Here is a 62549-nt window from a genome sequence, read left to right as displayed (position 1 = left end):
TTGCATTTTGTTTTCTTTCTTAGTTTTTCTTTTTCTTCCTTCTTGACTTGACTTTTCTTCCAAGATAACTATATAAATATGTGTGTGTGTGTGTGTGTGTGTGTGTGTGTGTGTGTATATAGACTTTAACATGTATTTTAACATATTTAACACATATTGGACTACCTGCCAGCTAGGGAAAGGGGTGGGGAGAAGGAGGGGAAAATTTGGAACAAAAGGTTTTGCAAGGGTCAATGTTGGAAAAATTACCTATGCATATGTTTTATAAATAAAAAGCTTTAATAAAAAATAAAAATAAAAGTCTTTTCTCTAAGTAGGAAAACTGAAAAGTTTGCAGCAAATCGTCCCTTTCCTGTTTCCCTTCTGTTTTACTCCCTATTTCCTTTTGTGATTCCATATTCACAGGAAGAAGAGGAGAAGCAGGAGGAAAGTATTCTCTTTGAATTTGTAAAGGCAGGTACAAAGAAGGTGCTGTGGGGAGATGAAAAGAAGTAAATACATTGCACTCTCACCAAGCTGATAGTGCTGATTCATCTTTATTCTCATGAGTATCTTGGCAATTACATTATACATAGGAAATGCATGGGATGGAATGCAGACTGGCCCATGGGTGTTGATAATATTCTGTTAATTGTTCTCCTACTACTTTCCATTTTTCTGGGTCTAGAGTTCTCTCCTTAGGTAGCCAAGGAGAAGTTCACTCAACTATCTATAAAAATTCTGTGATTTGAGTCTGACTATCAATCCCTGTTCTTTTATAAGTTTTACTAAGCACTTTTCATACTTCCTTTGAGAGAGAGGCTCTTTACTTAAGTTCTGCTTAAGTTTGGCTGAAAACTAAAGTGACTGAATTAGTTCTTGCCAAATTCTTTCTGCGGCCAATTCTATTATACTCATCCTTCTTCAAGGATGCCAGAGACTCCTGTCTCAACTCTCACTTTTCCACATCAGGTCAGCTGTGGTCCTTGGTTCTAAGTCTGTGTTAGATGCCCCTTGTAGAGTTTCTTTCTGGTTGTTGGGAAAACACTGACACTGCTGTTTCTTAGTTTTCCTTTCAATCTGTCAAACCTTTCCTCAGTCTCCTTTGTCATCATCTATAAATCCTATTGTCCATATCCTCAAGACTGTTCACAATCCTCTTTTCTCTTCTGTAAGGGACAATGAGGCACTGCTTTTTCTTTGAGATGTGCCCCGGAGCCTTATGCCTCGTCAGCTGGTAGGGCAGGCCCAGGAGGTAATAGGGTGCTTGGCCTCTGAGGCAGGAGGTTGTGTCTGGCAGGAGTTCAAGAAACTGCTGTGGGCTGCTAGGGATGGTGAGGGGACGGGTCCCCTTTCTAGATTTTTTCCTAGGACTCAGCACTAACTCTGAAAGTCTCTAGTCTGCGGGTTCCACCTACACAGTTCTGAGTGGACTGGGCATGGGCACTCCCAGAACAGAGGCAGCATAAATAGACAGCCCTGAGCAGAGCTCACTGCTCTCTTTCTTGAGCTCTTGCTTCCTGCTACCCCCACTGAAGAGGGTGACTGAATAAAGACAGAATGCTTACACCTCCTGGTCGTCTGTCTCTGTGGGACCCAGGTGAGTGCCGCCGACGGGTGGGCAGATAGAGTAGCCTTAAGGGACGCTACATGTTCTCTCTATACTGTCTCACTGACTGATCTCGTTAACGCCAATGCATTTAATTATCTTTATGAAGACATCTCTTACATATAGTTGTCTGTAGTTAGTCTCTCTCTTTACCTTCAGTTCCACATCACGAGCTGCTTATTGGGCATTTCAAACTGGATGTGTCATAAGGATCTCAATGCTAACAAGTTCAAAAGAAAACTCATTACCTTTCCCAACACAATTTATCTTTTTTTCTATTTTCTTTTATTGTTAAGGGTTTCATCTTAATTCTAGTCACTTAGGTGGCAATCTGGATGTCATCTTCTACCCATTACTTTCATTCATCAAAAATATTTAATCATTTGCCAAATCTTATCCTATCTCTACAACTTCTATCTCTTCTCACCTTTCTTCAATTACACTATTATGATTCCAGTTCAGGCCCTGATCACCTCTTGTCTGGACTTCTTTAGTAGCTTCCTAATTGGTCTCCCTATATTGAGCCTCTCATCATTCCAATCCATCTTCCAAATTTGCTAAAGTGGTTTTCCCAAACCCCAGATCTGACCTTGCTGTTGTTCTTCAGTTGTTTTCCATTCCTGTCCAACTCTTCATGGCCACATTTGAAGTTTTCTTGGCAAACATGTTGGAGCAGTTTGCTATTTCCTCCTCCATTTCATTTGACAGATGAGGAAAGTGAGACAAAGAAGCTAAAGTGACTTTCCCAGGATCACTGAGTTTGTAAGTGTCTGAGACCAGATTGAAACTTTGCTTTCTTTTGGTTCCCTTTCTTTATCCATGCTGTGAGCCCATGGGAGGGAGATAAGTCATTTTCTAGGCTCATAGTCAGGAAAGTTTTCTTCTCCAGAGAACTCAAAGGTGTCTGTTGTGTAGTCTTATAATTTGCATCTCTTGGTGGCCCACATAATCCAGCACTTCCTTTAGATATGGTTGGAAATGTCTGGATTTCTAGGTTGAAAAGGCTTTTTGATCATATGGTCCAATTTTTCCTACTCTTTCTCTACAGAGATGAAAAACTGCATGGTTTGTGGGAGAAAGAGCAGTAAATATGAGAAGCACAGACAGTTTGTTCTTAAAATTTGTGCTGCTTTAGGCCAAAGCTTCTTGACCTATGGGTGACTGAATATGGGGTTGTGAAATTATGATTTCTTGTCAGTAAATGTTTGATTTGTATGTTTGTTTTGTGTACCTTTAAAATCTGGATTACAAAAAATTTCTTGGACAAAAAGGAATCAAGAATGGAAAAAGTTTAAGAAGCCTTGCTTTGAGCAAGTCACTTTGCCACTTCAGATCTCAGTTTCCTCATTTTAAAATGATGGAGTATGACTCCATGACTTGTAAGGATCCCTATCATCTCTAAATCTATGATTGTTGTTTCATAAGAGATCTACTGAAACAAATTTTAAAATTTAAATAAAACTAATACCACATTGATCTCATCTAAAGATGCCAGAACATTTTATATCTTTTATAGATGATCCATAACATGTGCACACACACATACATCGATTTTCTTTAATTAATATAAATCAATTTCCCTTTTTACTCCATTGGGAAAAATCCATAATAAAAATTAATTTCTTGGAACAAATAGGTAAGCAATACATTCTTTCCATTGCTTTATACAAAAATATTTTATTTCATTTTGCATTTCTTTAATGGATAGTATTTTTCATCATCAGTCTTAGAATCATTGATGGTCATTGACTTTCAAAATTATTTGTTTTATGGTATTGTAAGACTAATGCCTTTCCCTCTCATCTTGCCTTCCATCTTCTACAGTGAATGTACCTTGTATGTATTTGAGTACACATGCTATTTTCCCTAATAGAATGTTAACTCTTTGTGGGCTAGGGCAAAAGTGAGATAGTTACTACTCTCAAAGAACTTATGTGTTAAAGGGGAGGTAACATTTGAAGGATAGTGGATGTCCATGGAAGACAGATTTTATCTCGAGAATCACAGAATTGGTAAGGGGAATCCTAGAACAGTAGATTGCCATGCCTTCTTTAATAGTAAGAATATTATTAGTTTATTTTAACTGTCTGCTGGACAATAGATAAAAAGCAGTGGAAAGGAAGGAAACAAGAATCCATTAAGTACCTGCTATATGTCAGCTGCCATACAGCAAGTCTGGAAAATAGGTGCTATTTATAATCCCCATTTTATTTTTTAGAAAACTGAGGCCAACACAACTTAAATAATTTGCCCAAGATCACCTAGTTCCTAAGTATCTGAGGTAAGATTTTTTTATCCTGATGCAAATTATTGGGGTTAAGTGACTTGCCCAGGGTCACACAGCTAGGAAGTATTAAATGTCTGAAGTCAGATTGAACTCAGGTCTTCCTAACTTCATGGCTGGTGCTCTATCCACTGGTCCACCTAGTTGCCCCTGAGGTAAGATTTAAAGTCTATTCTTTTTATCTCTAGACTCTGTGCTCCATTCCATGCCTCTAACAACTGGGATGGAGGTGGAGGGAGGAAAGGAGGAACGTCACGAGTATGGCTACAGGGTGAATGGCAAGATGCCTGGCTAAGGACTGTTTGATGACTGGAATGTGAAACTAGGGGCCGACTGGATACAATTGTTTAGTTGAGTTTCCTTTTACTCATCAAGCTGCCAATCTGGACAAGCCCAAATCTGAGTTCTAAAACTTGAGCAGATTAATTGAAGAAAGAGGGAGGTTAGAAACAAAGTCTCTGAAGAAAAGGGGGAAGAGTTCTAGGAGGAGGGAGGAAGAGGGGAGAGCCCGTTGTCAGAGCAGTGAATAGGATGTTCCCACCTCCTGGTGGACTCCTGGACTGGATGTAAAGCATGGGCTGAGCCTAGGTGAGAAAGCATTCACTATTTAGTATATGATGTGATACATAATGTGACTGAATGAGAGAATGTGCATGTAACATCTCTATGCTAATGCAGGGAACACGTGCAGGAGGCTGGAAGTGACATCCTGGCAGGCACCCAGTTGGAACCAGGATAAAGGGCCTCCCTGTGAAAAACCTGAAACATTTACTGAGGAGGGTTCCCGGAGCACATAACCAAGAGCAATATTGGATTTCATGGTTAGAGATGGATCATCTTTCTTTTGTTTCTCAGTCACATATCACAGGTGAGTGGTTACACCCAAATGGTCCTGCGCATATTCTGGGTCTCTCAACTGGAATTCAGAAAGTTAGGTTGGGGGACAGCAGGTCCTTAGGACTTGAAAAGAGCAAGAATGGAACAGGGAAGCCATGAAAGCTGAGTGGGAAAGCTACTGGGTGCCCTCCTCCTCCCCCCTCCCCCAGATGGGAACCCAGCTCTGGAGGTCTGAGGACCAAAGAGCTGAGGAGGGCTGGAGGAGGTCAGGCAGGACCAGGAACAGCTCTGCTGAGCCATGTCACCTGCTCTGCCTGACAGACAGACACTGTTTACCTCCAACTGAGGTGCCTTCTTACTGTAGATTTCACAAACTAGTCCATTTTGGGGGCATTCTTGTTGGTCTGAGGCTGGGCTGAGGCAGCCTCAGAAAGAGCCTTGGTCTTTCGTTGCGCCTGCGTCTGGAGACTTTCCTCCTTTCACCATAGCTCATCGGCCACATGAAGGGATGAACCTCTGAAGCTGGCTTGGCCCCTTGTGCCCAACCCTGCAGGCTTGGTTTGATATATGAGGACTGAGAGGGAGGGGCTTGGATGTAGGATGTAGGAGAGGAAGGAGACATGGGGTTGAGAGTGGAAGGAACTTTAACAGCCATTGAGTGCAACTCAACCTAGAGAAGAAATCCTGCTATAACACACCTGGCCAGTATTGTTTTAGTCTTTGCCTAAAGCCATACAGTGAGAAGGCGCCCACTCCTGCCTCCCGAGATGATTCATTCTACAGCTGGCCAGCCCTAATGGCTTGGAATATTTCTCATCACATAAAGTCTGAATTATGTCTTCTATCCCTGTATCTATCACTCTTGGTCACACTTGTGGGGCCAAAACTAACAAGCTCTTCTTATCCAGTATAATCTGAGCAATTCTATGTCTCTACCTATAAAGGTAGATATGTGTGTATATGTATGTATATATCTATAACGTATATGTGTGTGTGTATGTATTATTCAATATGTCATTTATCTGTACATATGGACATATGTGGGTGTGCGTCTTCCCCAAAACTGCACTGATGACATTTAGAGACATTTGTGTGTGTATATGTATGAGTGTGTGTTTAAAACATATGTGTCTTTTAGATACAAACATAAGAATATACAATAAGCACATGCATGTTGATATCAGGTAGTCCAAGATGAGGGAGACATGATTAGGTGCTGGGCAAGTTGAAAGAAGAGAGTTAAAGAGAACACTGAGGTTGCCTAGGCAGGATGTGGGTATCTCTGACAGAAATAACAAGGTTTGGGGGAGGAGAAGCCTTGGATGGGCTGGTAATTAGCCTTCTCTTGGGCAGACTGAGTTTGAGAAAGAGAAAGTCCATCCAGGCCTTCTCCAAACCTACATTTCCTTGTTCCATCCTTGGTAGCTAACCTGCCATTTGTTCCTCTTTCCTGCCAATGGCACAAGTACTTGCATCTCTGTAGGTGAGGGAAGAATAGGATGCAAGGAGGTCCCATCTCCTTCCGGACAGACCCAAACTTAGGAATGTGTGAAACCAAAAAAGAACTCAGTCACAGGGCTTGAGTGCAAATCCTGCCTCTAATGCTTATGAGCAGTATGACCTTTTGAGCAAGCTCCTCGGGCCTCCAGCTCCTCATGTGTGAAATGAAAGGACTGAACCAGACGGCTTCTCTTATCTTTTCTGAGTATAAGTGAATGACCCCCTGACCCGACCTTTTAAGTCAATGTTATTCCCATTTCTAAGATATTATGCCAGGTTAACCAGTGTTAGCAGATGCATTTAACCCTCCCTCTGAAACAAGCCTTTATTAAGCACCTACTGTATACCAGGCACTTTGCTCTATAAATAGCATCTCAGTTGAGCCTCCCAACAGCCCTGGTGGTGAGCGCTATCAGGATCTCCACTTTGAAGTTGAGGAAACAGAGGAAGCTAAAAGTTAAATGACTTGCCCAGAGTCACATCCCCAGGAAGTGTCTGCAGCTGGATTTGAACTCACTTCTTCCCAACTCTACCCCCTGGTCAGAGCTTCACTGTCTGTATAACCCTGTACAAATCTCCCAGCGTGCCGGGCTCTCCTTCCCCCCAGGAGATGCTCCTCTGCCCGGGACTAGGCGGCAGCCCCAGAGTAAGGCAGGGGCAGAGCTGGGAGCAGAGCCAGCCCAGAGCGCTCCCTCCCATGAGCCCCTCGCTCCCCGGCACCGAGTAAAGCTCCCATTCCAGGCCACGTTCTGACCCTCCATCGCCCCCAGCACAGGAGCTGAGCCTTGAAGGGCAGTAAGCCTTCAGATGCGACCACTAGGGGCGCCAGAGGGCTGGGCCAGAATTCAGGAAGACTCATAATCCTGAGTTCAAATCCTGCCTTTCTGCCTTTTTTATTCCCTCATGTACCTAAGAGGCCACTTTTCCTGTGTACTAATGACTTATTTCCATCCGGTCACAGGCATCTGCAACTCAGAAGTGGTGACACCTCTGAACATAAGCCAGGGACGTGATGCCGTGTTCAGACTAGACCAAAACATAGGAAATGACGCCCAGGGAATTATGTGGATCTTCCTAACCCAACAGCTGATCCTCGCCAACATCTCTGCAGGGGAGAGCAGTCCAGACCGGATCAATAACAGCAAACAGTACAATGGGAGGCTGTCTCTCCTTCTTGATAAATCTCTAAGGTTAAGCAATCTGACAACTGAAGACAGTGGATGTTATGAAGCTGACATAAAATCATCCTTGGGAGGGATAACTACTCAGAAGTTCATTTTAACTGTTCTTGGTAAATGAACCACTGGGCCCTATTTAGACCCCGACCTGCTGTCACCTGCTTGTATACTTTTAAAAACTGTTTCACTGTCCTACTTTCAGATCTTCTCAGAACCTGTAACTCCCAACTTTGCCCCTTAGAGAGAGGAAAAGAGGTGGCTCTCCTCTTTCCTTACATAACAAGAAAGCTGAAGACAGAAATCTGAAACCAGTAGGACCGTCAGGAGTCACACATTCATTAGACAGCCCCAGTGAATGAAAAGAACTGACTGAGCTTCCTTGTAGAACCATGTGAAAGTTACTGAGCCACTCCCTCCCTCAGTCCTTCCTCAGCCCTCTCCCTGGGATTCTTTGGATTGAAGAGCAATCCCTGAAGGCTGAAGGTGACCCTTAAACAGTGAGGGAGGAACAGTGTCCTTTTCTTCTGGGTGTGTCCTTAATGAAGGGAGAGAGAAGAGAGGTGGGAGTGAGGAGGTGTACTAGAGGAAGATGATTGATGCACACTGGGCTTTCTGGTAGAAATGGGGGAGAATGGAAAAAACAGAGTAGGGATTAGCACTCTGGAGGACAGACACTGATTACAGTCATACTTTATTCTAAGCTTCTGTGGACACCTCTGTATGCCTGTTCTCTGTTCAAACCATCCAGGCCCCTTTCTCTCTTTATTACTCTTCTTTCCCTACTTTCGTGATCCTTCTTTACCCAAATGCCAAAAAATTTTGCAATGATTGGAATCTCTGCTAATGTTGAGGTCTAGCTTTGGGGTACCTAAATGAAATTAGGGTTAAGGTCTAGTGGCAGGTTTGGGGTACAGATTCGGCGCAAGGGGGTCTAGTAGCGGCGCGAGTTCCCAATAAAAGCATTTATTGGCCCGGAGAGCTAGATTGATAAAAGAGGTTTATTATTGGATAAGCAAAGTTAAAAGTATAGGTGAAGGTAGAGATAAGGAGGGCACTGGACAGAGGGTCCAGTGGACAGAGGGTCCTCACATGGTAGCCATGTTTGGAATCTCTGCAAAGAGGGGTTCCCAGCGTGGCCTTTTTATAATAGGATACTTAGCTCGAGGGGCTTTCGGGTGTAGCCCCAAAGTTGGCTCAGATCTGGGTGGGGCTGGGAACAGGTCAGATCTTCTATTGGAATTCAAAGGGACCAGGATTTGTGAGTTAAAGGGCAATTTACATTATTAACTAGGAGAGGGTGGGAATCTAGAAAGGAATCTTTCCCGCATCATTAGTCCCCCTTTTTCCATCTCCTTCTTTGCATTCCTTGCTTTCTTCACAAATTCTTCTCTTTTGCAGCCCCCTATCCCTCTTCTTGGTGACAGACTGATGGCTAATGATCCTGATTTATTGTTTTAGAGAATGAGAGTACAGACCTTACCATGGTTTTATGGATTATGGCAGCCATCCTAGGCCTTCTTTTCCTGATAGCATATTTCATCTGTCGAAAACGACAAGGTAACTGCCTTTACAAAATAAAAGTAACTTGAAGATGAGAAGTTGTGTCTGTGCTAGGGGTTTGGGACTTGGGCAGAGAACTGCACTGGTCTTAGTTTTGGGAGAAGGGAGGGAGAAGATAGGCCCTAAGACTGCATGTTCTCATTAGCGGCCAAGTCTCCTGGAAGGAAAATGACCAACCTGCTCTTTGATTCCATTCTTCTCATCTCCAGGTACTCAGAGAAGAGGTGAACTACATACAGAGGAGAATGGACGTTCCCAGATGGCTTCTCCTCAGACCAATGAAGAGAGTCTGAGGATGCTTGAGTAAGAAATTAGCCCCCCCCCCCACATATACATACATACATACACATAAATATCAATAAATATACACACACATACACAGAGTGCCCAAGTGTGTGTGTAATGTGTGTATATGTATACATCAATTTCATAAGTTTATGACTTAAAAAACTGAGGGTGCCCTCCCCCTGGAAGACCTTGGCCATTTTCTGGAAGTGTGTCCCCTAAAAGGACATCTGAGCAATCAGAAATTAAGCAGCAGGTCCCAAGGAATTCTCATCCTAGCAGAGGCCTCTCACAAAGACCTTGATCCTGGTGAATAGAAATTAAATAAGAGAACAGAATTAAGTCTAAAATAATATGTAGGAAGGAGAACTCTATTTCAAAGTGATTGACACCTGGATCAAGAAAGTGCCTTCTAGATAGAAAATGCCCTTTCTAGCCAATGCTTAAAAAAAAAATTCTATTTTGTTGGGGGAAATCCCTTAAGTTTTTTTCTTCCAGGATCATGACTGAGTGTCAGAGGGCTCCCTTACCTTTTAAAAGAGCTATAATGTGGCAAAAAGGTTTCTGGGTTTTAAGCTAAAAGAACAATAGTGGCTGAATCTAGTCCTCCTCCCCTGAGAAAGAGGGAACAGCTCAGCTGAAGATTCCAGGTTCAGCTTGTAGCTAAAAGCAGATGGAACCTCAGTTCCCAAAGTATAACTTCTGGTAAAAACACAGCACTAAAAGGCTACCTGAGCAGCACATTTGAGGTTGTCATCTTTCAATCTCAAAGAAGAGCAAAATGATGTCACTATGTTTGAGTCAGCCTTTTAAAGCAAAGTGTGTAGTTTTCTGTGATTTTTTGATTGATGGCTTCACAGAATACAAATAAATGGCATTTACCTAAACTTTTTTATCCAGTGGAACAATCATACAACAGCATGTAACAGGAATGTGGAACGGACTTGGCACACAACAGGAAAACAGCAGAGATCAGCACAGACAGGAGCTGGGTGATGAAGAAGGGAAAGGCACAGAATCTATGGACCACAGGAGAACAGCACAGAACAGCAACCTGACAACATCAGTCAAAAATGTGGGATCATGTCAAACACCTTTCTATAATGTTCTGGTAGTTCTCCGGAGGTCTTGGAACCAGCCTTGGTCTCAGCGGAATAATCACCATGAGAATATTCAGGGATAAAATCCAAGTCTTTATTGTCTCCTTCACAGTCTGTCTCCTTTGCCTGAGGCTGGACTAACTTTCTGGAGGGCCCTCCAGAATGGGTCTTGGTTTCAGTGGAGGAATGCAGGAGGCAGGAGAGTGCCTGGAGCTGAGAAGAGTGGGGTCTCTTCTCATCTCCCGGCACTCACAAAAGAAGCATAATAGCTGTAGTGAACTATACAGAGGAGAACGGACCAGTGAAGGGATGTACACACACACACACACATACACAGAGAGATCATCCAAAACAAGAATGAGACCTATTAGAAACAGGCAGGAAGAAGAATATGATCTTGACTTTTGGTCATAGTTTATTCCTTTGTCTTTTCCTTCTGTCACACAGTTGCATAAATTCGGGGCTTAAAAAATTGAGAGTACCCTTACCTTGAGAGCCCTTGATGGTTTTTTGTAAGAGTGTCCTCTAACAAGATAGTGATAAGATACATTCTAGCAATCAGAAATTGAGCAGCAGTCCCCAAGAAATTCTCATCCTAACAGAGACCTTTGATAAAGACCTTGCCCTGGTGACCAGAAATTAAATAAGAAAACAGAATTAAGTCAGAAGTAACTATTTTTGAGAGCGATTGACACCTGGGGGTCAAAAAATCTCTTTCTAAGTAGGAAATGCCCATTCTAGTCAAGGCTATGGAAAAAACAGATATATTCCCCTTTATTGGGGAAAGTCACTTAGAGTTTTTTCCTCCAGCATCATGATTCAGTGTCAGAGGGCTCTCTTGCCTTTTAAAAGAGCTATTATGTGGTTAAAAAAAAGCTTTTGCATTTTAAACTAAAAGTACAATAATGGCAGAATCCTGTCCTCCTTCTATATGAAAGAGAGAGAAGCTTAGCTGAAGAATCTGGCTTGAGTGTAGAGCTGAAGAAGCCTTAGATCCCAAAGTATAAGTTCTGATAAAAATGCAAAAAATAGGGGCAGCTAGTTTGTGCAGTGAATAGAGCACCGGCCCTGAAATCAGGAAGACCTGAGTTCAAATCTGACCTCACAAATTTAACATTGTCTAGCTGTGTGACCCTGGGCAAGTCATTTAACCTCAATTGCCTCAGCAAAAAAAAAAAAAAAAAAAAAAAGGCAACAAAAATAAAAGGCTATCTTGAGCATATTTGAGTTTATTGTCCTTTGTTCTTGAAGAGAAACAAAATGACATATCTATTTTAGAATCAACTTTCAAAGGAAAATGCATATTTTGTGATAAATGGTTTGACAGAACATAAACAAATGTCATTTATATAGAACTTTCTATGAGTACAGTCTTGCCACTATAACCATATAAGATGCTGAATGAAGTCTGCACACTGCAGGAGAGCAGCAAAAAGCACAGACAAACATAGTCTGACAACATTGATCAAAGATATGGGATCATGTAAAACATTTCCATGTTAATTGTTTTATGGAAGAAAACTTGAATGAAATTTACCACCAAATAAGAAATGATATTATGAAATGAAAAAGTATAGTTTTGATGACATCAAATTAAAAAGGTTTTATGTCCCATCCACCGGGATCTAGTTATGGGGTGTCGAGGAAAATGACTTAAGACCTGCAAGAGAAATGAGCGAGAAGGAGGAGGGAGACAACATTGCGGTGGAAAAGTCTCATTTATTAAAAGGAGGTGCTTAATTATATATGATTTGACTACCTGCGTTATCTGGGTGGGGGGTTGCAATGTAAAGAGAAGAATGTCAGACCACAGGTGTGGCTGACATCATGGGGCATTGTCGTTATCTAGTTACTGGGCGGATATGGCCAATTTCCTGGGACACATATTATCTTGTCTCAGGAATTTAGGACGTATTGTTTGTTCACAATAAGGTTTTAGCTAACCGTATCAGAGTTTACACACAGGTAGTGACATTCTTCTTGGCTCTTTGTTTCCTGTCTCCAACATCTCCCCCTTCCTTATTATATGCACGATGAATTATGGGTTGGTGGAGGGCCTGTCTTAGGCTATGCGAGCTGACACCACCCCTACTAGGGGCAGGCTCACAATAATCCTGTCATAGGATAATCCTGCAGCATAAGGCCAGCATATAGCAGATCACAGAGTCGCAATAATCCCGTCATGGGCTCCTCCACAGCTTTAGGCCCACTTAACTATCCTGACAGCATTTACGATACCAGGGGGTGTTGAGCTCGGCCTCTAAATTGGCAAACTGCAGAGGCTCAAAAAGTGGATTCTGCATTTGTTCCAATGACTCAGAAGTATGGAGCCTTTGATAGAACACGTGAGTACTCTTCTGAACGGCAGCATCCACCTGGGACTTAACAAAACAGTTAACTTAGCAAATAGTCAAGGTCCGAAAGAAATAATAAGAAGAATAGCCACAAACAATCCCAGAAGAGTAGGAAGAAGGGTTGTCAGCCAGGGGGAGGTTGAGAACCAGTTTTGATACCAGGATTAATAATCCCAAAACTGAGTCTGCCAGGGAAATTTTAACAAAATAAGGGATTCTAAAACTAAAGCATCCAAATTCAATCTGAACTAGTGAGATAGGGGGTGGGGCAAAAATGCTTAAGGCAAAGTGAATAGGAGCTAGGCATTCCCATTCTTTTTGGTATTTTGGAAAAATATATACCAGTTTCCCCAATGTTCTATCTCTATCTCCCCCCCCCTTTTTTTTTCTCATGGAAAGGAATTATCAAATGACCATTCCCCATATAAATTCCGAGAGTGAATCAAAATCCCTATACATAACAGACTAATACAGTAGCATTTCCTAAAAAGCCCTTAAACATAGCAGCAATAATTACACAATTTTTAACAAATCCCATCCCAAATCTTAAACACACAGTAATAGATGTTCCAGGCAAGGTTTAACAATTAGTCATCAACCATTCCCAAAGTCCCTTATATCAGTCCAAAGTACAGTCGATGCAGGGTCCAGTCCATGGTCTCATTTAAAACTGCTGCTTCAGGCTGTGAAGTGATAGGAGGCTCTCATTCCTTGCAGAGTGGGTGTGTGCCGTGGTGACAATCAAAGCTGATCCAAGCTGATCCCGGTTGCAGAAGCAAGCCAATATCTGTAATTTGACCAAAATCTAGAGCAAAAACACAAATCTAGCAAATAAAGATTAGATCAGTCTCAGATAGACTCAGTTCACCAGACTGTTGCAAAATACGAGGAGGCCAAAATAAATTGGCCAGCAGTTTCCTATGTGAAGAGATGAGTTTGCTTTACAGGCCAAGCAAATGGGTGCAGTCTTACAGACCCCTGTTAATTGTCCTCTTATTATGTAGAAACCTTAAAGAAACAAAACACCAATATCCAGTAACAGACAGATGACCAGACGAAATACTTAGTTGCCCAAGCTTTTAGGATACATGATTACATATGACCAGACTGAAAATAGCAAGGCATGACATAACTGAATTGCATTAACAGTTCTATTGACCATTGCTCTGATCAGAGAGATCAGTTACATAAGGAAAAATTCAAGAACTATAATATAACATAAGCAGTTGAGTTTTAACTGTTTATCAATTGTCCCAGTAATTGTCAGAGGGTGGAGCTTTAAAACTCCCAAATAGCATTAACTAATTAACTCTAAGCCCAAAAACCTTTACCTCCAATAACAGATGTCATTAATCTAATTTCTGATAAATCTTAAACAAAGAGTTACCGAAACCTTACAGTAATAACAGAAAGAAATTTTGCCTCAGTAAGTTCACAACTTAGAACAATTATCATATCTAGGTAGATGTTACATGAGTGAACATTATACATACAAATCATTTTGCTTTTAAAATACCCAATACATAGAAAAATATCCCAAACTGCATTTTGTCCATAACAGAAACATTTTCAAAGGACAAAGAAAAAAAAACTGTTATGTTCAGAGGCCTTTTAAATAACCTCAGGATGACCCAATACAATCAATTTAAACTTATACAAAAGACCCAATTCCACATAAAAGAATTCAAGAAGGTTTCTAACATAGCAATTAAAACTTTTAGAAATACTCGGACCAAAGTATGGATCACATTTATGACCATATTCCTCAACCAAGAAAACTTTTATCTATCAAAAAAAACAAATATTCAATCATTTAACCTAAAAGTAAGCATGTCCTTAAAAATCACAGTTTGCTGCACTGCCGCAATCAGATAAAAAAAAAAGTGGCAGGAACATACTCAGGGGGGTGAGGGAAGGAGAGGATTCCACATGGCCACCCTTCCCCCACTCCTGACCCCGTAGAAAAAAAACTTCCCTCGGGTTCCCCACTCGATTTCCTACATGGGGATCCTTTTCAAGATTTAGCCCATCAGTTTCCCAACATCAGATTACTTCCCAAATCCACCCATTTCCAACTTTCTCCTTCTCTCTAGCTACATACTTAAACAATCTCTTTAAAGAACTTTCCTTCCCAGCTGCTCCTTTGATAAAGTAGCAGAAGGCAGTGGGGGTGGGTGGCTCCCCCCCCCCACCTCTTTACCTAATCCCAAAAGTCTTTCACCTTCCTAAAACCATGCAAACCTCTAATTTCCTACAAATCAGTCCTTCCTAAATCACCTGTATTCCTCTTTCCTTTTCCCTTCAAAAACCTGTAAGATTCACACTATAGTGAATAGCCCAAACCTCCACAAAACCCACACATGTCCAGCAGAGCTGTTTAAAGTATAACTTTATGTTAACGAATAACTCAATATATTTCAGAAGGTAACAAACTGAATCAAACTAATACAGCTGTCTTTAAAAGTTTTTTTTTTTCTTTTTTTCCCTTTCTCTCCCTTTTTCTCACAGGCTGCTGCAGTCAGCCAGAGACTGAGAGAGAGAAAGATTTTTCAAACTTCTTGATATTTTCTAAGCCTGCAACACAGAGGCTGAATTCTTAACCCTTACTCCCATTTCCCTGAGTAAATCCTTAAGATCTTTAACAAAGATCTGTTCCTTAGAAAGCTTATGGCCCATAACTGAAATGAGGTGGACGAAACTACTCACCAGAATTAGGGGTCCGGACGACTTCAGGGGTCCACCTGGTCGAGAGTCCGTTCCTCGAGTCCATGTTGGGCGCCACTTGTCCCGTCCACCGGGATCTAGTCGTGGGGTGTCGAGGAAAATGACTTAAGACCTGCAAGAGAAATGAGCGAGAAGGAGGAGGGAGACAACATTGCGGTGGAAAAGTCTCATTTATTAAAAGGAGGTGCTTAATTATATATGATTTGACTACCTGCGTTATCTGGGTGGGGGGTTGCAATGTAAAGAGAAGAATGTCAGACCACAGGTGTGGCTGACATCATGGGGCATACTTGTTATCTAGTTCCTGGGCGGATATGGCCAATTTCCTGGGACACACATTATCTTGTCTCAGGAATTTAGGACCTATTGTTTGTTCACAATAAGGTTTTAGCTAACCGTATCAGAGTTAGTCACGTTCTTCTTGGCTCTTTGTTTCCTGTCTCCAACAGTTTTACAGCAACAAAACCAATGCAGCCAAGATTAGAAGGGAAGCAGGAAGCTGGGAAACAATTTTTACATTCAATGCTTCTGATAAAGGCCTCAGCCTTAAAATATAGAGGGAACTGAATTATATTTATAAGAGTGTGAGTCAGAGGATTAGTAAATGGCCAGAGGACATGAATAGACCATTTTCAGATGAAGAAATTAAAGCCATGTGTAGTCATATAAAAATGTTCTAAGTTATTATTGATTAGAGAAATGAAAATTAAAACAACTCTGAGGTATCACCTCATACCTATGATATTGGTTAGGATATCAGGAAAAGATAATGATAAATGTTGGAGGGGGTTTGGGAAACCTGGGACACTAATGCATTACTGATGGAGTTATAAACTGATCTAGCCATTCTGAAAAACAGTTTGAAATTCTGCCCAAAGGGTTATAAAACTGTGTATACCCTTTAATCCATAAGGTCACTTTGGTCTGAATCCCAAAAAGACCATAAAAAAAGGGAAAAGGACCCACATGTGAAAAATGTTTGTAGCAGCTTTTTGTTATGACAAAGAATTGGAAATTTAGTGGATGCTCATCAATTAGAGAATGGTTGAATAAGTTATAGTATATGTATGGGGATATTATTGTTCTATAAAAAAAGATGAATAGTCTGATTTCAGAAATGAACTGATGCTGAGTGAAGTTAGCAGAACCAAAGAAATAGTGTACATGGCAACAGCAAGATTATGTGATGATCAACTATGATGGACTCAGCTCTTAGCTATTTAGTGATCCAAGGCCATTCCAGTAAACTTTGATAGAAAATACCATTCACATATAGGGAAAAAATTATGGGGACTGAATGCAGATCAAAGCATACCTTTCTCACTTTGTTGTCTTTTTTTCCCTTTTTCATGAGTTTTTCCTTTTGTTCTGATTTTTCTTTCACAACATGTTTCAAGCAAAAAGATGTAAAAAACTATCATTGTGCATATTCTTTTCTCAGGGAAAAAGTTGTAAATTGAGATATCAGTTTGTAGTCTAGTGGAAAGAACACAGGTTCTGGAGCCAGATGGTCTTTTTTAGTTGTTTTACCTGCATCAGAGTCTTTTTTTTTTTTTTTTTTTATTTAATGATTACTTTATAATGACAACATTATTCCTTGCACTCGTTTCTTTTCCGATTTTTTTTTCCCCCTCCCTCCCCATCAGAGTCTTTTTGATTTCATTTTTGGGTTTTCTTGGCAGAGATACTGGAATGGTTTGCCATTTCCTTCTTCAGCTCATTTTAAATAGGAAGAAACTGAGGTGAATGGGATTAAGTGACTTGCCCAGAGTCACACAGCTAATAAAGGTCTGAAGCCAGATTTGAACTCAGGAAGAGTTCAGTCAAAGGCAAAGGATCTAAGGTCAAATTCTCCTTAATGAATACTGTGCTCTTAAGCAACTGAGTTGATTCTATAGACCTCAGTTTCCTCCTCTGCTAAATGAAGAACTTAGTCACTATGGCCCCTGAGGTCTTTTCCAGTTCTGATGAGAAACTCCAAGCCTGTGAACCCAACAATCCAAAATGAGGCTGTTGGTAGCTCATAATCATTTAATATTTTTTAAAATTTTATTTAACATTATATATATATATATATATATATATATATTTCTAATTACATGTAAAGATATTTTTTAACTTCCATTTTTGTAAGATCTTGATTTCCAATTTTTTTTTCTTTTACCTTTCCCCACTCCAGATTAGCAAGCAATTTGACATAGGTTATATGTGTACATTGATTTTTTATTTGATATTTTGTTTCCCCACCAGTTACATGTAAATCAATTTGTAACATTTCTTTGAATTCTAGATTATCTTTTTTATCCCTCCACCTGATTGAGAAGACACATGTGAAGTTACGCAAAACATTTCCATAAAAATCATACTGCAAAAGAAAACATGGATTTTCCCCTGATCATAGTGATGGGGGTGAACCCCCAAACTATCCAAACTCTCCTCTCAGGCCCACCCTTGGGGCAGTTAAGTGGTTTCATTCAATTGGAGATTGGTCAATCACCCTCTATTGAATTGCCACAAATAACTTCTAGTAGCTTAAAATCCCAAGATAAATAATTTCTTTTCAATTGAAGATGTAGGCCCAGGGCATTGTCAACATTGACTCAAATTCCCAGTTAAATAATCTCATTCAATTTTAAGTTGAATTGAAATTCAGTCTCTCAGGAGTTGCCCTCCCCTTTCTTATCCCGGGGCCAAAGATCAAAGTAAGCCACAACATATCTAGGCTACATGCCCAGATATCATTGCAGAAGTCCTCAGATATGATTATATTTGCCAAGGAAGCTGTTTTCTTAGCAAGCTGTCCTGCCAGGACTTTTGCCCACTGGTTAATATATTGTTTTCTCAGTACCTATAAATTCCTTTTTGTCACAAATTTCCAATTTGTGAATTCTTTTTCTGTATAGGACCTGTGCCTCCACCAGAGGGGATTTCCCACCCCAATTCTCTCACCTCATCATAACTACCATTAACCTCATCAATAGGTAAAGTTAATATGCTGTTTTCTAATATCAATAATATGATTCTTATATAAAGTCTAGTGGCCCCATTTCTATTTGAGTTTGAAATCTCTGACATAGAACAACAAAAACCAAGAATATCGGGAATAAAAATAAAAGGAAGGAGGCCTTTCAGTACTAGATCTCACACTATAGTATAAAGCAATAAGCATCAAAAAGGTGTGTATTGCTTTAAAAAAAAGAGAGGTCAATCAATACAACAGCAAGATTGGGTGATGATCAACTATGATGGAATTAGCTCTTAGCAATTCAGGGATCCAAGGCCATTTCAGTAAACTTTGATGGAAAATACCATCCACATACAGAGAAAAAATTATGAGGACTGAATGCAGGTCAAAGTATACCTTTCTCACTTTGTTGTCTTTTTTTTTTTAATTTAAATTAACAGCATACAGAAGGAAACAACATTATAGAGTCTGATAAACTCTCCAGCTACTGGATTAGGACTTACTATGGGACAAAATGCTTTTGGGAAACCTGAAAAGCAGTTTGGCAGAAGTTGTGTATAGACACCTCACACAATATAAAAAGATAAACACCAAAGTTATACATGACAGGTATTATAGGCCACAAGTCAGAAGAGAAAATATGAACTTAATATTTACAACTATGGATAAAGGAAGAATTCCTGAGTAGAACAGAGATAGAGAAAACCACAAAAGTTAAAATAGACAATTTTAAAAATATATAAAAATTCTTTTTTGCAACAAACAAAAACCATGCAGATAAAATTAGAAGGGAGGCAAAAAAAATCTTTTTATTATGTTTCTCTGATAAAGGTATCTTTTCTAACATATTTAGACAACTGATTAAAATTTATAAAAACAGGAATCATTCTCCAATATATAAATGATCAAAGAACTTATATAGGCAATACTCAGAGGCAGAAATCCAAACTATCACCATCCATATGAAACAATGTTCCAAATCACTAATTTGAGAAATAAAAATTAAAGTGACTTTTAGGTATCACCTCACACTATGACAAATATTGGAGGGACTGTGAGAAAAAAGACAAATTAATGTACTTTTGGTGAACCTGGGTTAGTCTGGAAAGCAATTTGAATCTGTGCTCTAAAGTTCTTAAGCTGCACAAAAGATTTGACCAGATCATGCCACCACCAGCTTTATAGTTTATTTTAAAGTGACTAAGACCTAGACATTAATATGGTGCTTACCAGTTGTAACCCAGTGGAAAGAATAGAGATTCTGGAGTCAGTGGTTGTTTTTCAGCTGCATCAGACTATTTTTGACTTCATTTTGGGGATTCCTTGACAAAGATGCTAGAATGGTTTGCCATTTCTTCTCCAGCTCATTTTAAGGATGAGGAAACTGAACCAAACAGGATTAAGTGATTAGGTCAAGGTCACATAGCCAGCAAGTGATTTTTTTTTTAAAGCTTTTTATTTTCAAAACATATGCATGGATAATTTGACAACATGGACCCTTGCATAGCCTTGTGTTTCAGATTTTCTTCTCCTTTCCCCCATCCCCTCCCCTAGATAGAAAGCAATCCAATATATGTTAAACATGGTAAAATATATGTTAAATCCAATATGTATAAACATATTTATACAATTCCCTTGCTGCACAAGAAAAATCAGATTAAAAAAAAAGCAAATGAGTAAGAAAACAAAATGCAAGCAAACAACAACAAAAAGAGTGAGAATGCCATGTTGTGATCCACATTCAGTTCCCACAGTCTTCTCTCTGGCTGTAGATGGATCTCTTCATTACAAGATCATTGGAACTGGCATCAATCATCTCATTGTTGGAAAGAGTCACATTCATCAGAATTGATTGTTGTATAATATTGATGTCGTGTACAATGATCTCCTGGTTTTGTTCATTTCAGTCAAGATTAGCATCAGTTCATGTAAGTCTCTCAGGCCTCTCTGGAATCATCTTGCTGGTCATTTCTTACATAACAATAATATTCCATTACATTCATATAGCATAACTTATTCAGCCATTCTCCAATTGATAGGTATCCACTTAGTTTCTGGTTTCTAGCCACTACAAAGAGGGCTGCCACAAACGTTTTAGCACATGTGGGTCCCTTTCCTTCCTTTAAGCTCTCTTTGGGATATAAGCCCAGTAGAAATGCCGGTAAGTGTTTTAGACTGTATTTGAACTCATGAAGAGTTTAGTCAGAGGCAAAGAACCTATGTTCAAATTTTCCTCTAGCAACTCAGTTGATCTCCACAGACCTCATTTCCTTCCTTTGCCAAATGAGGGACTTAGTTTACTGTGGCCCATAAGATCCTTTCCAATTCTGATGAGTTACTCCAAACCTGTGAACCCAAGAACCCAAAGTAAGGCTATTGGTGGCTCATAACAATTTTAGATTCATGAAGGAAAGGCCATAGAGGAACATGACCTGTAGATAAATTTCACTGACATTTGTATAGATGGGTCCTGCCTATAGATAACAGATGGTGGTGATGCATAAAAGAAGCCAGTTTTTTCTATTTTGCTTTTTAATATTAGCACGTGTAAGTATATCTTAACCTGCTCACAGATCTAGAAAGAATGATCCAGAGAACTACTTGAAACTTAATGGCCATTACTGGTTCATATTCACTCAAGATCACTAGCCCCCTTTAATGTCATTTTTCTAGGCATGTAGAAACACAATTGGTTCAAAACAAAGACATTTAATAAAAGACAGGTAAAGAGTGAATTTAAATGCTCATTTTTTTTGTGCCAGGCAATGTGCAAAGTGATTGAGATACAAAAAACAACATTAATAGTAAGAAGAACTAACACTTAATAATGTTTTAAGGTTTGCAAAATGCTTTAAAAATATCATTTCATGATGGACAGAAGCAGCTACACCCAAAGAAAGAACATTGGGAAACGAATGTGAACTATTTGCATTTTTGTTTTTCTTCCCGGGTTATTTTTACCTTCTGAATCCAATTCTCCCTGTGCAACAAGAGAACTGTTCGGTTCTGCAAACATATATTGTATCTAGGATATACTACAACATATCTAACTAGGACTGCTTGCCATCTAGGGGATGGGGTGGAGGGAGGGAGAGGAAAAATCGGAACAGAAACGAGTGCAAGGGATAATGTTGTAAAAAAATTACCCTAGCATGGATTCTGTCAATATAAAGTTATTATTAAATAAAATAAAATATTAAAAAAAAAGAATAAGAAAAAAAATCATTTCATCCCATGATTCCAAAGGACTCATGGTGAAAATTGCCATCAGCCTGCAGAGAAATGGCATCTGAATGTAGACCAAAGCATATTTTTGGACATCATTTTTCCTTCTTTTTTTTTGTTCAAGTTTTTTTATTTAATAGTATTTTATTTTCCTCAATTGCATGTAAACATAGTTTTCATCATTCATTTTTGTAAGATTTTTTTCCTTTCTGCAAGCAATCTGATATAGATTATACATGTACAATCAATTTAATTATATTTCCATGTCATTCATGTTTTTAAAGAAAAATCAGAACAAAAGGGAAAAACTATAAGAAAAAAACCAAAAAGATGAAAATAGTATGCTTCAATCCATATTCAATGTGCCACTCCGCTCAGCATTACTACTTCATCAGATTGCTCCTGTCTGTGCTGTTTTCTGCTGTTTTCCTATGGTGTGCAGACTCTGTTGAACTACTTCATGGAACTGCTCCTGACTGGGTTGTTGTCTGCTCTTCTCCTATGATGTGCAGACTCCTCACAGCACTTCTACTTTCTCATCTTGTATGGTTATAGCTGGCATGGCTCTACTGGACAGAAAATTTTACATATATGATCTTTATTTATAATCTGTCAGGCCATTAATCAGAAATCATATACCAGTTACAAAACCACATAATTTGCTTTAAAAGGTCTCAAGTGTGCTACTAAGTTAGCCTTTTATTTTTGCATTTTTTTAAACCACAAATTGTATTGTGGGATCTGAGGCTTTTATCTCCTTTTAGCTTCAAGATCAACTGGGATCTTCAGCTGAGTTGCTCTCCATTTCTCAAAGGAGGAGAACTGGATTTTGCCACTATTGCCAATTGGCCTTTCATAGCATGTTGGCATATACCTGCCTCTTCTTTATTAGACATAAAGGTAGGAGTTCTTTCAGACCCATTTCTCTTTTTGGAGAAAAAGGGGATATGTCAAGATCATAGACACTCTATTTTCCAGAGCTAAGCCCCAGCAAGCAGGCTGTGGCCTGAGCTTGGTATAACAACAATCCTTGGTGTTCAGTCGCTGGGTGATCTCAGCCCCAGAAAAATCCCAGAAATGTTTCAGACCAGCATCAGGTGGTTTCTTAGCTTGAATAAGCACCTGTAGAACCCCATATTCTGGTCATGAAGTCCTGCTAGGAATCAAACTTGTCATATTGTTGCTCCTCACTGTTAGAACTGTAGATTACTTCACAGACATTGGAATAAATATTGAGATCTCTTCACATTAAAGCACCCCCTCCTCCCCCTAGGACAGGATTGTGACACACATGTCCTTACTTGCAAGCTGTTCTCACTCTGAAATTAAGTTTCTATTTGTTTTCCAACTCTCCTGTCTCTTGCCTGCTTTGTTCATCTCTGTCGACTCACAGGTTAAAGAGCAATTCTGGTCCAGTTGACATAATGTAGACAGTGTGTAATTATTGCTTTGATCAGTAAGGTGGTTGATAGAAGCCCAAATGGAAGCTGAGAGTAAAGTGAAAAGGATGGAAGAAGACATTCAAGGAAAGCAAGATCCACAGTCCTGAGGAACTGAGCAAGAATTTAGAAACCTTGCCTTTCACTTTGCATGACTGAGAGGGAAAAAGCTGCCCTGATTCCAGGTAAATAGTAAAATTTGGGATGCAGATGAAACTTGGGAAGACAGTGATATAAGGGAAGAATCAGAGAAAGGAATTGAATAGTGGAAGGAACTTCAGAGGTCATTTAACCCTAAAACTCCCCTTCATAAAAATTATAGCTAATGTTTATTTATCAATTTCATTTTTATAAAACACTTTAGATGTGTTATTTAGTTTGATCCTCATAATAACCCTGTAATGGAAATGCCATTTTTAGAGGCTGAGATGTTAGATGACATTCTCAGGCTATTAAAGGCAGTAAATCATCAAATAAGTATTTATTAAATCTTTATTATGTGCTAGATTACATGCCAAGCCATAAGTTTCAAAGCTAGAATTTATATGCAGTTCTTGACTTGAGATCCAGCACTGCATCCACTATATCATTCTCTCTCTTCCTTATCTTTGATTTCATCTCTTCATACTGTTCAGTTCCCTGTCCTACAGAAACCTAGCTCCCTTGAGAAGACTGCAATTCTTGTCACTTTCTCCAGTGCTGGGTATTTCTTCCCTCCGGTCCCCCCAAACTGTTGAATCCAAGGAGGAGTAGTCATTTCTCTCTCTCATTTCCAGATTGTCTTTCCATTACTAGAAGTCTCTTTTTCTTTGAGGTTCCTTCCATGCATCTTTATTGATCTATCTTGTCATTAATCTACAGGTTTTCAGGTATATCTTCTATTTTCATTCCAAAGTAATTCAATACCTGACTCACATTTTTCCTCATTACCTCAATGTCTCCTCTCAAATTTGGAGTTTTTCAATATATAGGATGTTACTGTTTAATTGTTTTTCAGTTGTGAAGAACAATTTGTGATCTAATTTGGGGTTTTCATTAAAAAATATTAGGATGGTTTTTGTCATTAATCTACAGGTTTTCAGGTATATCCTCTATTTTCATTCCAAAGTAATTCAATACCTGACTCACATTTTTCCTCATTACCTCAATGTCTCCTCTCAAATTTGGAGTTTTTCAATATATAGGATGTTACTGTTTAATTGTTTTTCAGTCGTGAAGAACTATTTGTGATCTAATTTGGGGTTTTCATTAAAAAATATTAGGATGGTTTTTGTCATTAATCTACAGGTTTTCAGGTATATCCTCTATTTTATTCCAAAGTAATTCAATACCTGACTCACATTTTTCCTCATTACCTCAATGTCTCCTCTCAAATTTGGAGTTTTTCAATATATAGGATGTTACTGTTTGTTTTTCAGTCGTGAAGAACTATTTGTGATCTAATCTGGGGTTTTCATTAAAAAATATTAGGATGGTTTGTCATTTCCCACTCCATCTCATATTATAGATGAGGACACTGAGGCAAACAGGGCTAAGTGACTTGCCCATAATTACACAGATGGTAATAGTCTGGGGACAAGTTTGAATTGAGGAAGATAAATTTTCCTGATTCTAGGTTTAGTGCTCTATGCAGTGCTCTCCTTCACAACCCTACTTGTTGGAATCCCTTTAAAACAAATCAAGCATTTGTTTAACACCTCCTATCTGCCAGGCACTGAGAATATGAACGTCAAAAATGAAACAATCTCTGCCTTCTAATGGACCATACATTAGTTAAACACCACGATCCACCCATTTATTCAACCTTTGAAATGCACATGACTTCCATCTTTACACATCTCAGTCATCCAAAGCAATGGTTATAACTTTATTATATGAATGACTGAAGCACTTATTAAGCATTCACTTAGTGCAAAGCTAAGCACGATGCTAATTGCTGGGGTTACATATACAAAAGTAAGGCAATCTGGGCTCTCTCCCAAGAAATACACATTCTAATGGTGAAGACAATAGGTAGGGAAGGTTTTAGCTGCATGCCATGTGGAAAAATTCCATGATTCTTAGCTTGCAGGGGCAAAGCAGATGTGAAGTTAACAAGGTTAGTTTTTCCAAAAAAGCGAACCTAAAGTTCTTCCATGTCCTCGATCCAGAATTTCCAAACCCTTTCCCCTGATCATAGCTGTGTAAGAAAGAATTCATTTGGATTCCTACTCTGTTTCAATCAGTATTGATCAACTTGATAGAATCATACCAACGTTCTCTATGTAAATTCCCAGAGCTATGAGCTGCAGATTCTAAGTTCACTTGCTTAACTGTAGGAAATTAATTAAAGGCCCTTCACTTCCTCTTCCTCCCCCCTTTGTCAGGGTGACCAAGTCCACTGTGCCAGAGGCGATAACTGCATGGAAAGTTCCCCAAAATATTTTTGTAAGTCTATACTAAGGATCATTTAGCTCAATGACTATGATAGCTTGTAGCATTTCCTCCTGCCCAAACTAGAGAGAAATCTGCCCATCATGGGTGTAAAAATTCCTTACTTCACCCAACTTGTGATCTTGCTGAAATGTCATTTTGTTTATGTGAAGACATGTCAACCAGTGGAATTAGCCAGTATTTAATATAGTGAGGACATCTAGTCCTACAAAAATAGCGATGTGAAAGGAGGAGTCATCTCAGATTTGGAGGAAGATCTGAATTTCACTTCATTAGAAGGAACCATGGACCTTTTAATAAAGTGTGTGTGGGAGGGTAATGTAGGTGGGATAATTTTAATCCCCATAACCTATAACCTATCTCTCCTTCTGCCTCAAAAAACCCGTTTTTTTGTTTTCACGTTATCCTGCAGTCTCCCCAGTTCTTCTTAATCTCTCAGTTCATCAAGTCTTATGTTGTTTCACATTTCTCCTTTAACAATTATGACTCTCTTGTTCACTAGCCCATCCATGTTTGCTGAACTGCCTTTAAATCCATCCTCTGTTTTTCAATCACCAGCCTTGATCAATTACAGCCTTCAGTTAACCTAAGTCTATTTCTCTTTATATGGTACTGAGTATTCCTATAGAAATTCTGGAAATCAGTGTGAATTTGTCCAATCATTCCAAAAAGTAATTTTATCTCTTTTTGGGCTTGTGAGCATTTTGCTTTTTTTTTTTTTCTTTGAAGTAGGAGTAGCTATTTGTTTTATCAGATCATCCAGAGCTCTCCAGTGTCCTTGATCCAGAATTTCCAAATCCCTTTCTCTGATCATTTCCTATAATCAATCTCTCTCTATGGCTCATTCTTCCTAAATTTGTTTTTTATCTTCATCTAGTTCCATAGTCTCCCCAGCTCTTCTTGTTCTTTCAGTCTACTAACTCTTCTCTGATTTCATGTTTCTCTTTTGTGACTATTGTCCACTAATTCAGCCATGTTCGATTAGCTTTCTTTCAATCCACTCTCTCTATTTCAATCACCAACCTTAGTTAATCTCTTGGTTACCTTGGTTACCTCAATTCTATTTCATTTGACATACTGTTGAATGCTTTAGAAATTCTGGAAATTAGGATATGTGCGAAGACAGGCTTATGGAAAATCTGTTGTCTGAAGTGTGAAATTGTCCAACCATTATGAAATGTAATTTTTAACTCTTTTTGTGAAAATGTTTGAACAATTCATATCCATGGATTTAGGGATCATAGCACTATTCTGTGTATATGCCAGGGAGGTAAGAAACAGACAATAAGGCTTTATGTGAACCAAAATGTTTACAGTAGCGTTTCTTGTGTTAGCAAAAATGCAAACCAAACAAACTTCTCATCAATTGTGGAAGATCTGAAGAAGGGCTTCTGAATATAATGGAATAAAATTATTCTGAAAGAAACAATAACTATGAAGGATTCCATAAAACTTAGGGAGATTTGAATGAATTGACACAGAGAAGTAAGAAGGCCCAAAGAACAATAGGAAAAGTGACCACAATGATGGAAAGGAAAAGAATGTTAATTTGACGAGATGGTGGACTATGGTTGTGGGATAAGGCATATAAGGGGAGGCATATACTGTGTCACATCATAAGTATTTTGGTTAATTACATCTAACAGTACTTCTTTGTAATGGGTTGAGGGTTGAGTTGATGCATTGAGGTCCCAAGCACATGAGGCTAAATAGTAATTGGACCATACTCTATTAATATATAAGCTTGGAGAAAGAATGGCCCCGCCCACTCTTTGTGCAAGTCCTGATGTGTTGTATAGGAAATGACGATTTTGGTGGTGGAGGCAGGGGAGTGGAAAAGGAAGGGGAAGGAGAGACTGCTTGCTTTTGCCATTGCAACGACCTTTCAACTCAGATCTCTCTCTGTTAGCTGGCTTCTTGTCGCAGCTGCCCATATTGCTATCGCAATCTTTCTTGCCCATATTGCTATCTCAATCTTTATTCATCTCTTCACTTCAATAAAGATTGAAGATTTTTCCCTTAATATGAATTCCTGACTCTGGCTGATTTTAAATATGCAGTCAATACACTTCTTTGTTAAAGGTATTAATTTTATTCCTGATGATTAGTGACAGTTTTAACAAATAAAAATGATGTAAAATATGCATCCATAGAAAGAATTTAAAAAAATCAAATATTGATTTCACTAAAATTTTTTGTTGTCTAATGTCAACTTGGCTCTCACTGCTCATGAAAATCTTGCTATTTTTCTTTTATTAATTCTCTAGCATTATGTTCTCTGCAGTAGTTATTCTAAATCTTTTCCTTTGTTCTCAAAGCCTCAATTACCATTTCCTTTCCTCTCTTGCTCAGCAGAGATCTGGCCTCTTACTTCACTGAGAAATACTCATCTTGACCCAGTTTCCCTATCTTACATCACAACTCACAATCCTAATTCATATTTATCCCTCATTCTCTCTTTGCTATACTTTGATGAAAAGTCTTTTCTCTTTACCAAAGTCAGACTCTCCCTAAATGGTTTAGAGCCCATTCCATGTTATTTCTTTTGGAAAATTATCCTAGAAGATTCCTTTTCTCTTTTACTCCTAATCTCATCTAATTCACTAGCTTTTCCCCTCCTTCTATATATATAATGATGTTTCCCAAGTTCTTTTTTTTTTTAAATCTCCCAAGAAAATAAGAAATCTTTGATTCTGCACCCTCTGAAGCTGTCATCCTATGTGTCTTCTCCCTTTCACAGTTAAACTTTGAGAAAGTATTGATTGTACATATCTTTCCATTTCCTTACTTCTTAAGCCATTTTCAATCTGATTTCTTATCTCATTACTTGACTGAAACCTTTCTTCCAAAGTTGCCAACAATTCCTCCACTGGAAGTTCCAGTGGAAAGATAACTGGGTTTGTAATCAGCAAACCTAAGTTTGAAAGCTAACCTGTCACATTCCCTCTGTGATGCTGGGCAAGTCAGTGAATCTCTTTGGGCCTCAATTTCTTTATCTGTCAAATGAGTGGATTGGATTAGATAATTTCTAAGATGCTTTTTAGCTCTATGTCTCTGTTTCAAGGTGAAGGGCTAACATGATCCAATTGAAAAGTTTGGTTTCCTTATATTTATTCTCTCCATGTGTGGATATTTCCAAAGGTTATCCTGTGTCTATTTCTTTCTCTATAGAACTAGTCTCCTTATTTCTCTAAACATTCTTTAATAAGATCCTTGGCTCCCTTGAGTTGAGTTCTCATCTCCAAATAGACAACTGCCACATCAAACTATCCAGAGGAATATCTTCCCTGAATTCTAGCCACATCAAACAGCTATCTGCTGGACATCACCTGGGTTTCTCACTGGCAACTCAAATTTTACATGCCTAAAAGAAAGCTCAGCACATTCCCCTCCCCCCAAATATATTCCTTCTCTAAGTTTTCCCATATTTGTTGAGTACAAGGTTATCTAAAAATGAAACCAATTTGTGACCTTGGAGTTATCCTCATTCTCTATATGCAGGCACTGACCACAATCTTTTAATTCTGCTTCTAATAGAGCTCTCCACTCATACAGCCCCTAGTCTGATTGGTTCAACATTAGCTCATCTCTTGTCCATTGCAATAGCCTCCTAATTGATCTTATCTGATAGAATGTAAGCCTGTAGAGAGCATGGCTTATTATATCCTTATAAGCCAACACCCAGCACAGGATTTGCCACATAGTAGGTGCTTAAGAAATGTTTGTTGAAGCATTCTGGGAAGATGGTGGAATAGGTCAGAAATCTCCAGACTTTCCAGATTTTCTCTACAGTCAGAGAGAAAATTGTCATGAAATGAATGTCAAATAGTAAAAATAACGGAGTAAAGCAGTTATCCTTCTGGAATATTGTGAAAAGATTTCAGAGAAGACTCCAGGAGCTGGAATTTGGCCTGAGTGCAGTGTAAACACCTTCAGTCTGACTCTACCTAATCGATAAAGAGTAGGTCCTGAGAGAAGCAGATTAGACCTTTAAAAATTTTACCTCACAGACTTTCATCTAAAGAAGAACAGATCTTTGAGTGAGGGAAGACTGAAAACCCTCTGCTGTTTATGGAAGTCAGGCCTAGTGGCATTGATCAGATATGATCCCTGGCTATGGTGAAAAGGGAGCACAAGCCCCATGAGTGTGATACCATAGGCAGGAAGAACATTTTTGGGACAGCATAGCTGAGGCTTAGGGGAAGAAGAAAAGAATCCATGAGCCTGAGTCCTTAGAAAGAATTCAAAAAACAACAGAAAAAGACCTTGAGGTGCAGAACACCATTACTCACAATTTGAGACTGAGTTGATTATAATAACATTAAGTTGCTAAAAATAAAATAAGACAACTTAAAAATAAAAATGATCAAGAAAAGGGAAAAAACTTAACCACTCTGTGTTACTTTAGTGTTAAAGATCTAGGTTCATATTCAGAAAAAAATAGTGAAATAAAAAAAAGCCACTTCTACTTGAAAGAGCAATTTCATTTGGTCACAAGCCCAAAAAAGAGATCTTGGAAGAACTTAAGAAAAGGAATTAAAATATCAAATAAGAGAGAATGAGGGAAAATTAGAAAACAAAATAAAATCAATCCCAAAAAAAACTATGAAAAGAAAGTTAACTAACTGGAAAAAAAGATACAGCATAAGAAGAAAATAATTCCAAGAACACAAGAATTGAATAAATGGAATTGAATGATGTTATAAGACACCAAACTATAATAAAAGTAGGAAAAATATTTGAGAATCTGACATCTTTCAAAAAGAAATTTCCCCATCTGTAAAGGTTTTCAAAAGAAAAACAACTGATCTAGAGAACAGATCAAGGAGAGACAATATAAGAATTGTTAAACTACCCCAAAATTATATAGAGAGGGACACACACACATACACACACACACACACACACACACACACACACACACACACACACATGCGCACACATGCACATATACAGAGATAATCTGATATTCCTCAATTCTGGTATCCTATATGGATTCTGACAGTGACTATGGGACATTGACTTGGTCTATAATACTCCAGACAAACAAAACTTTCTAAACTTTCCCAGGCTGGGTGCCAAGAGGAGTTGATTATGTAATGAATACATTTACAATACTTTATTAAACTTGCTTACTATAATCCAGGCAATATACTAGGATGAAATTGAAACAGTCCCTACTGTATTTGTATACAAAAGACACACACAACAAATATAAGGTAGTTTTGCTGGGAAGGCTCTAGTAGCTGATACTAGAGATCATGTAGTAGGTGACATTTAAGCAGACTCTTGAAAAGGATGCTAGTGTTTCAAAGAGGTAGAAGTAAAGGCAAGGATTTCAGGTAGGGGGAACATCCATTAGGGACAGTATGCAGACATTTGGAGAATTGTGTATGAAGAATAAGAAGATAGATAGCATGGACTCTAGACTCTAGTGTATGTGTGAGGGAGGGTAGGGATATCTAATGATTCTGGAAAAATAGATTAGGATGAGATTATGAAAAGCTTTAAATGCTAACCAACGAAATTTATATTTAATTCTAGATATAATAGGGAACTTAATGAAGTTTATGAAGTAGAAGGGTTACAAGTTTGACTTGAGGACAGCTAGTTGGCACAATGGAAAGAGAGTTAGCCTGGAGCCAGGAAGATTCATCTTCCTGAGTTCAAATCTAGTTTCATACATTTCCTAGCTGTGTGACTCTAGACAAGGCACTTAACCCTGTTTCCCTCAATTTCCTCATCATGAGCTAGAGGAGGAAATGGCAAACCACTCCAGTATCTTTGCCAAGAAAACCCAAATAGGGTCGTGATTTTTTATAAATCACTGAAAAATGACTGAACAACAGGAACAAAATCAGACCTAGAATTTAGGAAAGCTGTTTAGCAAGTGTGGAAAATAGTTAGGAGTGATGAGAGCTTCAATACAGGGAAATCAATTAGGAAGCTAATGAAGAAGTTCAGAGAAGAGGTAATTCAGAGAAGAGGTAAGGAGGGCTTGAACCAGAGTAAAAGTGGTGTAATTAGAGAAAGGGGCATAGATGTTATAGAAATATTACAAGCTCTGGCAAATGACTAAATAGTTTTGATGAGTGATGGTATTGGGGGGGGAAAATAACCTAAAATTACTACTTGGGTAACTAGAATTAAAATAATAACCTTGACAGTAATAGAGAACAGAAAATTAGACTTTTGGACCGAAGTAATGAGTTTTATTTTGAACATGAGATCCTTAGGATCCATGCAATTTGAAATGCCCAATAAGCATCTAGTGATGTGGGCTTGAAGGTCAAGAGAGACAAGATATAAATATCCATATCTAGAAGGCATCTTCATAAAGTTAATTAAATCCATTGGAGTTAATAAGATTAGTTAGTGAGAGAGTATAAAGAGAACAGAAAAGAGGACTGTGAACAGATTTCAGATTTTTAGATGATAGAAAGTAGAGGAAGTAGAAGCATTAAATATAGAACATTATGATACCTAATTCACTGGAAAAATAGAAGCCATTTTACAAGAGCTTCTTACTTTACCCATTCTCATTTCACATTGCTCTAATATTTGATTGATCTGCTAACTTCTCCTTCCTTTGTGTTTTGGACAAAATGATGGCATTTCTCCTTGCCAAGGTCAATCCCTTGTGGATCAAGAGTCATTTCATTCTTGTTGCTTTCTTTTGCATATTGTCCTTACTATCACCCTTACTTTCTCTAATCTTTAATCTTTCCTTCTCTATTGGCTCCTTCCCTGCTGCATAAGAACATATCCAAATGTCTTATATATTAAAAATAAACAATAAAAATCCCTTTAATTTGATTCTAACACAGTTCCTAAAAGACTTATTTTCCAATATGCTAAATTCCTGGAAAAAAGCTGTCTATACTCAGAACCTCCACTTTTCTCATTCTCTTCTAAATTCTCTGTTATTTGACTTCTTACCTCATCCTTCAACTGAAATTGCTGTTGCCAATCAGTAAGTGGACAAGCATTTATGAAATACTTACTATGTGCACTGGTGACAGGAAGGAAGGCAAAGTTATGGTCCTTGGCCAAAAGAGCTCATCTTCTAATAAAAGAGGGATTGCCCAATAAGCCCAGCTGATAAAAGTATGCTGAGTGCTACTGATGCATTTCCACACAAGAAAGAGACTAAGGACACTACTTTTGGAAGTGTCAAAATGGTAAGAACTGGGAATATATGGAGAGACTTTGGAGCATTGGTAAATATTTTACAACTAGATATGGTCAACCAACTGTGAAGTCTTTTGATTGGCTGTGGTTGATATCCTATGCTCTGTTAGTTGAAGTTTTTCTTTTTGTTTGAACCCTTCATTCATGACATCTGGTGAAAGACAATATTGTAAGGGGAGAAGCCTCTAGTTTTTTCCCTTATGAAGTCAAAATATGGCCCTGTGAAAATAGGCCTGAATTTTTTGCTTGTGTTGGTATCTGTTCTTTCCTTCTAGGGATTAGAGGTTATTACCCTATGAGTTTCAAAACATAAGGATAGTGCACCATTTGGAAGTCTTGATAGTCTCAATCAATGATAGTCATTGACAGTTATATCAAAGATAGCAAGCAATAAGGGACAAGCTTGTGACACAGACAGAATTATATGAATTTGCATGTCTTGTGAACTTGGTGGGACAAATGCTGTTTAGAAATTGTTTTGAGTCTGAGTCCAGTCTTCTCAGAGATTAAGATTGGGGAGTGTGTGCCCCAAAAGTAAATGGAGGAAATAGTTATACTTTTTTTCTTTCTATATCTTCAAAGTAAATATTCTTTTGTAACAATTAATTGATGTTAAATGGTTAAAAGAAACAGAAGTATTAATCACAAATGGTTAACAGCATTAGGAGAAAAAAAAACTTGTGGGATTCTAGACTATAGTAGCTCAAGGATTCATAACTCTAGCCCTTGAGGAATACACTCTAGGACCCTAAGATGTTTATGTAGTTAACTTGGCTTTGAGATTGTGACTAAAGAGGGTATTCTAGGTATGATCATATAAGATGTATTGTAGAAATGAAAGGTAACCTCATAGAGAAGTCTAAAAGTAAGGGGGGAGAGAGACAAAGAGAGGAGAGAGAAGAGAGAGAGAGAAAGGAGAGAGAGAGGAGAGAGAGAGAAAGAAGAGAGAGAGAGAAGAGGGAGAGAGAGAGAGAGAAGAGGAAGAGGAAGACAGAGAGAGAGAGAGAGAGAAAGAGAAAAGAGAGAGAGAGAGAGAGAAAAGAGAGAGAGAGAAAAGAGAGAGAGAAGAGAGAGAGAGAGAGAGAGAAGAGGAAGAGGGAGACAGAGAGAGAGAGAGAGGAGAGAGAGAGAGAGAGAGAGAGAGAGAGAGAGAGAGAGAGAGAGAGAGAGCAAGCAGAAGGTGGCATTTGATCTGAGGCTTGAAGGAAGTCAGAAGAGCAAGGAGGAAGAGGTAAAGAAGAACATTCAAGGCATGGGAGAGCATCTGAAATTGGGACAAAGTTAGGAGGGAGCATTGTGTGCAAAGAATAACAAGGATAAAGACAGTGAATCCTGGAGTACTCAGGGAGGAGTAAAGCCTAAGAAGACTAGAAAGGAAGTCAAGTTTTAAAGGTCTTTAAATGCCAGACAGAGAAACTAATATATAATGGTGGTAATTCAAAACCACTGCAGTTTACTGTGTAGTGGGATAATATAGGCAGACTTGCACTTTAGGAAAACTACTCCAAAAGGGGTCATGAAAAGTTGGATGTGACTGTGATTGAACAACAATAACAGCAACAACAAAAAAGCTAGCACCTGTTATAAGTTTTGAGAGATTATATCCAGATAGGTCAATCGATCAACTTTTATTATGTAACTACTATGTGCAGAGTACCATGGTGGGTTTTTGGTAATATACAAAAATAAGATAATATAGATTGCTGCCATCATAGAGTCAGTTAATAGCTTAATTATGGAAGGCTGCTATGATGACTTCATAGACTATATCTGCCACTTTCTGAGAAACATGCTGATATAGTTAGTCTCTGTCCAGAGACACAGAGATCAGCAAGATGACTTCTAGGAGAATCTAGAGGAATAAAACTAGTACATGAATAGAACTGTCCAATCATTGTGTAGACACAAAATATAATTTAGTGAGTTGGACATATAAAAAGTATCCTGTGACACAAAGACAGAAGAGAAATCACATATAAAATAGAAAGTTCAATGGAGAAAAAAGTCAGTTTTGACTTTACTCTTCTCACTAGCTTTCTCTTATGGGCAGAGACACTTCCCTCATAGACTCTGAGGTTCCAGCAACCTACAGGATAATTCATCAATTTTTCTAACAGTACTTATTCTGTACATTTGCCACATTTGGGGAAGGAGAATTTCTTAGCCTTTCTTGTTAGTCCTAGCATGGGTAGAGGGAAGAGCAGTGACAACTCTATCATGCAATAGGCATGGAACTTATAACTGGAGGATTTTGGTTGGTTGGCGTATTGATTTCTTTTCCATCAGTGACTGAGAAATTGGAAGGATAGCGTAAGGGCTTTGCTGTTCTTTGTCAGACAATGACATATCTTTTCTTATTTGATGTGATGAGGGTTTGTTAAACTTGAACTTCTTAGTTCGTCCATTTGTGGTTTGTTTCTTGTCCACAGTGAACCTGATACCCAGTAATCCACAAGAGGATCCCAAGGAGAAGAAGCCCCTTCCATAGGAGAATCCACTTCAAGGGGCAGGAATACACATTCACAGATTCTATTGGAAAAGAAACAGAGAATTGGTCTCATGAAATATGATAGTTCAGCTTGATTGGAATAGTGGGTAGGAATTAATTTGGGCAACTTTCTCCCAAGAGGTTGTGCAGATTCCCAGAAGGCCACACCATTCAGTAGAACTTTTAGGTGGAGATAGGGTCAGTGTAGAGATGTCATTTGAGGGGAAGGGCTAGAGCTATGATAAAACTATGCTATCTTCTGTATACTACTTTTAATGGTGAAATGTGAGGTCTGTGGATATGCCTAATTCAAAGTAGGTTGGAAATATTTCCATTGACATAAACATTTTCCCTTATTGCTCCCAAAGCCCCATCCCTCACTCTCCACTCCTAGGTAAGTAGAAAAAGATTAGATAGCCTTCAAAAACTTTGCTAGGAGAAGAACCTAAGATATGGGGCAAGAGAATATTTCCCTTAGTTCCAATGAAAGGATAAGACTGAGCAATTGTGCTAAATTTCTACCTCCATAGTTTTTACGTAGTAAGAATTACCCATCTTTCCCATTTAACTTAAAACTCTGCCTTCCACTACTTCCCTCCTACTTCTGGAATCCATCACACCTACCCTGTGGGGTTTTGTTTGAAGCAAAGATGTCCCTCAGAGCACATATGTACTTCAGATCTATGGTGGTATTCCTCTGCTCCATAGGATTGCTGGCCAAGCATGTGATCAAGGAGTTAGATTGACCCATAGGTAAGGACAGACTCAGGGTTCTGGAGTTGGGAGATACTTCTGACAATTCCGATAGATTCAGCTGACTCAGGAGGTTCCAACTCTTCCAGGTCACTGTTACAGCTTTCCCCGGCTCTGAGACTTGACAATCCATGGTGATGTTGCACCAGAGTGGTGTGAGACATTGTGACTGGATATGGATCTGAGGGACAGGGAGGGGTTCTGGGGTCAAAGGAGAAGAAGAGAAATTAGGGCAGAGGAATGAAATATCAGAAGTCTTTACTCCTGCTGCTTCATCTTTCACAGGATGTCTTGCTTCACAAAAGGAACTCCTTTATAGGAATCCTTTATAGCACTCACAGGTAGAGAAGAAAGACAGTTAAGGAAATTAGGTCCTAGGGAAAAGAAGCACCAATTGGAATTTTCAATAAAAATTATAATGATGTGAAAAATACAAATAATTGAGGGAAATTAGTTGAATATGTGGGAGATTTAGTTATTAAACTGGCTTCTATACTTCTGAAGGAGCATGTGTTTAAAATTTTTGCTTACTCTCAATTTTGGTGTTCTGAAACAAATCCCTGGATAACCTATTCTAAAAGTACTATCCCATTTTTCCAGAGGTGGAGATAAAGGCCAGGCAAGAGAAAAGGTTCATCCTATTGGTCACAGAGGTCTAGAAATCCTTTTTTAGATCCTGCTTTCTCTCTTTTGTTATTAAAAACTGAGTTAAAACATATAATTAGGAACTAAGTGTGTATTTTTTGGTCATTGTTTTGGGGTTTAAACATTAGAATTGGGGTAAATGGACTTGGGGCAGGGAGGGATGTCTATATATGAGTTAACTTGGAAATAGGAAGGATCCTGTGACTTGGAAGAAATTGGGAGTTATGCTCCAAATTGAATCCTTCTCTATCCCTTCTGAACTCCCTTTCACAGACTGGTTTGGACAATGGACTTTAAAAGAATTACAGGAAAGATTACTTTAGAAGGTACAGGGAGTAGCTTGTTTCTATGAGTGAAGAGGATAACTGAATCTGTTGGCTGTAGTAAGCTCTCTCTCTTGAGAAGGGAAAGAGGGAGGTAGGGGAGAAGCAATAGCAGAAGCAGCAGAGGCAGCAGAGGCAGCAGAAGCAGATGAAAAATAAGGAGAATAGGAGAATAAAAAGAGGAAAGGAGAAGAAAAATTAATTTTAGCAACATCAGCAGGGTAACACAGTTGGCAAATATCTGAGGCTAGATTTGAATTCAGGTCTAACTTCGAAGTTCAGGATTCTGTACACTGTGCCACCTACCTACTTCAAACTAGACAAAACAACAACCACAAAGCAAAGCAAAACCCACCATGTTTGTTTTTACTACCTATGTGATCTTGGTCAAATTATTTAATTCTCCTAGCCCTCAATTGCCTCTTTTGCAAAATGGGGGAGAGGTTGGTTTAGATAGCCTTTAGGAAACTTCTCAATAGAGCTGTCTGAACACAGCCCAGGCTACCGTGGGGTGAATCAGGACATGCTCATGAGTTCTGTGATGAGGAATGACTCCTTGCCTGGGATGCTATAGAATAAATCCTTGAGTTTCAAGACTGAATTAGATGCCCATGAGGTCCCTTCCAACTCAGGGGTGCTATGATTCTGTGCTTCTTAGCTATTGAAATCATATTTACCATAGACAGAAAGGGCAAAAGACCGAACATTGAACATTCCAGAAACGAATATGATCCGAGCTTCATATAATCCACTGTCCTTGAGAGTCACATTCCTAATAATGAGGGAGGCATCCTTCATGGCATCCAGCCTCTTTTTGTATCTGTCCAAGGGGTTGTACCAAAGAAAAGAATGACTTCCAGGTCCAAGGGAGAGTAGCTGAAGCATCTCAGATTTAAATCTCCATTCAATCTCTTGGATTTCTGCGTCTAGGGAGATATTCAGTGGGAACAGGATATCTCCCCCAACAACCACATCCACTTTATGGTAAGAGGAGCTACTGGCTTCATTCTTCGGAGTGCCTATGTTGAAAGACAAAAATGTTACACAGGAGGAATTAATTTATTCAACAGCCACTTAATAAAACTTTTATTATGTGTGAAGCAGCTGTTTGGCACTGGGGAACCTACAAAAATAAACAAAACACGGCTCTTGGCCTCATGGAGCTAGAAATAATAATTAGCACTTATATAGAGCTTCAAGGTATATATTATCTCATTTTATCCTCACAACAACCCTGGAAAGTAGGTGTAAGTTTTCAGCTGAGTCATAAAGAGGGGAAGTGACAGCTAGTAAGCCTCTGAAACAGGGCTTTAACTCAATTAAGATTTCTTGACTTCAGTACTTTGTGCACTGTATCAGATGTTTGGAGGGCATAACACATAGACAGGTACACCATTTACATTGCAGTATTGATGAGATTAATGGCTGTCAGAGAGTTGTTAAAATCCCCTTTAAGTCGGTGCAGGTTTTTTGTGAAGGAATTCATGAACTCGAAATATTAATTGGCAAAAATGAAAGTTTATTGTTGGATAGGAAGCCAGTTTTGCTAAGAGACTGACTTCTTTAGTGGCAAAGTCCTATTAGGGAAATGGAGGCTGGCACTGAGAAAAGAATGCCTTCTCAGTGGGTAGGGTCCTAACAAGCTTCTTTGGACCTTCTGCAAAGAGTGAGTTTGGAAATTGCCCTTTAAAAGGGATCTTGAGATTCCAGATTTCAGGTTGAAAAGAAAGCCAAAGTTTCTAAGCCTAGATGCTTATCGGTATCTGGTCCAGATCTCCAATTGGAATTTAAAGGGTCTGGCATCCCCAAAAGATGACATGTCTGGGAAGATATGCTTTCTCAGGAGGGCCTGAGATTCAAAAGGGAACACAGTTTCAGAGTGATAATTTTAAAGAGAACACAGTTTTTTACTCCCCCTTCAGGATCATAAGATTACAGTTAGAGCTGGAAGTGATGTAAATTGAGATTTTTTGGGGGAAGGTCCTGGGTTAGAAATCTCCAACCCCTTTGGGAGGGCCCCACCTTCCTGTTCATAGGGGAAATTCCCAGATAGTAATCTCCAATTTAATTGGAGATCTTGGCCAGGGACATAATCACCACTCTCTATTGGATTGTAAATTAGTCCCTCAAATTGCTCCCAGCTTGGGGCAACAAAAAGCCAATATAATCAAAAGCCGTGTACCTAACCTTTGCAAAAGTCCTAACAGGATTTTGCCTGCTAACAAAATTGTTTTCTTTGTGTAATAAATCCATTTTCTTTCTTTCTTTCTTTTCTTTTTTTTTTTTTTTTTGCCACAAACCTCTCCTCATTCATTGCCTGTGACTGGCCAGGGGATCTCTCAACCCTCATTTCTCATACCTCAAAAGAAGCAGATTTAATGAATTCTTGCTCTAAACACTTTATTTTTTAGGTCAGGAAATAAAACTAGAGAGAACTGGCTTACCTCAAGTCACAGAATAGTTAATAGAATTGAGAATTGAATTCAAGTTCTAGAGCCCTCCTTTCTTTATATACCAGCTGCCTCTCAAAGCTTAAGATGTAAGTAATTGAATGACCTTATTGACATAGCCATTCCTATATAGATACTCTGTTGATGGAGACCACACAGCCTCCTTTCTTATCCTGGGAGATTCTTGTCCATTTGTTCTACTGTTTTTCAGTTTAGTATTCCTCTTAACCCTATTGGGTGTTTTCTTGGCAAAAATACTGAAATGGTTTGTCTTTTCCTTTTCCAGTCTATTTTACAGATGAAGAAACTGAGGCAAACAGGGTCAGGGTCACACAGTATGTATGCATCTGAGGTCAGATTTAAACTCAGGAAGACTCATTTTCCTGACTTCAGGACTGGTGCTCCATCCATTGAGCCATTTAGTTTCCTCTTTCTTTACAATGTCCTCCCACAAATTCCCCAGAGAAGACTCACACAAAATACCCAAAGTCATCTTATAGACCTTCTGTGGGTGCCTGTGCAGGCTTAGAATTAATTTTGACACATATCTGGCCCACTTTCCCCTTCCCCCTCCCCCAGCCATTCAATTCCTTTGATTCTACTTTTTTTTTTTTTTTGGTACCTAAGTCATAACTATTGATATATGGGATGTCCTAAAAGTGTAGTTTTAAGCATTAATATCTAAAACCTATACCACAATTCAGAACTCTATTAGATTTTTTAGTTCATAGGATTCTTCAGCAATAACCAAGGGGAAATTGAGGCAGTTTGTTGAAGCATTGACTTCTAAAAAAAAAAAAAGTTTAAAAAAAGTTAGCTATTGAGCTATCTTTGGAATCAAGAAATATACATGTCCTTCAGAGATGTATAATGGCTATTTGAACAACTCATTTAATCCCTCTACACTGATAAAATCGTAGCTCTTATCAAATTTAAAAAATATAGGTGGAAATCTAGGTATTAGATGAGTTGTGTTGTCTTTGCTAATAAATACAACTAGAAAGCAGATTAGGGGTAGCTAGGTGGAACAGTGGATAGAATATGGGGCTTGAATTCAGGAAGATTCAGCTTCCCGAATTCAAAGACAGCCTCAGATTAGCTGTGTGACCCTTACCACTGTTTGCCTCAGTTTCCTCATCTGTAAAATGAATTTTTTTTGGGGGGTGTAAACTCTGAATCTGTAAAACAATCACTCTGAAACTGTGTCCCCTTTGATCTGTAAAAGAAGGGAGATTTGGGGTCTCCTGGACTCCAAGAGGCTGGGAGAGGGCATATTTTCCAGGTAGGCCTTTTCTAAGATAAGCAGCATCATTCAATGGGAAATCTTGGGCAAATAACCCCCCACTGATCTTTTGGGTAGCTGGATCCCCATTCAGGAAACTCCAAATTTTGGGAAAAGCCTTCAAAGTGATTTCATTCAATTGGGAGATCTTGGTCAGTTCAGACTTTCCCCAGTCCCCAAGATTTGCTCATAAAATAGGTTCTTATCAATACATTCTTTGCAAGTCTCCTCATTAAGAGATTTGTCTGCTAAGAGAAAGCTTCTTAGTGAAAAATAAAACTTTTTTTTTTTTTTTTTTGCCACTGAGATTTCAGGTTTGTGGTGTTTCACGTGGGACCTGACCTGAGACCAGAGGGGATTCTCACATCAATTCTCACAACTCTCTGCACTGCCACTAACAGCATCAGACTGGAGAGAGAAAGGGCAAAAATTTCCAGTGCCTTTGCCACACAACCCCCAAAGAGGTAGACTGAACTAAAAAACAACAATGGAATCAGAGATGGACATCCTACAGTAAGGAGATGCATGTTTGGGTTATACCTATGATTTCCTTGGTATAGGGAATTTCCAGCGTGCATTGTGTATCTTTAGAGAGTTACTAGGGGCATTGAGAGAGTATGTGACTTGCTTTGTATTATAACTGGTAAGTATCAGATTCAGGAATTGAATGAAGATCTGACTCCATGGTTGATTTGCTATGTACTCCCCCAAGCTGTCTCTTAGAAGTTGGCAGTTACATAGTATTTGAGGGTAGCAATGGACTTTTTGAATGTAGCCCTCACTTCCAAATTATCTTTTTCATCTCTTTGGTGACTCAAGGGTCCAGGAAGTCTCTACGGAAGGAGGCAGGCTTTGTGGCTAAGAAATAGAGAGCCTACCACTGGAAGTGAGACTACTCTATTACCTCAAATTTCAATTTTAGTTTTTAAAACAATTCATAACTTTTGCTTTTTTCATCATCATAATTTCCCCACTATCCTTTCCTCTTCCTGTCCCAGAGGATTGTATCTTTTAACAATCAGTACTTTTAAAAGCAAAAAAAGGAAAAGGAGAAACAAAATCTGTATAATTGATCAATACATTGAAAAATTCTGATAATATATGAAACATACTTGTCATTTTACAAATGAGGAACTGAAGTAAACAGGGTTAAGTGATTTTCCCCAGGGTCATGCAGCTACTGTTTGAAGCCAGATTTGAACTCAGAAAGATGGCCTTCCTGATTTTAGATGTGGCATTCTATTTAATATGTCACTTAGTTGCTCCTTAACAGCAACAGTAACAACAATAACTACCTCCACCCCTGCTTCCACTCTCATAATTTGTTTTTAGCCTCTCTTCAATCCATGGTTATCTACTTTGCTCCTTCCACCTTTTTAGTAGGGTGTATTTCAAAAAGAGTTGCTATAAATATTTTCCTTTGTATGAGACCTTATCATGGAATCTCTGGGTCAAATACTTATGAATATTTCAGTCATTTTGTTTGCATAATTCTAAATTTCTTTCCAAGATGTTTGTATTAATTTACAATTCTACAACCATGCACTAATATGTCAATCTTTTCAGATCCCTCCAACTTTGATTAGTTCCATTTTTGGTCATTTTTTTTTTTTCAATTTGCTGGGTATGATGTGAAACCTCAGAGCTATTACATGTAACTAGATGGCACAGTGGATATCTCCTTGGACTAGAAGTCAGGATGTCCTGAGTTAAAATCTTGTCTATGCTTTGGATAAGTCACTTAACATCTGTCTTAAGTTTCTCCATATGTAAAATGGGAACAATAACAACTTCTACCTCTTAGGGTTGTTGTAAGGATAAAATGAGATAAAATTTGTAAAACGTTTTCCAAACCTTAAGAAGGAACAAATATTTATTAAATGGTTATTATGTATCAACACTTTGGCATACATCTCAGCTCATGTCTTCCTGACTCCAAGCCTACTACTTTTTCCACTCTACTCTTTACCTGCCTTAAAATACTATCTTAATGCTAACTGTGATTATTATTAGTGATTTAGAGCATTCTTTCTTATGGTTGCTAATGATGTGGATATGGTCCCTTTTAGATTCCTTTCTTTCTGACTCCCAACCCCTCCTAGTTGCTGCATTATCAATCCGGGACCTTTTGATCCCCAAATCCTGGTCCCTTTGAATTCTAATAGAAGATCCGGACCTGTCCCAGACCCCATCCAGATCTGAGCCAACTCAGGGATACACCCATAGGCCCCTCTAGCTAAATCTCCCATTATAAAAGGGACCATGCTGAGACCCCCTCTTTGCAGAGGTCCCAAACATGCTAGCCATGTCAGGACCCTCTGTCCACTGGATCCTCTGTCCGGTGCCCTTCTTATATCTACCTTCACCTATTTCCTTACTCCCAAACCTCATAATAAACCTCTTTTATCAATCTAGCTTTTCAGCCGATAAATGCTTTTATTGGGACTAGTGCCTCATATAACCTCATATAGGTTGGTAGACCTCATATAACGCTGTATCCCTGCACCAAATCCAAAGGGGTTGCAGGGAACTCCATTTGACTCCCTGTACCCCAAACCTGCCACTAGACCTCAACTAAACCCTAATTTTATTTAGGTACCCCATATCTAGACCTCATCATTAATATTTTGCAATTTTTCTTTTGAGAACAGTTTATTCATATCCTCTGACCACTAATCTATTGGGAAATGGCTTTTGGAGATTATATATATATATATATATATATATATATATATATATATATATATATACACACACACACACACACACACACACACACACATATGCATATAACATATAAGTATATGTGTGTGTGTGTGTGTGTATAAAATGTATTTGTGGACACACACACACATACACACACACACAGATACACACATACACACACACACACACACACACACACACACACATACACACACACTCATAGACATTTAGTTGATAAAGTGGCCAAAATACTTCCCTAGAGTCAGATAGATCTGAGTTCAAATCGAGGTTCAGACACTTATTAGCTATGTGACCCCTTATTTATCTCAGTTTCTCATCTGTGAAATAGGGACATACTGGAGAAATAAATGCCAAAGCATTCTGGTATCTTTGCTAAGAAAATACCATGCATGGGGTCATGTAAAGATGAAGAGTCAACAATGACTGAACAGCAACAACAAAATAAATGAATGAAAAAAATATATACACATATGGGTGTGTGTATATACATATAACACACACAAACTATTAATTATTTTTGGTGAGCTCTTTTTTATATACCTTGCTTACCAAAACCTTATCAGAGAAATTTGATAAAAAGCTGTTTCCTTTCTTATGCTGAATTCATTAACCATGTTTTTGCAGATTTACAAATTTTTCTAAAGAAAGGTTGTTCCCCAGCTCTTTAAAATATCTCTGTGATTCACTCTTTCTATTGCATTTTCTGGTGGTTTCTGGTGTTTTTCTTTTAACTTCTAATTAATTACCTCTTCCCTGAATTGTTTCATGTCCTTTCGGTTGGTCATTCCACCTCCATATTCAGCCCTCTTCAAATCTTTGTGAAGCATTGTGAAGCAGAACATCTGCCCCCAAGGTCCAAAGATGGCTCTCCCACTTTCTATTTCTGTAACAATGGATGAATTCCTCAACCTCTATGAGTTTCATTTTCCTTTTCTATAACAAGTGGAAGTTATACTAAATGCTCTCTGAGGTCCAGGCCCCTTTTAGAATCTGAGGGTCTTTTAGGGTCTAGATTTGTGGTTCTATAATCTCACCTAAATACCATCCTTAGGCTAATATTCCTAAAATACTGCTTGTTGCTGAGATTCAGAGCTAGTGCCAAGGATGGGACACCTTTCTCACCTTAGGCCTGGAATCCATGAACATCTGAGGGAACCCTGATAGACTTATATGGGCCACCTACAGCTTCCTTCTTCACCCCTGGATACCTTCCTGACTTCAGTTTTATTATTAATACTACTTCCTTGCTTGACTTTTAAAAAAAATCTCTAATCTCTCTCTGTCTCTGCCTAAGGGACTGTGGAATTATTCATTCATCCTCACTTCTCTGTACTTCTTGTCTTTCCCATAGAGTCTTGCAAATAGTATAGGAGTAGTTTATGTAGTAATGCAGTAGAAAGTAAAAGTATTACAACTGATAGAGATTTGATTGGGACATATATTATATGAACAATATCCATTTTCCAATAGCTAAGTGGTCAAAGAATGTGTGACTAGTTTTCAAAAGAAAAAATGCAAGTTATCAATAATGATGTATTAGAATACTCTAAAATTTCCAAAAAAAATTAATTCAACTCTTATGTTTCACACACATCCATCAGAAAGTAATTCTAAATTTCCATTTTATAGATAAGGAAACAGTGATTTAGACATATTAATAAGTTTGCTTTGGGTTATATAATTATTAAGTCAGAGAAGGAATTTTCTCAGTGTTGCTTCACTGCTAAATATAGAATTAGCCTTCTTTCCTTTTTCCTTCCCCATCATATCTTTTTTCTCTTCATTTTTTTCCATTCTGAATGTAAGAAATAAAACAAGTATTTCTATAATATAAACATAGACTAGAAAAAAAGATGATTGCATATGAAAATACAAATGTATTACTATTCCATATAACAAACTTATTCCATATAATAAAATTATCCTATTCTATATAATTCCATAAAATTGGCACATAACTTTTTTTTCTCCTTTCCCTCTTTCCACCCTAGAGACTACCTTTAGACACAAATATGTGTAACATATACATACAAATATATTCTATATATACTTCTATTTATCATTCTATATGTCATTTCTCTGGATGCAGATAGTTTCTTCTTTCATGGATTCTTTGTATTTAATTTTTGTATTTGTAATAGTTTAAAGGACTTAGTCACTAGAACTAAGTTTAGATTATTTTTAAAACAATATTGCTGCTATTGTATACAATGTTCTCTTGGTTCTGTTCACTTTGCTCTTCATTATTTTGTGCAAGTTTATCCTGAAAGATTATGCTCAGTTTTGCTGGGTAGTTGATTTCTCAAAGCACAGTAAAGTTTCATCACTGCTATAGACCATAATTTGTTCAGGCATTCCTCAATTTATGGGAATTTCCACAATGTTCAATTTTTTGTCACCACAAAGAAAGCTACTATAAATATTTTAGAACACACATATTTAAAAATTTTTATTTTTTCAAATTGCATATAAAGAGAATTTTCAACATTTGCTTTTATAAGATTTTGATTTCCATTTCCTCTTCTTCTTTCCTGCCTTCCTCTTTTCCCAAGATGGCAAGCAATCTGATATAAGTTATACATGTACAATTGTATTAAACATTTTTCTACATTAGTCAGGTTGTGAAAGAAGAATTAGAATAAAAGGGGGAAAAGTATGAGAAAGAAAAAACCTAGCAAAAAGTCAAAATAGGATATTTCAATCTGCATTCAGACTCCACAGTTCTTTCTTTCTTTCTTTGTGGATAGCATTTTCCAACATGGGTCTTTTGGAATTGTCTTTTATCATTGCATTGCAGAGATGATTATCACATAATCACATAATATTGTTATCACCGTGTACCATGTTCTCCTATTGCTACTTCCTTCACTCAGCTTCAGTCTATGTAAGTTTTTCTAGGTTTTTCTGAAATCAGTCTGCTCCTCATTTCTTAGAGAAGAATATTCCATTACATTCATATACTACACTTGTTCAATCATTTCCCCATTGATAGACATGCCCTCAATTTCTGATCCTTTGTCTCTACAAAGAGAATCTATAAATATTTTTGTAAAGTAGGTTCATTTTTTCTAATGTCTTTGAATACAGACCTAACAGTAGTATTGCTGGATTAAAGAATATGCAAAAGTTTATAACCCTTTGGACGAATTGCTCTCCAGAATAGTCGAATCATTTCACAATTCTACAAACAATGTATTAGTGTGCCAATTTTTCCACATTTTCTTTAATATTTATCATTTTCTTTTTCTGTCACTCATAGTATCCACTCTGATAGGAGAAAGGTGATATCTCAGAATTATTTTAATTTGTATTTCTTTAATCAACAGTGATTTAGAACATTTTTATGTGACTTTAGATAGCTTTAGCTTCTTCATCTGAAAACTGCATGTCCACTGACCATTTCTTAATTGGGGAATGATTTGTATTCTTTTAAATTTGACTCAGTTCTCTATATATTTTAAAAATATAATCTTTGTCAGAAACAATGGCTGTAAAAATTGTCTCCCAGCTTTCTGTTTTCTTTCTAATCTTGATTGCATTGCCTTTGTTTGTTCAAAGCCTTTTTAATTTAATCTAGTCAAAATCATCCATTTTGCATTTCATAATGTCCTCTATCTCTTGTTTGGTCATAAATTCTTCCTTTCTTCACAGATATGACAAGTAGATTCTTTTTTTGCTCTCTCAATTTGTTTGTGGTATCATCCTTTATGTCTAAATCATTTGCCCATCTTGATCTTATCTTGGTGTAGAGTGTGAGATGTTGGTTCATGTCTAGTTTCTGCCATGCTGTTTTCTAGTTTTCCCAAAATTTTTTGTCAAAGAGTGAATTCTTATTTCAGCAGATGAGTCTTTGGGTTTATCAAACTATAGTCATTTACTACAATGTCTTGTGAACCTAACTATTCTACTGATCCACAATTCTATTCCTTAACCAGTATCAAATAGTTTTTATGATTGCCAGTTTATAATGTATTTTTAGATCTACTACAGCTAGTCCCCTTCCTTTGCATTTTTCTATTAATTCCCTTGATATTCTTGATCTTTTGTTCTTCCAGATAAATTTTGTTATTATTTTTCTAACTCTATGAAATAATTTTTTGTTAGTTTGATTAGCATGGCATCAAATAAGGAAATTAATTCTTTAATTCTAATTTTATTTTTAATGGAGATTTTTTTTTTCAGTAAGTTTTTGTGCTTCCTTTTCCATGATGTTGACTCTTTCCCCTCACAATTCTTCATTTTCACTGTGGCCATTGTAGCTTTCTATGTTCAGGGCTTTTTTTGTTTGTTTGTTTGTTTGTTTGTTTGTTTTTTTTGCTCATTTTGAAAGTCAATTTTCAGAGCTTTGCTCTTAGATAGCAGGAAGCGTTGTTTTAAAATTCTTATGTTGGGGGCAGGGACCTAGTCACTTATTTGCAGTGCTGGAACTTTAGGTGCTTGCAGCTTGCCCACTGTAGGGCAGGGGTGGGGAGTTTCCAGAAGGCTACTTGTGCTTTTTGTGCTAGGCTTCTAGGGCTGGCAATTTGCCTTCTGAACTAGGGCTGAAAGCCTCACAGCTAGCATTCAGTGTCACTGATATGCTGAGCCAGACCTGTGTTATGCCTAAGAATCTCACTCTTTGTCTGGACACAGTTTGCACTGGGCTGCACTCCTTTTTTACCCATGAGACATATCTTTTCTAAAATCCTTCTAAGTTATCTTAAACTAAAAAATTGTTTTACTCCATCATTTTGTGGGCTCTGTCTCTACAGAAATTTTTAGAGGCTTGATTTACTGTAGTTTCTGAGGGACGCTGGAAAGAGCTCAGGTATTTTTTCAGCTTTTCATTGATACCTTGGCTTTGTCCTCAAACAAGTCTTTGCACTTGTTAAATAGAGGCTTAATGTAGCAATTTGCTGCTATAATTTGTATACCTACTCTGTTCCACAGATGTATTCTATTTCTTAGTCAGTATCAGATAGTTTTGATAATTACTGCCTTATAAAACAGTTTATAACCTGGTAGCATTAAATTTCCTTCTATTTACATTTTTTCCATTAATTTCTTTGATATCTTTGCCCTTTTGTTTTTCCAAAAGAATTTTGTTACTATTTTTTCTAATCCAGTAAAATAATTTTTGATAATTTAATTGGTATTGCATTCAATATATAAATTAGCTTAGGTAAAATTGAAATTTTTATCATATTGGACTTTCCTACCCATAAACAATTAACATTAGTCTAATTATTTAAGTCATATGATTTGTATAAAATGTTTTAAATAATTTTGTTCCTATAGTTTCTGGGTTTGTTTTGGCAGGTACACGCCCCAGTATTTTATACTGTCTAGAGTTATTTTAAATTGGGTATTTCTTACTATGTCATCTTGCAGAGTTTTGTTGGTGATATATAGGAATGTTGGTGATTTGTGTGGATTTATTTATATCCTGCTACTTTGATAAAATTATTAATTCTGTTAATTAACATTTTAGTTGAGTCTCTAAAATTTTTCAAGTATATCATTTTATTATCTGCAAAAGAGAGTTTTATTATCTCCTTTCCCATTCTGTTTCTACTTCTTTTTCTTCTCTTATTATTATTTCTAGGATTTCTAATACAATATTAAATAATATTGATGACAGTGGGCTTCCTTATTTCACACCTAGTTTTACTGGGAAGGATTCCAGCTTATCCCCATTACAAATAAAACTTGCTGATGGTTTTGGAAAATTTTTTTTTTTTATCAATTTAAGGAAAAAATCCACTTGTATCTATACTTTCAAATGTTTATTTTAAATAGAAATAGGTGTTGAACTTTATAAAAATGTTTCTCAACTCATAAGAACTTTGTCATTATTGGGGCAGATAGAAGGACTATGTATAGACAGAGGGAACTGGTGTGAGTTGAATATGAAGGGATGATATCAAAGGAAATAAAATTAAAGATAAGAGGAACATACTGGGAGAAAGGGAAAGGGACAGGTGGAATAGAGTAAATTATCTAATATAAAAGAGGCAAGAAAAAAAAATAATGGTGGGGAAGAAGAGGGAGCTGAGAGAGAATAAGCAAACTTTACTTTCAACAAAATTGACTCAGGGAGGGAATAACATGCAAACTAAATTGAGTATAGAAATCTGTCTTATTCTAAAGGACAGTAATAGGGAAACTAGATAAGAAAAGTGGTGGAGGTAGATAGGGGAGCTTTAGAAGGGCAATTTGGGGAAGGGAAGAGTCAGAAGCAAAACATTTTTGAGGAGAGATAAGGTAATTGGAGAGAATAGAATAAATGGGGAATGGGAAATAGGGTGAAGGAAAATTTAGCTAGCAGTAGTAATTTTGAAAAAAAAATTGAAACAAGTTTCTTTGATAAAAGTCTCATTTCTGAAACATAAAGATAACTGAGTCATTGACAAAAATAAATATTCCCTAATTGATAAATGATTAAAAGATTGGAACAATTTTCAGATGAAGTAATCAAAGCTATCTATAGACATTTGAAAAAAATGTTTTAACTCACTATTAATTGGAGGATTGCAAATTAAAACAATCCTGAGATATTACCTCATCCCTATTAGATTGGCTAATATGAAAGAAAAGGAACGTGATAAATGGTGGGGAAAATGATACATTAATCTACTATTGGTGGAGTTGTGAACTGATTCAACCATTCTGTAGAGCAATTTGGAAGTATGCCCAAAGAATTATAAAACCAATGCATATCCTTAAAAAACTAAAAGAAAAGGGACAAATTGTACAAAAATATTTATAGTAGCTCTTTCTGTGGGAAAAGAATTGGACATCGAGGAGGTGCCCATTAATTTGAGAATGGCTTGACAAGTTACAGAATGGGATTGTGACGAAATACTATTGTATTATAAGAAACGATGAGCAGAATACTCTTGAAAAACTTTGGAAAGATTTGCATGGGATGATCCAAAGTGAACATATTCTATACAAAGTAATAATAATATTGTAGGACGATCAGCTGTGAATGACTTGGCTATTCATAGCAATACTATCATCTAAGACAACTCAAGGACTTCTGTCCATCTTGAGGGAAAGAACTGATGGTTCTGAATACAGATTGAAGCATAATTTTTTTTACTTTATTTTTCTTGAAGTTTTGTTTTTGTTTTTGGTCTATGTTTTCTTTCACTACATGACTATTATGAAAATATTTTATATGATTACACATGGATAATCTGTATGAACTGCTTGCCTTCTAAATGAAGGGAATGAGAAGGGAAGAAAGGAGAGAATTTGGAACTCAGAGTTTTAAAAAAGAATGTTAAAAATTATTTTTACATGTAGCTAGGGGGAAATAAAATGCTAAATAAAAATAAAAAAACCTTTTATGCATCTATTGAGTTATGATTTTTTTTGTTTTTGTTTACATAATTAATTATATTAATTTCTCTGTGTTCCCAATTTGAATCTTATTTGATTATGGTATGATCTTTGTAATATATTTTTGGAATCTATCTAGTATTTTATTTAGCATTTTTGCAACCATATACATTAATAAAATTGCTCTATAATTTTTCTGTCTGGTTTTTACACTTCCTGGTTTAGATATCAGTATCATTTTTGCTTCATAAAAGGAGTTTGGTAGGACACCTTCTTTGCCTATCATTCCAAATAGTTTACTTAATACTGGAATTAATTGGTCTTAAAATGTTTGATAGAATTTATTTGTAAATCTATCTAGTTTTGTTGCTTTTTTCTTAGGAAACTCATCTATAGCTTGTTCAATTTCTTTTTTTAAAATATGCCTATGTAGATATTTTATTTCCTCTTCTGCTAATTTAGGCAGGTCATATTTTTGTAAATACTCTTCCATTTTTCATTAAATTATTAAATTTATTGCAACTTTTTACAATTATTTTGATTTCATGTTCATTAATGGTAATTATAATTTTCATTTTTAATAATAGTAATTTGATTTTCTTTTCTCTTTTTAAAAATTATATCAACCAATGGCTTATTTATTTTATGAGTTTTTTAAAAAATAAAACCAATTCCTAGTTTAAAATATTAATTCAATTTTTTTTACAATCAATTTTTATTCTCACCTTTTTATTTTTAGTATTTCCAACTTAATATTTAATTTAGGATTTTTAGTTTGTTCTTTTCATAGTTTTAAAATTGCACATCCAATTCATTAGTCTGCTCTTTATTTTACTGACATAAGCATTTAGAGATGTAAATTTTCCTCTGATTACTGTTATTGATGTATTCCATTGATTTTTGTATGTTGTTTCATTATTGCCATTCTCTTTTATGAAATTATTATTTTTATGATTTGTTCCTTAACACACTCATCCTGTAAGATTAGGTTGAGTGGTTTCCAATTAGTCTTTATTTTATGTTTCCATTGTTCCTTATTAAATATAATTTTCATTTCATTGTGATCTCAAAATGATGCATTTAATATTTTTACTTTTCTGCTTTTAATTATAAATTTAGTATTTGAAATGTACCATGAATGTTTTTTCTGTTTTCAATGATTTTATTTCATCTAGCACAGAGTTGAGCCCAGAAAAGGCCACTTTGCTGTGACAACTATCATAAGTGGCTTATCTATGCCTAGTAGCAGTAAGACAACTAAGACTCAATTAAGGATAGCATGTTGGGCTTAGAGTCAGGAAGACCTAAGTTTAGGTCCTGCCTTAGATATTAACTGTGCAATTCTGGGTAAGTCACTTAACCTCTGTTTGCCTTAATTCACTGGACAAGAAAATAGTACTACAGTAATCTTTACCAAGAAAACTCCAAGGACAGTGTTGAGGAGTTATGGTCCATGAGGTTATGAAGAGTTGTACACAACTCCACTACCATGGCTAGTTGATATTGCATAATTTACATGCCATAGTTATTTCCTTCCCATTATATGCTTGGAAAAATGGAAAAACTAGACATTTGAGGATGATAGTCCTACAAGCTGGCCCTATGTGCTGGGGCCTATCTGAGATGTTGTGTGTTCCCCTACCCATCCTGTCTCACCCTGCTTACTGTTAGCCCCATAGCCCCACTAGTGAATTCAGAAGAGGTAAACTGCTGGGAAAGATAAGAAAAATTGTAAGTCTTAGAATTCAAAGCTCTCTTAAATCCCCCCTTTGTTTCCCGTGTCCAAGCATATGTTGGAGAATTAAGAGAATGTTTCAGGAAAGAGGAGTAGAAGGGAAGAGAAGAAGAAAGAGAAGGAGAGAAAGAAAAAGGAAGAAGAGGAAAGGGAGAAAAAGGAAGAAAGAGGGAAAGGAAAAAGAAGGAAGGGAGAAGGGGGATGAGAGAAGAGGAAAGAGACAAAGGGAAAGGAAGAAAGGAAAAGAAAGAAGAATGAAAGGATAAGGGGGAAGAGATAAAGGGAAGAAAGAAGAGGGAAAGAGATAAAGAGAAGGAAGAAGAATAAAAGAAGGGCGAAAAGATAAAGGGTAGGAAGAAGTGGGAAGGATTTCTATCCCTAGAAAAGGTGAGGGTTGCTGTTCTGTATAGCTAGAAAAGCAGATGGGTGACTGAAGTTAGTACAGTGTGATGAAAAGAGCATAAAATTTGGAGTCAGAGACCTGAGCTTGAGTTCCAATGCCTCCAGTTACCACCTGTATGACCTTGGGTAAGTTATTTACTTTCTTGTGAACTTGCTTTCCTCATTGAAGGGCCTGGAGTAGATGAACCTTTAAAGGACTTCTAACTCTAGATCCTGTAATACTTTAGATTATCTTCTCTGTTATATACATATTCAGCCTTTTCTTCCTTTTGTTGTTATTATTCAGTCATTTTTCAGTCTTGTCCAACTCTTCATGACCTTATTTGGGATTTTCTTAGCAAAGATACGGGAATGATTTGTCATTTCCTTCTTTAGCTCATTTTATAGTTGAGGAAACTGAGATAAATAGAGTTAAGTAACTTTTTCAGAGTCACCAGAGTCTTGGGGACTCCAGGTCTGGTGCTCTATCTACTGAGCCACATACATATTGAGCCACAATCTTCTTGTCTAAAAATAAAGCCTTCTTTTAATCTTCCTATCCTGTCCATTTCCTGTCCCATCTCTGCCATCTTCTTCTTTGCTGAACATCAAAAAATGTTACCTTTAAATAGTGTCTGTCTTCAACTCATTCCCCCTCCTCTACCACTCAAAACACCTTGCCTCTTCAAATTCCGGTTCAAAATGATTGCCAAATTCAGTTGTTGATTTAAAAATTTTCTTTCTCCTTGACCAGACCAGATGTATCTTTTCTAAATGAGAATAGCACACAAGAAGATGAGCACTAAGGCACTAAGGACCTGGATACAGAAGAATACCAAATTTGGCTGATTCACTCACCTATTTGGGATTGAAGAAAAAGGAGAAGAAGTTGGAGAATTCTCATCCTGACCATTGAGCACTTCTTCCCACTCTTTAATCAGGATTGTAGGACCTCCAGGCTGATTAGGTACACAGGCTAGGGAAGGAAATAGATGATCAAGACAGGACATGCAAGAGTTTTGTTGGTCAGTTCAGAATAGAAGGAAATGCTACCTCTCCCAGACCTACAGAAAATGTGAGAAGTGTTTCTATGACCACTTCCTCCAATTTCATAGAATCTTATAATTAGAACTCATGCTTGAACAAAAATCTTTGAAGTATCCAACAGGAGATCATCTAGTTATGACTCAAACACATTTAGAGAAAGGGAATTCACCACCTCCCAAAGCATTTTGTTTTACGTTTGAACATTTTGGGAACATTTTTGTTCATGACTGAGCCCTTTCAAACTTCCATGACTAGAGAGAAATCTTTTATCCTCCTCACCATGGGAGGCTACCACATGTCAAAGGACAAAGTACTTGAACTTTCTATAAAATATTTGTAGTATTGGTTTGTTTTAAGGAATTGCAATATAAACAACTCGGCATATTGGTATATTATAAGGGACTGACTTGTTTTTGTTGAATTTTTTTTGTGTAAAATAAAAGTAGACTGTAGTTCTAAACAATTACATTTTATCTTTCCTCCCTGATCTTCTCTCATTCCTAGTGCCCACCAAAGGGAACCAATTAGGTAGTATTGATGAGTTTGAAGTTCAGTACCAAATGATGAGATTGAGGTCAGCAACTGATACTAAATGTTGAGGTTTGCCACCAAATGTTCAGTAGCAATTCACAATTCACAATGGCCTATCTCTTTGGTAAAAGGTAGGTTTATTTATGAGAAGATGTTATAGACAAAATGAAGATGTTTCAGGTATCAGGAGTGATAAATTTGAAATGGATTTGAGAGAGCATATAGTTAGCAAGGAAAGAGGTTTTAATAATTAACAATAGAAAAGAAAAGTTCCTTTCCTTACAATTAACTAGGAGAAAGGAAATACTCTATGAGGTGGAGTACAAAATTGACTGGCAGGCTAAATTCATAGAGCAGCTTAGCATCCTAAAATAATTAGTTAGCTATAAGAAGGAGAAAGACACTATGAGGCAAATGGGAAGAAAGATAGCGCAAGGCAGAATCCCATGGTGGGCTAACGCAAAAAGGGGATTCAGCAAAGATGACACAGGCCATGGGCAGATTTAAAGAACAAATTTAACTTCAGGAGTTTGGCATAACTTGGCTTTCTGACTGGAAACAGTAGTGTGGGGTTACCCAAGACCTGAGTGGAACTATATGTTTAAAATGATCCCTAACTGCCCTTTCCTGCTTGCCTCAGGGAGTAATCTTAACAGTACTTCAGGCTTTCTCTGCCAACCTCATTGAGTTATCCAGGACATTATCAGTATGTTTCCCCTGCACTCCATATGGAGCAATTGTTTCCAGGAAATTCTAAAGGTTCAGAATCATATCCTAGGTGTTAGAAGCTCAAACCTAAGGGATTTGGGACTTTCCCAAGACAGATCAGATCACAACTTCCATTCTTTCTGGCTTAATAATATGATGTAAGTTAGAACAGGTAAAATCTTTAACTAAAATGGGGGAAAAAGTAGAAAAAAGGCAAAGCTAAACAGTTTAGGTCACAAAATGACAAGACATTTAGATGTTTCCTTGGATTTACTTTGTACTCATTTTTGTCAATCATGGTTATTTCCACATTTCTCTTTTGTTGCAGGTTTTAAAGTCTGTTACACTATGCCTTATATCTAATGCCTCTTTCTCAACCAGAAAAAAAGTACTTTGAGCTTCAGTCGCTAATTATTTAAGTTTTGATTTTGTGAATTGCTAGATGGCCTTTTAAAGTGGTGATTTTATGACAAACCCAAAGATGCCAGTTTTTGGGATAAGAACTCACTGTTTGACAAAAATTGCTGGGAAAATTGGAAATTAGTATGGCAGAAACTAGGCATTGACCCACACTTAACACTGTATACCAAGATAAGGTCAAAATGGGTTCATGATGTAGGCATAAAGAATGAGATTATAAATAAATTAGAAGACTATAGGATAGTTTACCTCTCAGACCTGTGGAAGAGGAAGGAATTTGTGACCAAAGAAGAACTAGAGATCATTATTGATCACAAAATAGAAAATTTTGATTATATCAAATTGAAAAGGTTTTTTTTTTTACAAACAAAACTAATGCAGACAAGATTAGAAGGGAAACTATAAACTGGGAAAACATTTTTACAGTCAAAGGTTCTGATAAGGGCCTCATTTCCAACATATATAAAGAATTGATTCTAATTTATAAGAAATCAAACCATTCTCCAATTGATAAATGGTCAAAGGATATGAACAGATAATTCTCAGACGAAGAAATTGAAACTATTTCTAGCCATATGAAAAGATGCTCCAAATCATTATTAATCAGAGAAATGCAAATTAAGAGAACTCTGAGATACCATTATACACCTGTCAGATTGGCTAGAATGATAGAGAAAGATCATGTGGAATGTTGGAGGGGATGTGGGAAAACTGGGATACTGATACATTGTTGATGGAATTGTGAATACATCCAGCCATTCTGGAGAGCGATTTGGAACTATGCTCAAAAAGTTATCAAACTGTGCATACCCTTTGATCCAGCAGTATTACTATTGGGCTTATATCCCAAAGAGATTTTAAAGAAGGAAAAGGGACCTGTTATGTGCAAGAATGTTTGTGGCATCCCTATTTGTAGTGACCAGAAACTGGAAACTGAATGGATGCCCATCAATTGGAGAATGGCTGAATAAATTGTGGTATATGAATATTATGGAATATTATTGTTCTGTAAGAAATGACCAGCAGGATGATTTCAGAAAGGTCTGGAGTGACTTACATGAACTGATGCTGAATGAAATGAGCAGGACCAGGAGATTATTATATACGTCAACAACAACACTATATGATGATCAATTCTGATGGACCTAGCCCTCTTCAACAATGAGATGAACCAAATCAGTTCCAATAGAGCAGTAATGAACTGAACCAGCTACACCCAGTGAAAGAACTCTGGGAGATGACTATAAACCATTACATAGAATTCCCAATGCCTCTATTTTTGTTTACCTGCATTTTTATTTCCTTCACAGGCTAATTGTACACTATTTCAAAGTCTGATTCTTTTTGTACAGCAAAATAACTATATGGACATGTATATATATATTGTATTTAACTTATACTTTAACATATTTACCATGTATTGGTCAACCTGCCATTTGGGAGAAGGGGTGGGAGGAAATAGGGGAAAAGTTGGAACAAAAGGTTTTGTAACTATCAATGCTGAAAAATTACTCATGTATATATCTTGTAAATAAAAAAATTATAATAAAAAAAGGAAAAAAAAGTGGTGATTTTGGCATATTGAAAAGCATCTCCCTAAGGAAGTTATGGACCTATTAGTAAGTTTTTGAGAGGAAAAAAAATCCTCAATTAAATATCAGGGATTAATGATGTTTGCAGGTGAATTGGTTGAAATGGAACCATCCTTTGTGCCTTTTGGAAGAGAAATGTCTATAACTGGAAGAAGGGACTCTTTTCCAGATAAATTAGTTAGCTAAGGCTGTGGAGAGAATAGACTCTTCCAGAATAGCCACTCTTTCATGCTGTTCTATATGTAAGTGAAATGCTCTGTTCACATTTTGATGATTTTGTTCATTGTAAAGACAAAGACAAATGAGAGACCTGCATATATAAGGAAAGTAGATCATAGAAACAAAATTATCAATCAGATTAAAGACAGCTATATTTTTAATCAGTGTTCAATTTACCATTATCTAAGTTTCTTATGATCAACATGAAAACTTGGAAGTGGAAGCTGAAGAAAGAGCATTAAAGGCTAGAATTAGTTTGGATTGTTGGACAAATGGATTAAATTGATGGCTTGGTTATGACTTAGCTAGAAGAAATGAATATTTGGTTAATCACCATGAACTAAAAATGTATGCAATTCCTTTCATACCTTTCACCCATCTCTCTGAACTCTGCCCTCTAGATTAGAGCAAGATGGGACAAAAAGAGGAACACCTTCTTCTATATGAAATCTTTTACTTTTAGTACTCCCGCCCTCTAAAATTTAACAAAGGAAATAAATATTTCCCATGTATAAAGTAGAAAAAAAGATGATGGTACATGATAACACAAATATTCATTGTACACAATTTATATTTCTTTTTGACCTTTCTCCATTTCTGTGCATTTAGAAATTTTTCAGTGCCCAACTTTTCTTTCCTTTTCTTTAGAATCTAGGGGACAATGCTACTTCTAACTGCCTTCTACTTCCTACTGCCTATTGCTAAGTGAGGGGGGGAAAAGAAAAAGGAAAAATTGGCAAAAAAAAAAAAAAAACTCAGTAAAAGAAAACAAATTCCCACATTGGATGTGTCAGAAAATGTGTACCTCATTTTTTACATTAGACCCAACATTCTGTCATGAGGTGGGTAGTATGCTTATTTGGTCTTCAGGAATCATGGTTGGTCATAATTAGAATTCTTAAGTCTTTGTTGTTTTTCTTTACAATGTTGACATTATCATGAGCTCAGAGCCTCATCTGATCATCAGTGCTGACCAGTTTACCAATGTCCTTCTTAAAATGTAGCCATTACGATAGTACTCCAGATGTATTCTTATAAGAGTAGTAGAGCTACTACAAATTTATGTAGCATGATTTCAAGTGGACCCTTGATACTACAGGCCAATCCTTTTCCATTTCTTTAATTAGATTCCATACTCCACAGCAGCTATTCCAAAGCATTTTATCCCTCCCCCAGCATCTCAGTTGAGAATCTTTCTGATCTTGATTTTTATAGAAAAAATCGAGGCCTTCTGCTGAGAGCTCTCTTTTCTCTCTTCCTCTTCATTTCATACACAGATGCCTTCTACCACGACCTTCTTCATACATCTCTCATGATAAAGTAGCTCTTCTTGCTAAGTCAAGTCCTTCTACAAGTGATGACCCCATTCCAAATCTGTCTTTTTCAATTTTTCTGAGCTCTATCATCCCTGCTCTCACTGCTAATCTCTCCTTTTCTTCTTGCTGCTTTTTTACTGCTTACAAATATGCTTATGCTTCCTATATCCTCAAAAAACCCTTGTTTGATCCCACCAATCTGTGTAGATGTCATCCTCTAATTTTTTTTCCCTTTCGTGGATAAATTTTTTGAGAAGACAATCTATGTGTTTCCTAACCTTATCACTAAATGGGCATTGCCTCAGTCAAACTGAGCCGTGGGAAAGACCTTAGCTTAAAAAGGCCATGTCTTCCACTATATTGGGGGTCATCTTCAGTCATCCTAATCTAGGCTTTGACACCAGACCCAGAGGCCTCTAGAAGAAAAAGTGAGGCTGTTGATTTAGCACAGCTCTCCCTTACTTCAATTCGCTTATGAGTCATAGCATCCCCTTTGTGATGTCTTTTTAAAAATTTAAATAATTTTATTGAGACAATTTTTTTTTATAAAAAAGATCCAATCACTAATAACATTGAATTTTTTCATGATTATTGCACCATCTAGTGATCTACTCTTAATTTGTATGAAGGTCTCATTACATCCAGCAACAGAAAAGCATTTTCAGTATAAAAACTGTATATGTTATACCCAATATATTTTATACACATACAACAAAGATATTTAAAAATAAGTTCTTGTATAGTCTGATCATAATTCTTATATCTAGAAATGCTGGCTCTGCAAGTCTATAGACTTTCTTGTTTTACCAACAATCATGACTGTTTTCCCCAACATTACATTTTAAAGGATGATTTTCCTTGTAAAGATTTTGTTACAAGTTCAGCTCTTTAAGTAAACTGGCTTCTTCAGCCTTTGGGTTTGTGCATTCTTCAGTTAGAAGTGACTAATAAAAAGCTTCAAACCTTCCCACAACATTCCCAGTCTTGGGTTGTCAGTTAGTCTGCGAAATATTGTGGTAAGTTTTTCAACTTCTATTTCCATTAATAACATATATAATATTTTCCATAAAAAGTAGACTCTTTAGATTTGTTCATTTTTGTGATGTCTTGATCCTCTCTGACAATGAAGAACAAATCACAAGAACAATGAGCTAGAAGTAAGATGTCTCACAAAAGGAACTTAGCTTTGCATCAGGAATTGAGTCTAAGAACAGAATTCAGAGTCATGTGACTGCTTTTCTAGCCTTGACATCTCCACCCTTCCACCTTTTTCTTTGGTGGCTAAGTTCCTCCCCAGAACTTGCATTGGAGAAAATGATTGAGCTAGTCATGTTCACTTCTATTTCTCTTTTGTTCTTGACTTCTCCAGCTTCTTTACTTCCCTCTGACATTGGTAAACATTTTCTTCACCCTGTTTTTCAACTCTCCATTATATATTGTCTTCCCTGTTAGAATTTAAGCTCCTTGAGGGCTTGTTTTTCTTTCTGCTTGTATTTGCATTTAGCAGAAAGCCTAGCTAGTAACTGCTTTGATATCTATTTATCTATGTATCTTTTTATTTACATACCTCTTGATGAGTTGAGGGAAACTGTGGCAGGGAACTAAAGCCAAAACATTTTAGAATAAAGGACCAGGATTTTAAAGTATGTTTTTAAATGAGTTATTCAGATAGTGGGAGTACAATGGGAAAAGGAGTAGGTTGTCTAGTAGCTCCAAGTGAGCTTGCCGAAGTACATTTCTTCTCTAGGGGATTCTAAGCTCTCAGAGTAGTTCCATAATGATAGCTAGGTGGTGCAATGGGTAGAATGATATGTCTGGGGTCAGGAAGACCCCTCACTTTAAAATGGGAATAATAATAATAGCAACTAACTCTCACTCAGAGTTATAGTAAGTATCAAATGAAACAATCAAATGAAACAATAACTCCAAACCACTTAGTACAGTACTTAGTACACAGTAAACACTATTTTCTCAAGGGGATGGTGGTGAAACAAAGTATTATTAGAATGATGGGATATTGTCTGTCTGATAGGTAAAAGTATATTTCCTTTCTAAAGGGAATCTGGAATATGGGGTACCATGGGACTTTTACAATATCAGAGAAAGTTAAAACCACTGAGAGATGGGAGAATTTTCTCGATTATTATGGGACATTGTGAGTGCTTTACATTTTCTGCAGGATGAAATAAGCAGAGTCTCATACCTATTATGTACATTGTTACTTTGAGTATTTATATAAGATCTAGAAACTCTTTTCTGCTCACATTTGTGGAAAATTAGACACGAACATTACAAACTAAAGATACATTGATGGGAGGGAGGGAATTCCCAAGATTAGATTCATTTTGGGGCCCCAAATAACAGTAGTATCACATTTCAAGGATTTAAGATGCTTTCCTTAGGATATAACTGTAGTGGAGGGAGTACAAGTATTATCATATCTCTCCCTTACCCTTTTGTTTTATTTGCAGATGAGAAAACTGAGGCTTAGGGACACACAGATAGAAAGTGGTAGAGGATGAGATCTCAACCCAGTTTGCCTGATTATAGCTTCAGTGCCATTTCCATGCCACCATGCTTCCCCTGGCATGTCATAGCACCAGTAAACTTCCAAGTACAATAAGCCAATGACCTTTCTTTCCACTTCTCTTCTTCCTTGACTTTTCTACCCATTATTAGACAGTTTTTATTTTATTTTTAGGTTCACATTTTCTGTTGATCACCCCATCAATAATTTTTCCTCTCTTGACTTTAGAAGGGCCACACATTTCTTTCTCCTCTCTTTTTTCTAACTACTCCTTTCCTATCTCACCTTCTTTCCTTTCTCTGTTAAGATGGGATGATCCAAGATTCCATACTTGGCTATTCTAACCCTTGGGAATCTCCTTCATTGTCATTATTTGAATTCATACCCCTACACAAAATTCATAAGTTGTTATTACCAGTCCTGTCTCATCTTGGGTTTTCCAGGCCTATATCTCCATGTGCTTACAGAACATCCCCCACCAACATCTCAAACTCAACTTGTTCACATCTTCATAACTAAGCTTATTAATTGAAAATAGTATCATGGAAAAAGAAGTGGATTTGTGGTCTAAAGACCTGAGCTTAATTTTAGTTTTGACACAATAGCCATGTGAGTTACATAAATAATTTTCTCTCTAAGAGTTTCACTGTTTTCATTAGTAAAGTAGGTAAAGTAATACATTTACAGGATTTTAGTGTGAAATCTACTTTGTAAACCTTAAAATCTTAAAGAGAGATTTGAAATATTATTTTCCCACAAAGTTTCCCCTTTCCCTTGATTTTGCTGTTTCTTTCTATGTCATTATCACCTACCCATGTTTGAAAAAATTTTTTTAAATCTTCACCTCCATCACTTCTCATATCTAATCAGTTGTGGCACAAGTGTCAGATCTTTAACTGCTGTTTTTTTTTTTTTTTCTGGTGTCTGATCTCTACTTCTATGCCTCTTTTTGTTTTATGTATATACATGGTTTTCCTTTTTAGCATTTTGTACTGGCAAGTACTGTATTTCATTACCCTGAAGAATGTTGTTGGATCAGTACCGATTGCTATCTATTCCGTTTGTGCTTATGAAATTTTTTTATAGCTGTATTCATTAGTAAGAATTTGTATTAACCTATTAACTAGTGTTAATGAGCTATATTAATTTTAAACCTCATTAAATCTTTGTATATGAAAGTTTATACTCCCCTATGGAATCTCAGAATATTGCATGTAGAAGCTCAAAACCAAAACCAAAACCAAACATAAGCATCTTATGACTCCTTGAATTCCTCACTTGGGAGAAAAACTCAAGACTAGTCTCCTGGCACTTGCCAAATAATTACCTTGTGATTTGTAAGTGTTAGTTGTCATTTGTTCTTTTCTTGGTCCCACTTCTTTTTCTTTTTTTTTTTTTAAATAATTTTTCTTAATG

The 62549-nt window shown here is 37.2% G+C and overlaps 2 protein-coding genes across 3 annotated transcripts; one reads left to right on the top strand and one right to left on the bottom strand.

The window, feature by feature from the left end:
- Nucleotides 1-3807: 3807 nt before the first annotated feature.
- On the top strand, nt 3808-13645 carry LOC127559754 (uncharacterized). Of its 2 annotated transcripts, XM_051993748.1 has the most exons (7): nt 3808-3869; nt 4061-4222; nt 4551-4740; nt 7171-7500; nt 8846-8944; nt 9157-9250; nt 10133-13645. In XM_051993748.1, the coding sequence occupies exons 3-7, from the start codon at nt 4701-4703 to the stop codon at nt 10413-10415; spliced, it is 846 nt and encodes a 281-aa protein (XP_051849708.1). In that variant the 5' UTR covers nt 3808-3869; nt 4061-4222; nt 4551-4700; the 3' UTR covers nt 10416-13645. The 2 variants fall into 2 exon arrangements, with proteins under 2 accessions (XP_051849708.1, XP_051849709.1); XM_051993749.1 differs by lacking the exon at nt 4061-4222.
- Nucleotides 13646-34272: 20627 nt separating this feature from the next.
- On the bottom strand, nt 34273-57277 carry LOC127559753 (T-lymphocyte surface antigen Ly-9-like). Its single transcript, XM_051993747.1, has 4 exons — nt 53632-57277; nt 37550-37891; nt 35776-36105; nt 34273-35192 (listed from the first exon to the last, which is right to left on the bottom strand). The coding sequence occupies exons 1-4, from the start codon at nt 53684-53686 to the stop codon at nt 35056-35058; spliced, it is 864 nt and encodes a 287-aa protein (XP_051849707.1). The 5' UTR covers nt 53687-57277; the 3' UTR covers nt 34273-35055.
- Between the last annotated feature and the right edge of the window lie 5272 nt (nt 57278-62549).

This window comes from Antechinus flavipes, chromosome 4, assembly GCF_016432865.1.
Source record: "Antechinus flavipes isolate AdamAnt ecotype Samford, QLD, Australia chromosome 4, AdamAnt_v2, whole genome shotgun sequence".
Lineage (NCBI taxonomy): Eukaryota > Metazoa > Chordata > Mammalia > Dasyuromorphia > Dasyuridae > Antechinus > Antechinus flavipes.
This window is presented reverse-complemented; position numbering and strand designations above follow the sequence as displayed.

Coding starts and splice junctions, on each gene's coding strand:
- LOC127559754 (XM_051993749.1), top strand. CDS start 4,701: ATGGATCATCTTTCTTTTGTTTCTCAGTCACATATCACAG. Junction 7,501..8,845: donor GTTCATTTTAACTGTTCTTG/GTAAATGAACCA, acceptor TTATTGTTTTAG/AGAATGAGAGTACAGACCTT. Junction 8,945..9,156: donor CATCTGTCGAAAACGACAAG/GTAACTGCCTTT, acceptor TCTCATCTCCAG/GTACTCAGAGAAGAGGTGAA.
- LOC127559753 (XM_051993747.1), bottom strand. CDS start 53,686: ATGGTCAGGATGAGAATTCTCCAACTTCTTCTCCTTTTTCTTCAATCC. Junction 36,106..37,549: donor TTTTGCCCTTTCTGTCTATG/GTAAATATGATT, acceptor CTTTGACCCCAG/AACCCCTCCCTGTCCCTCAG. Junction 35,193..35,775: donor TTCAAACAAAACCCCACAGG/GTAGGTGTGATG, acceptor CTTTTCCAATAG/AATCTGTGAATGTGTATTCC.